The 66,018-nt window shown below is 36.8% G+C and overlaps 3 protein-coding genes and 3 gene segments (V, D, J or C); all 6 read left to right on the plus strand.

Annotated features, from left to right (window-relative positions):
• Positions 1–808: 808 nt before the first annotated feature.
• Positions 809–16,410, plus strand: LOC110157519 (uncharacterized). The gene is made up of 12 exons (XM_055155296.1): positions 809–875; positions 1,170–1,460; positions 2,602–2,886; positions 8,526–8,816; positions 9,798–10,002; positions 10,590–10,614; positions 11,459–11,610; positions 12,262–12,464; positions 14,279–14,602; positions 14,691–14,711; positions 15,714–15,820; positions 15,912–16,410. Exons 1-12 carry the CDS (start codon positions 824–826, stop codon positions 15,930–15,932), a joined length of 1,977 nt encoding a protein of 658 aa, XP_055011271.1. The 5' UTR covers positions 809–823; the 3' UTR covers positions 15,933–16,410.
• LOC129409225 (T cell receptor beta variable 29-1-like) lies at positions 8,363–9,261 on the plus strand. The segment is given in 2 exon segments: positions 8,363–8,443; positions 8,526–9,261. Coding segments are annotated over 2 exon segments (363 nt in total).
• A 5,154-nt stretch (positions 16,411–21,564) lies between the features above and the next one.
• LOC129409388 (T cell receptor beta variable 10-3-like) lies at positions 21,565–22,045 on the plus strand. The segment is given in 2 exon segments: positions 21,565–21,624; positions 21,705–22,045. Coding segments are annotated over 2 exon segments (396 nt in total).
• Positions 22,046–31,508: 9,463 nt separating this feature from the next.
• Positions 31,509–32,153, plus strand: LOC129409223 (Ig heavy chain V region 6.96-like). The segment is given in 2 exon segments: positions 31,509–31,602; positions 31,688–32,153. Coding segments are annotated over 2 exon segments (369 nt in total).
• A 1,480-nt stretch (positions 32,154–33,633) lies between these two features.
• Positions 33,634–39,240, plus strand: LOC110157518 (T cell receptor beta chain MC.7.G5-like). Of its 4 annotated transcripts, none has more exons than XM_055154681.1 (5): positions 33,634–33,765; positions 37,544–37,891; positions 37,961–37,996; positions 38,658–38,765; positions 38,855–39,240. In XM_055154681.1, the coding sequence occupies exons 1-5, from the start codon at positions 33,702–33,704 to the stop codon at positions 38,929–38,931; spliced, it is 633 nt and encodes a 210-aa protein (XP_055010656.1). In that variant the 5' UTR covers positions 33,634–33,701; the 3' UTR covers positions 38,932–39,240. The 4 variants fall into 4 exon arrangements, with proteins under 4 accessions (XP_055010656.1, XP_055010650.1, XP_055010646.1 ...); XM_055154675.1 differs by lacking the exon at positions 33,634–33,765 and adding an exon at positions 34,134–34,345; XM_055154671.1 differs by lacking the exon at positions 33,634–33,765 and adding an exon at positions 34,371–34,487.
• Positions 39,241–58,781: 19,541 nt separating this feature from the next.
• noto (notochord homeobox) lies at positions 58,782–59,672 on the plus strand. The gene is made up of 2 exons (XM_055154662.1): positions 58,782–59,182; positions 59,287–59,672. Exons 1-2 carry the CDS (start codon positions 58,846–58,848, stop codon positions 59,670–59,672), a joined length of 723 nt encoding a protein of 240 aa, XP_055010637.1. The 5' UTR covers positions 58,782–58,845.
• The last annotated feature ends 6,346 nt before the right edge of the window (positions 59,673–66,018 follow it).

Consider the following 66,018-nt stretch of genomic DNA (forward strand, 5'->3'; position numbering starts at 1 on the left):
TCCATGGAGACATTATTGCTCTGCCTGAAATGCTCCACAATATGACTTTAAACTTATTTCTCATCTTGGAGGCAAGGTGATGCCAGCAGGCCAGGTTACAGATCAGATCTGTGAAGAGGTGGCTCTGCTCTGTAGATCTATTTTTTAAGGTATTTCTAGTAATATACATAAGAAAATTAAGGCCATACTGTGGAGCATTCCAGGCAAAGCACATCTCCATGGAGACAAGTAGATGGCAGACCCCCCAGGTTAAAAGTGTGCACCTTTAACAATGCACTTTCAATTTCAGTCCATTCTTGTTTTGTGCCATTTGTCCTAAACCAAGTTACAGGCTCATTTGATCATATTTCTGGTGAATTATCACAGTACTGTCTGTATATAATCACTGGAAAAATACCAAACATATATGAATAGATTTATTTTCCGCCCCTTCTATTAACACTAAGGAAACATGCATCACACTCTTAAGGTGACAGGAATTACATTACGGATAGAACTGGAAATTAGCAAGCACCGTCTAATATTACAAAAGCACTTATAAAAGACGTTAAATCACTGAACAGGATTTTAGCTGCAAATTAGCGCAGTATTTCAGAGTCACTTATGCTGGAGAACAAGTAACTTTTTTAGGTATTATCAAGAAAATGAAAATGTATTTTTGAGACTGCATGTAAAAACCTGGTGTTGTGTAATTTTAACTTGTTTTGAGTTGATTAAACCATTTGGGGGCAGTGTAACACCAGCCACACGCTCTCAGCAGGAAATGATGATGAATAAAACCACTGTAACGAACTGAACCCTCCCAAATGATCCAACTCTCAACATGTCTCCACCTCTGTTCACGTCTGCTGCTGCATTCTGTCTGTATTTTTCATGTAAGACTCAGATTATCACATCTTTTTGACATTATTATTTATAGTTTAGTTAAGACATTTTAAATTCCCATTGTACCCTTTTTTGTTGCAAACTTAATCTTGATAGTTCTAATTAGTCTTTGCTTAGATTCAATATAGTCCTGCTTGACCTTATGAATTTTAGTTGCAGTTGACATTGGTCCACTTTTAGAACAGATTTATCTTGTTTTTTTGCATATACATGAATAACTACTCAGAGATTGAAGAATTTCACAGATTTTTACAACTGCATTTGAATATTTTTTACCTCCACAGATCTAGCAGCGGCTGTTAAATTTCAGCAGTCTCCCTCGATAATAGTGAACCAAGGTGTTAGCGTGTCTATAGAGTGCAACCATGACGACAGTTCCCTCACTGTTATGCTCTGGTACCAGCACCAGCTGGACACTCAGTCTATGATGTTAATAGGATACCATTATGGAACTGACAACTATGAGAAAGAACTTGAAAAGCAGTTTAAGATAGAGAGATCCTCTGTGAAGACCAGCTCTCTAACAGTGCTCAGTACAAGCCCCTCACACTCGGCTGTGTACTTCTGTGCAGCCAGTATCACAGTGATGAAGTATAGAGCCACTCCCACCTAAAAACCTACTGCACACAACATCTGTTATTGGTTGGTGGTTCATTCCCTCGAAATATTTAATCTGGAAGATTTTCTGAAACATTTGCTTTCAACCATGATGTGAAAAGTAGCATCTCAAATGTTCATAACTAATAAGGATGCAATGATATTCGATATTATGTCAAATCGTTCGATACTGGTGTCATGATGCAATGCACATGTTTGCTCGATAAGTACGTGTCCCTCTGTGCGTGCTGTGTTGTCATTTATTTTAGTCCAGGGAAGCGCTATATAGAATATAGATACAGAATACTTTACTGTGTGTGGTTGTGCTGTAATGTATTAAAATGTGATGTTTCATTTATATCATAGTGTTTTATATTATGCTCATTAGCAGGAAGAATAATACATATTTTTTATTTTGTCAACTTAAAACGTATCAAAATATGCATCAACATACTTATCAAATTGTGGGAAAACTGTATCATATATTATAAAATAATAGTCTTGCATAGTCTCCCTTGAAACAGGAAAAACAAACAGTTACACACATTCCAACAGTCCCTTATGTTTATTTCCTCAACGTATTGGAAGGTCTTCTGCTACATTTGCTGCCACATATGGTATGAAAAGTCTATAGCATCTCAAGTGTCCATAACTCGCTCTTTAATAAGCTTCTGGCACAGTCTGCAGCTCATTTCACATAATCCAAGTATACTTACTTGTGTCCTTTAAACTGCAAGTGTTTCTTCTTAGCTTGTTAAAATCTCATGATATGATGTTGGAGTACATCCATGTACAGTCCTAGTATAAGCAGTGCTTATTGGTTGCAGTGGGAGGAGTCAGAAATGCTTTGAAATTTCACCCTTGAGGGATAGGTTTCCTTGTGTCTCAGTAGTGAAAAGCTGAGCTGAAGTTAAAGGATGCTGCTACATTTAAGTGGACTGTTTCTCGTCTTCTGTTCATGTAGGCCTGATGTTTTTAATACACTTTAAAACGTGCAGATTGACTTATTTATCTTTTATTTCTGTAATATTTTTATGTATGTGTATTTACGGAATACAGAATATATTTCTAAATTGATTGCAAAATTTTCGAAATATATGTCTTTGTTTTGACTTACAGATGCAGAAGCTATAACATTTGAGCCATCTCACCCCAGGATAGTTAATAACTCCACAGAAGTAGAGATCGATTGTCACCATGACAGCAGTGAAATGTACGTAATGCTTTGGTACAAACAACTCCAGGACGGACAGATGAAGTTAATTGTTTACAGCTACTTTGGCAGTGACCCTGTATTTGAGAAAGACTTTTTGAAAAGGATGAAGAGAACAGACAGGCAGACAGGAGCTCTGATCATCTCCAATGTGGAGCCCAATGACTCTGCGATGTATTTCTGTGCTGCCAGTACACAGTGATGTGGTTAATATGAGTCTGATATTAAAACCTGCTCCTGGATCTCATTCAGCGCACAAAAACACATGTTCAAACTGAGAGGATTCAACGAGAGACACGACAATGTTGTTTCACTCATTACTATCTCACAACTATTGATACTTCGCAGCTGATTTCATCAACAATTCCTGTGGGTGTGACGTTAACTAGAGGCACTGCTCTGTCTGAAGCTCCATTACTCTAATTAGACTTTGATCTGAGCCTTGTTTTAACTCAGCAGAGCTGACTTAGCTGGAACTACAACATGTGTTGTTTAAATCCATTTTGTATTTATTCTTGAGTTTTCACACCATCTTAAAAAAAATTGACAGTGTTTGCTAATGTGCGGACTGTGTTACCACACTGAACATTCCTCCATAGACATACATGTAGAACACCCCCAGCATGATATATTAAAGGTATCAATATCACCCCATTTGGTTTCATTTCTAGACTAAAGAGACAGTGTTTATCAGAGTTAATATAGGCGATATGCATTTTTTTCATATATTGTGCTGGTCAAATATGGTAACATTTCCTGATACAGGGCTTGAATGCCAAAAACAATGTTACTTGCAGCTGTGCAGAAATACATAAACACAAGAGAAAAAAACAAACAAAAAAACAAAAACACAAATATATATTAAAAAAAATCTCAATTAGTTTTAAAATAGGCTAACTAATCTCCCAAGTTTAACATGATGTAGCGTAAATCACCAATTCATTTTTAATCTAGTTTAAACAAATTAATAATTTCAAGCAGGTTTTTAACCTACAAGATTCAAACAAACAAAACTGTTTTGTCATTTGAATCGAGCTTTGTCACCAGTAGGAGGCACTGTTGTTGTGTATAAAACCAGTATAATCAGCTCATAGAGGAGGAGTGTATACCACAACACAATTTACAGTAGTGCATTTGATATCTGTTGAGTGCTGGTAATAACATGTAACTATGGCTACTACAATATTAAGACTTCTGCAGCTTTTAATTCAAATTAGTAAGAAAAACTATTTCAAGATTTGCCATTGTAATGTACCAGTTGTATTTTAATATATGTATTTTGTTTTTCAGATTTCTGCCTTGCTGTGCATATCAAACAACTTCCATTTGTGCAGAGCTATACAAATTTTATTGCATCTTTTCATTGCTCTCATCATCACAAAGACCACCATTACATGTACTGGTATAAACAGAGTGCTTCAGAGGGCATGACATTGGTGGCATATTCTGCTGGAAAAGATACAGCCACTTTTGAGAGCACTCAGCACAAATCCAGGTTTATTTTAAATAGACCAAATGTGTTTGAATGCATTTTGCATTTTCATAATGTGACGTTTGAAGATTCAGAGTCTGTTTTTTACTGCGCTACAAGTCGAGCACAATGATACAGGGAAACACAAATGTTTAACAAGAACTTGGCATTCACTCAAAAACATGAAAATTGATTCTCTACACAAATTTGAGATAAACATGCAGGTGTCGCATAGAGTCTAATACTAAATGAAACCTCAAGGCTCCAGGTTCGAAAAACAAGGAAGATACTGAAACATAGAGCCACTCCCAGCTAAAAACCTACTGCACACAATATACAAGAAAGTACTGTGGAAGGTTTACATATCTAATAGTGTATATGGACACACTTCTTTCATTAAAAAAATAAGACTAGACTGTCTTGTCCAAGTAAACTTAAAAGTATTCAACTAAATAATTTGGATTTCAAAATGATAAGTATATTTTTTATATCTATAAAATAGGACCTAAAAATGTAAGTAAATTCTTAAAATTATACAGCATGTACCATTAATCATATTGCTTTTATGGAAATACAATACTGTTTATTAATATAGTTTCAATCTGTACTATTGTATTTCATTGGCTGTGGAAGTTTACTCAACAACACAAAACTCATTTGAACCACCAGTTCGCTCTGAACCAAAACACAAGAGACGGTTTCAAAAGTGGTTTGATTAAGCAGCAACTGAAAAACTGATGTATGATTATTTCTGTTCATACACACAGGCACACAGCAGTACTCAGTGTCTTCATAGAACTGCTTCATTAGTGTAGAAACAACTTGTGCAACATAAAGCATCTATTATAACAAGTATCTCTTTTGCTACTACAATTGCGTTACCATCATGAAATGTATCTTTATATTTGTTTTAATTTTTTTATAAAGCTTCCATATTCCACATATGCAGTACTTGTTTGCAGTGGGAGGAGTCAAAAATGCTTTGAGATTTCCCTTTTTAGAATAGGTTTAGTATAAGTGAAAAGGTGACCTGAAGTTAAACGATGCTGCTATATTTCAGAGGACGGTTTTTCATCTTCTTATCATGTAGGCCTGATTTTTTTAATGCTATTTAAAAATGTATTGATTGACATTGTTTACATTTTATTTCTGTAATATTTTTATGTATGTGTATTTACAGCTGCTGAAGCTATAATAATTGATCAATCCTCACCAAATATAGTGGACCTAGACAGTGGCAGCTGGTGGAATTTATTTTATTTTTTTTTTTTGGGGGGGGGGGGCATAGGCCAAAATTATAATAAATATACGTATTATTTATAGGCTATATAGTATTATAACGAATTCCAGAAACAGACAGTCATTTTGGCCACTATTGGCTGAACTATATCCATCAGAGCACAACGCACAACCTGATCCACCGCTCACACCCAACTCCAACAACGTCAGCAAAACTACAATAAGAGGCTACGGTCACAACACGAACACATAGCTTCAGTGCCGCTCCTACATCACACGGCAGAACAACCAGAGCAGCTCCGTCAGCTCCGAGCTCATTTACGCACTATTTAACTATTAACACTTTTTACCTGTGAGGCTCCACCCGCAGATTTTGTCGAAGTTTTCACCTTTTTTATTGGTTTATTTAACAATTACTGGCAACGTCACAAGGGGGCAGTACAACAATAATAACAACATTGTAAAATTACTGCATGACAACATTGACTTTATAACACTCCCACTTAATTTTACAATACCATTTGTATAAGATTTTCCCTTTTGAAAATAAAATGAAAAAAAAAAAACATATTTACGCCCGACTAACAACTAGGCATAATAAACACTTAATAAACTGAACACAGCCCAATCTCTTCTCTGAGATGCTCAAACTTTTGCTTAGGCAAGGGTTTTGTTAGAATATCTGCCCTCATATGATCTGTTGAGATATACTGCAACTGTATTTGTCCATTCTGCACACATTCACGAATGTAGTGGTAACGAATGTCTATGTGCTTGGTTCTTGCATGATCAACTGGATTCTTTGCTATTGCGATGGCTCCTTGATTATCCTCCAGGATCACAGTCGGTATGGTCTCCATTCCAAGTTCAGTTAGTAGTCGTCTCAGCCACATTCCTTCCTGTGCAGCTTGGCTTAGTGCGACGTACTCAGCTTCTGCAGTTGAAAGTGCTACTGTGGCTTGTTTCTTACTCAGCCACCTTATTGCTCCTCCAGCGAGTAGAAAGATGTTTCCTGTAGTTGAACGCCGATCATCCTGATCACCTGCCCAGTCTGCATCTGAGAATCCAACTAAGTTTCCTGTCTCTGTTCGCTTATACTTGAGTGCAAGGTTTTGCGTCCCTTTCAAGTATCTCAGTATTCTTTTGACTGCAGTGAGATGTGCAGTATTTGGATTTGCATTGAACTTTGATACGGCACTCACTGCTTGTGCGATGTCTGGTCGCGTGGCCATAGCAGCATACAGCAAACTTCCTACCATGGACTGATAGGCACTCTGGTTCACTGGCTTACTGACATCATCATTCTTTTTTAGCTTAACATTTGTATCAGCTGGCGTTGCCACTGGTTTGGCACTGTCCATTCCATATTTTTTTAAAATACCCTCAATGTATTTTTTCTGATGAAGAAAGATGCACTCTTTATCTTTGTCTTGAACAACAGAGATGCCCAAGATGTAGGACAGCTCACCCATGTCCTTCATTTTGTATCTTTTCTTCAGAGTTTCTTTTAGCTTGTCCATACTCTCAGCTGACTCTGTAATCAAAATCAGATCATCAACATACACAGCCAGTATTTCTAGTTCCTGACCTGTTCTAACAAACACACACTGATCTGAGATACTCTGAGCAAAGCCAATGTCCTTCATAAACTCTGTGAAAGCTTTGCTCCAGCAGCGAGGTGACTGTTTTAGTCCATAGATTGACTTTTTCAGTTTGCATACCATATGTTCTTGTCCTTGTTTTGTGTAACCTTCTGGTTGCTCCATGTAGATTTCCTCTTGTAAGTGTCCATTTAGAAATGCTGTTACAACATCCATTTGGTGCACATGAAGATTGTTTTGCACAGCAAACGATAACAATGTACGGACTGAACTGAACCGTACCACCGGTGAAAAAGTCTCATCATAGTCTGCACCATAAACCTGTGAGTAGCCCTTAGCAACAAGTCTACACTTGTATCTTTCAACTCGTCCGTCACTGTGTTGCTTGACTTTAAACACCCACTTTGATCCTATTGCTTTGCGTTCCTTTGGTAGCTCTACCAGGTCCCATGTGTCATTTTCCAACAGCGATTCATATTCCAGATCAGCCGCTTCCTGCCACTCCTTTGCATTTGGACTCAACATGGCTTCTTTCAGTGTGGTTGGCTCTGTAACACAACACATGTTAGCATAATGCTCAACAGTTACTACATCAGCAAACTCCTCGTATCCAAATCTCTTTGGAGGCCTTCTGATTCGGCTTGACTGTTTAACAACCTCACTATCTGTAGTGTTCTTAGAATTTGTTTGCTTTTCATCAGTGTTTAGTGTCACTTCATTATCTACGTTGGATACATTTTCTCCTTGTTTACATCCAAAGTCCGTCTCATTGAAAACAACATCCCTTCGAATGAGTACTCTCCTCTTTTGCTCATTCCACAAACGGTAACCTTGTGCATTGCTTGCATAGCCTATGAAGCGAAGCTTTACTGCTTTTTTGTTCAGCTTCCTTCTTTCTACATCTGGGACATGCGCATAAGAGACACAGCCAAATACTCTCATATGACTAATGTCTGGCCTTTTTTCATACCACCTTTGAAATGGCGTTTCCCTTTTGAGAACCGATGTGGGCAACCTGTTCTGTATATAGGCTACAGTTGCAACAGCCTCTATTTATTTATCAGAGCTAATATAGGCGATATGCATTTTTTTCATATATTGTGTCCTCTGTGTGTGTATATATATATATATATATATATATATATATATATATATATATATATATATATATATATATATATATATATATATATATATATACACACATATACATATAAGGACATGACTAGAGATTAGATTTCACAGAGGGGAAGACAGTGAGCTGAAGTTTTAAAGGGTGTCACTTTAAGCCACTCCCTCACCCCTCAACAAATCAAAAGCTAACTGCATAATTTCACATTCAGGACATGGAAAAGTCTTCTTGTTATTTGTGAAACATGTCGAATAAGATTAAGTTGCCTCTTGCTGTGGTCGGATTCATTCTCACTTTCTTATTAAGTAATGTTTATTTTTTATCACAACAATATATTTTGAAATTGTTTTTGAACTTTAAAATGTATATCTGTGTTTTTATTTACAGAGGCAGAAGCTATAACATTTGATCCATCTCATCCCAGGATAGTTAATAACTCCACAGAAGTACGGATCAACTGTCACCATGACGAAAGTGATAAGAATGTAATGCTTTGGTACAAACAACTCCAGGACGGACAGATGAAGTTAATTGTTTACAGCTACTTTGGCAGTGACCCTGTTTTTGAGAAAGACTTTTTGAAAAGGTTTGAGATGAAGAGAACAGACAGGCAGACAGGAGCTCTGATCATCTCCAATGTGGAGCCCAATGACTCTGCGATGTATTTCTGTGCTGCCAGTACACAGTGATGTGGTTAATGTGAGTCTGATATTAAAACCTGCTCCTGGATCTCATTCAGCGCACAAAAACACATGTTCAAACTGAGAGGATTCAACTAGACACACGACAATGTTGTTTCACTAATTACTATCTCACAACTATTGATACTTCACTGCTGATGTCATCAACAATCCCTGTGGGTGTGACGCTAACTGGAGGCACTGCTCTGTCTGAAGCTCTATTACTCAAATTAGCCTTTGATCTGAGCCTTGTTTTAACTCAGCAGAGCTGTTTTAGCTGGAACTACAACATGTGTTGTTTAAATCCATTTTGTATTTATTCTTGAGTTTTCACACCATCTTAAAAAAAATTGACAGTGTTTGCTAATGTGCGGACTGTGTTACCACACTGAACATTCCTCCATAGACATACATGTAGAACACCCCCAGCATGATATATTAAAGGTATCAATATCACCCCATTTGGTTTCATTTCTAGACTAAAGAGGACAGTGTTTATCAGAGTTAATATAGGCGATATGCATTTTTTTCATATATTGTGCTGGTCAAATATGGTAACATTTCCTGATACAGGGCTTGAATGCCAAAAAATAAATAAATAAATAAATATAAAAAGGAGTTTTAAAAAGTTAAATTTAATTTATTTAAAATTTAAACAAATTAATAACATGGAGCAGATTTCTAGAGCTGCAAGATTGAAATGACAGAACTGTTATAAATTGAGCTTTGTCACCAGTAGGAGGCACTGTTGTTGTGTATAAAACCAGTATAATCAGCTCATAGAGGAGGAGTGTATACCACAACACAATTTACAGTAGTGCATTTGATATCTGTTGAGTGCTGGTAATAACATGTAACTATGGCTACTACAATATTAAGACTTCTGCAGCTTTTAATTCAAATTAGTAAGAAAAACTATTTCAAGATTTACCATTGTAATGTACCAGTTGTATTTTAATATATGTATTTTGTTTTTCAGATTTCTGCCTTGCTGTGCATATCAAACAACTTCCATTTGTGCAGAGCTATACAAATTTTATTGCATCTTTTCATTGCTCTCATCATCACAAAGACCACCATTACATGTACTGGTATAAACAGAGTGCTTCAGAGGGCATGACATTGGTGGCATATTCTGCTGGAAAAGATACAGCCACTTTTGAGAGCACTCAGCACAAATCCAGGTTTATTTTAAATAGACCAAATGTGTGTTTGAATGCTTTTTGCACTTTCATAATGTGACGTTTGAAGATTCAGAGTCTGTTTTTTACTGCGCTACAAGTCGAGCACAATGATACAGGGAAACACAAATGTTTAACAAGAACTTGGCATTCACTCAAAAACATGAAATATGATTCTCGACACAAATTTGAGATAAACATGCAGGTGTCGCATAGAGTCTAATACTAAATGAAACCTCAAGGCTCCAGGTTCGAAAGACAAGAAAGATAGTGAAACATAGAGCCACTCCCAGCTAAAAACCTACTGCACACAATATACAAGAAAGTACTGTGGCCAAGTTTACATACCTAACAGTGTATATAGTGTATAATGTTTTTGATTAAAAAAAATAAGACTCAACTGTATTGTCCAAGTACTCAACTAAATAATTTGGATTCCAAAATGATAAGTATATTTTTTATATCTATAAAACAGCACCGAAAAATTTACGTAAACCCTTAAAACTATACAGCATGTACCATTAATAATATCACTTTTATGGAAATACAATACTGTTTATTAATATAGTTTCTGTAATATTGTATTTCAGTGGCTGTGGAAGTTTACTCAACAAGGCAAGACAAAAGGCAGAAATTTAAACAAATGAAGAATATGGTATGACATTGGTGGCATATTCTGCTGGAAAAGATAAAGCGATGAATAAAGTGCAGATTATATCGTGCAGAGTTAAACATAAATATGAATGATGAGTTGTTGTTTTTGTTATATGAAGCTTTGATGTAACAAAAATGAAATGTAGTCCTCACCACAAAAGTGAGATAAGCAGCAGGTGTCTTTCACACACTATAGACACAGTACACTGTCATTGTCTTGTTTCAATGATGATACAGCTCATGTCACGAAATCTATGTAATTATTCAAAGGGAGATTAGATCAGTGGATTGTCTTCAGATGTGAAACGATAACAGGTTTAAGTGAGAAGACACTGACCTCTGCTGGTGGGAAACAGGATTACATTTATAAAGTATAGAATTCAAGATGTGATGTTAACTCAGTCACTCGTAGGCTGTGTACGTTTGTGTTTGTATTCAGCTACATACCCCATACATTAGGCCTGTAGTTGTAGATACGATTCATCATTTATCTTACTAAAGAAGATGAAATTATAAGCAAAATGCAAATAGTTTAACTTTTTTTCCTCAAGCTCTGTGTATATACTATTATGGTATGTCTGTGTGTGGTCTCCATGTATAAAATTATATTAAGATCAACTTTTAGCATCACATTAAAGATTAAAAAACTATAAAAAGTAAACAGAGCAGGCTCAAGACCCACCTGTTCAGCCTTTGATTAAAATGTTATTCTTTTACTTGTTTTTATTTATTCATTTTAGGCATACTGTTAACTTGAACTCATATTCTTTTATCATTTTTAGGATTTCCAGTGTTTCCTCTGTAGGAGCCCTCTGCACAGGGAGCGGTGGTCGGCTGCGGCTGTCACGGTCTGTCATGTGGGCTCCTGGTGGATCTCTCTGCTGGGCCTGTGGTGATTCCTGGTGGCGGAGGACGGCTCTCTGCTCCTGGTGCAGATGGCTCCACTGATGGTGCGATGTGCAGTTTTATGTATTTTAGTATGTTTGTATGTGTGTGCGTGCGTGTGTGTGTGTGTGTATGTGTTTGTGTATATGTGTATGTGTATGTGTATGTGTGTCTGGGTTGTTTGGTTGTGTGGGGTCGGGCAGCTGTGGGGTGAAATAATAAAAAAAAAAAACTTTAAACATTACTGATTGACTTAGGCAGTAAGGCATGGATTTCAAATGAGCATTTCCTAGTGATTTTGACTTCTTAAGGGAGTTTATAGAGTGTTCAAATACAGATGCCATTTACTAACAGAGTTTGCCTATAAAGAGAAGAATTCTACCCAAAGCTGCTCTAACGTTGTGATGTAGATCTTTGTTTTTTGTATCTGATTGGATCTGAGGTGTGGCCAGGAAACGTGTCACTTCCTGTTCTTAAAATTGCCTTCTGTATATGTATTATGTATATATATTTTATTGCCTTGTGCTCCTACTTTGAGTTTGATAGTCACAGCTGCTCCTCTCTCTCTGTCTCTCTCTCTCTCTCTCTCTCTCTCTCTCTCTGTCTCTCTCTCTCTCTCTCTCTCTCTCTGTCTGTCTGTCTGTCTCTCTCTGTCTGTCTGTCTGTCTCTCTCTGTCTCTCTCTCTCCTCTGTGTCTGAGGGAGCGGAGCTTTTTGTATGAAGTGTTTTCATGGTGGGGACAGGGGGCACCGTGATACAATCCTATAGAGACGCCATACAAAAACCTGAATGGATTCAGTTTGACAAAGAAGAAGCAGAAGAGGAGGGAGAGAGATTTTCAGTGTCAGTTTTGATCTTCACCAACAACACTGTGGCCAGCACTCAGCCTGCGTACTTTGGACCAGGCACCAGGCTCATGGTACTAGGTAAGTACTAACAGTTATTGTGTATTTTAATGTATTTTGGTTTGAATGCATCACTTTGGAAATAGTTTTACAATCACACAAAATAGAGAGGTTTGAGGCTCCATATAACTTCACTGTGAAACATGAATGAAGCCTACTTTGGGCAAGGAACCAAGCAGACGGTTTTAAGTAAGTGATAATACTTCAAAAATATGGCTAGATTATTACAAGATATGAGTTAAAAATATAACGCGATTAAGAAGTTGGTGTAACAATGTTTTGAGATGAAGCTTGAGCTCTGTGTCAACTATGAAGCTTATTTCGGCCAAGGGACCAAGCTGACTGTTCTGGGTGAGTAAACCAATAGTGTAGCTTTGTGAAAATGATTCCAGATTGTCTCTATATTCATTTCATTTGTGCGTAGAGTACTTTATAAAATATTTTACGAACATACTTTGGTGGAGGAACCAAGTTAACTGTTTTAAGTAAGAAAAGACTCAACTAATCCTAACTTATAGATCTATCAAATCTGTTGGCATCTACCTTTAAAAAAAATGTAATATTTTGTAAAAGTGTTATTATAATCACAGTGAAATGGAGAGATAAAAAGCAGGTGTTTTTTCAATAGTTGAGTTGCTCTGTGTACATACAGTGAAGCTTACTTTGGAACTGGCACCAGACTCACCGTTTTAGGTAAGAAAAATAAGAAAAGTTTTGAGTGTCATTATATTATTATGTCATTATAAATCTCCTAATTGAAGCTTTTGAGGTTGGAGAACAGAGTTGGTAGTAGAAAAATACAGTTGTTAGTGAAACCAGTGCTATAATGAATACTTTGGCTCCTTGCCCAGTCTACGTGGTCTAGTACTGAAAGAAGTTCTTAGTATTCAGATGTATTACTGTGAACTACCAAGCAGAGGCTTACTTTGGACCAGGGACTAAACTTACTGTTTTAGGTAAGAACAACCAAAATTATTACAAAAATAACATTATGTCTAATGTTGTAACTTAAAGAGGCACTGTGTAACTTTTCTGGTGGATTATCCGTCAAATGCTTTTCTCCATGGAGAAGTTATTACTTTGTCTTGAAAGTCTCACAATGTGGTATTAAACCTCTGAGCTATAAAACCACCTGTGATTGAAAAAATGTAAAGTAGAGCTGTTTAATGTTGTACTGTGGAACATTCCAGCCAGAGCAATGACATATCCATAGAAACATGCAGGTGACAGACCCCCAACCAAAAAGTTTCATAGTGCACCTTTAATAAAAAAAAAATAAAAAAAAATGCCAGTATGGATTATAAAATGTAAAGTTTGTCTATGATTAGTTTAGTAAAGTGATTGTGTTTTGGCTAGTTGTAAAAGTGTAACCTTCATTTGAGGAACTTAAGAGCCTGTTTTAGGTACAGAAAAAAAAAAAAACTCTAAACATTGACTGATAACAGCTACATTTACTATATACTGCTCAATATTGGACCCATGTGTAACTATATTTTGAAGCACGATATACTGCTACAGAGATATACTGAGATAAACAAACATATTTAAACTTCTTTATGCCACTGAAACAAAGTAAAATAGTCCCAAAGTCTGTTTTAAAGACATCAAAATCTCTCCACTATTGCACAGAAAAAGTACCCACGAGAAATACTGGGGCCCAAAATATATTGTTCAATCTTTCATATATTGAATGATAAATGAATATATTCATTATCGTTACAGATCTTTGTGTAACAGAGCCACAATGAAGAGAACCTAGTGATACACCCAGTACTATACTTGCTTTGTGAATTACTCGATTGTGCTCATAATTTTTTCATAATTCATCTTTACAGAACCCAACACTGAAATCAAAGAACCACAAGTGAAAATCTTCAAACCATCAGATAAAGAAGGTCCGAAAACCAAGACCCTGGTTTGTGTGGCCAGTGGATTCTACCCGGACCACGTCACTGTTACTTGGTTCATTAATGGAGATGAAGCTGAAAATGGGGTATCTACAGACAGCGCCCCCCAGAGGGAAGACAACAAGAATTACACCATCACCAGCCGACTCCTGATCCCTAAGGCAGTGTGGTACATCCCGCACAACACTTTCAGATGTGAAGTGCAGTTTGTCAACAGGTTTAATGTCACAAAGCATGCTGATGAAATACAAGGTAAAGGAGGATACAAATGTGTTTGAATGAGATGAATAAAAATTAAATTAAAAAGTTTTTTGGTTCTAAATCACTTTTGTCTCTACAGGAGAAAAGGACATCTTACGTGGTATGTATACTTTGTACATTTCTAATGCTGCATTCATGTGGTCCTCGAAAAGTTGGGACTTCTGCTTCTGCATCTGAAGTGAACTGCTCTGTGCAGATGAATTAAACTCTGATGATTCATCAGTTTAACACTTTTGAGCTCTTTGCCTAAATTTGATCACATTTAAGGGTTAATTGTCACTTCCTCACATCATTAGAGCAACAGATCTGCACACTGACACTACAACTGTTAAATCACAGGTGTAACGTTGACTAGCTAAAGTAAAAAATAACATTCAGTTTTGAGAAAGCTACAACAACATCTGTGTTACTGAGCGGACTCATTGTATCGATGGTGACATCAAAATCCAGACTTTATGAGAGAAACACAAACAAAGTCTAAACCCTGAAGTCTCATCCCAGAACCCAGAGTTTCCAAGGACACATGAATGCAGCATGAGTCTGTCTGAGTCCAGGTTTAAGTCTGAGTTTAGTCCAGGTTGAGTTCTGGTTTAGAACTAGTTTAAGATCACAATACAGAAATAACTTCCTCAAGACACGTAGGCTTATGATGCTGGTTTAGTTTGGTTAAGACTTGCTGAGTAGAGTCCAGTGTTTGTTCAAATGCTGTTGTATTACTGCCAGTTTAATTGAGTTCAGATTAAAGCTTACACATGTTTTTCTCATCTTGGCAATTGTGATTATTCAGGTTACAGTATAATCCTAAAAATAATAGCTGTGATAACTTTAGGGGTAAACATAAGTAATTTAAATTCAGAATATACCAAAAAAAGTATACCTAAACGTGAAGAGTTTTTATTTAAACTACAATTAATTCACATTAACTTAAAGGGCAATACATAAGACAGTACATGTAGATTTTCTCTGTTGTTTGGTGATGATGTCAGTGAATTGTGAGAAACTGCTGAATCATAACTAAACACTAACACTAAGATCTGATATCTCTAGTTGGTTACTTGTTTAGTTTTCCCATAATATTCTTATTTTTTGTTTAATATCTCAGAAAAATACATGAAGACCACTCAAGCTGGCAAACTGTCGTACACTGTTCTGATCATCAAAGGGCTCATCTATGGAGTGTTTGTGGGGGCTCTAGTCTGGAAACTTCAGGTCAGTCTCAAAACATATAAAGTATAGTAAAAGAAACAGTAATGATTCAATGCGTTTGAAATCTAACATAAATGTCTCTGTTTTGGTTTAGGGAACAACTGGGAAACAGTGAAAGAAGTGGAGCTCGTGGATTAAATGTTATATTTTAGATTATTATAGATTATATATTATGTTTCTGTTTGTGAAATAGATAGTCTAATGCATGTTTATGTCTGAATACTGAATAGAAAGAGTTAAACAGCTTTTTGAATGATAATGTTTCCTTTTTCTTTACCAAAGATGGTGCACATCTGCCAAATTAGACAATATAGACTTGAGAAGAAATGAGATGTATCATAAAATCTAGGTGTAAAGTCCTGATGATGGGCTGTGAACTCTGTCAAATTATCAAAGTAAGTCATTTGTGTTTGGTTGAAAAAAGTAAAAATGCCTTATGTCTTGTATAATCTATGGATCTTTAAGTGTATCTGTTTCGTTGCTCAATCAAAATACTTTGAGCTCAATCCCTGATATACTGATAATGTTAAAATGTAAATAATGTATCCTTGTGATTTATGCTGTATTGATACAAATAAATGTTTTGCATGTAAGACGCCTCTCATTTGAAATTAAGCCTACATTTATGGAAATATAAAATCACTGTTCTATATTTTGTTTTGATCATAAAACATAAATAGATTACAGCAATAAAAAGATGAAGTTTTGAAGTCAGCATGATGGAAAATTACACGAATTACAGGAAGTGGTCTGTGGTATCGGAAAAACCCGGTTGAAGCGCTTGCTGACGTGAGAGGCGTTTTGTGAAAGTGCAAGAGACAGGACGTGGTCACAGCAGCTGCAAAAGGCCACATTCAACTAGAAGAATAAGCCCCGCCCCCTGCACCACAAGCCCCGCCCCCTGCACCTTTGCTCACTAACCTGACCTCCATCTATACAGCATTAGCAACACGAGCTACAAATACAGCTGGTTATATGTGCCAACCAAATGTACTTTTTCTGATCATGAAGGGTTTTATTAGAAATGAAAATACTAAATACAGTAAGAATAATTCATCTGAACAGCAGCACAATCACACACAACAATGGCTGGATTACACTACAATCTAATGGTAATTAAAATGTGTCTTTGTGCCAACCCAAAACACCAAAAGTAAAATCCTCCAGCTAAGATAGTCCTGACCAAGCCTAGCTCAAGATCTGAGATGAGTCCCCAGGTGCAGCGTTGAGCCAACTGCTCTTGACAGTTTGCCCCAGCATGACATGAAGGATGGGTCAAATGCAGAGAATAAACTCCCCTAAAGTGACAATAAAGGTTAATCTTAAAGGTGCACTGTGTAACTTTTTGGTTGGGGGTTGGTTTGTTTCTATGGATATGTCATTGCTCTGTCTGGAATGTTCCACAGTATGACATTAAACAGCTCCTTACATTTATTCAAGTGCAAGTAGTGTTACTGCTCAAAAATACCTCGAAAAAACTAAGTATTTTTGAGCGACTGTGTGTGGGGTTGCCTCTCCACAGATCTGACCTGTGACTTGGTCTGTTTTTTTCTCCATAAAGATAGAAAGGTTTAATAGCACATTGTGACGTCTCCACAGAGAACAGCATCTGATGGACCCTCCTCTGGAAAAGTTACACAATGCACCTTTAAGATTTACTTGATATAGTATCTCTTATTTTTCTGTGACATGCCCAAACTGGTAGTAAGTAAATATCTGGTCTGAACTAGGACAAAACCTAAAACATGACTCAAGTATTGTCAATAAGGACTATACGAGGAGAACAAAATACTGTTGAAGACTAAACATTGTGGACCACCAACCTCCAACTCTCAGCCAATCACAATCTTATATCTTTGACTCTAACCAATCCTGTTGCTCCATATGTGTTTTTTATGTAATCACAGCCCTGTATCTCTCATCCAGTCACAATATTTCAGTACCATCACTCACTTACAGCCTGGTTTACTGTGACGAAAACCCCACTAAACTATGGACAGTGTCAAACTTTACAATTACTTTATTTTTCTCCTTTGGATTAGTGGTAATTTTCAACAAATCACTGCATATTTCATGTAGATTAGATGAAAGAATAAAAAATAATAACTATTCTCTTTCACTTTTAGCAGGTCAAATTGATGGGACAGTGGTCAAGCAAAGTCCATATTTGGTCACAGCTGTGGGAGACAATGTGACAGTGAACTGTGACCAGTCTCTAGGTTTAAACACAGACTGGATTTATTTCTTCAGACAGCGTCCAGGGCAAAGAACCTTGGTGCTGGCGGCTCAAACTACACTAACTTACATCACTTATGCAGAGAAGCGATGGAGGCAGTATATTCATAGGGAATGGCAACCTAAAGTAATTGGTTTAAAAACGCTGAATGTGAGCAGAGAGGATGAAGCTGTGTACTTTTGTGCTGTGAGCCTCTTATCTACCACAGTGAGACAGGAAGAGAAGGCAGATGAACAAAATCTATACACCTGCAAACACACACACCACAAACATAACACACTTCAGTAGTAGGATTGTGAAAAAAGTACTTTAAAAATCACATAAATACAAATTGGACATTTCCTAAATATTTTTAGAATTGCTTAAGTTGAGATAATTGAAAATAAGTTTTAAATGTTTGTTTTATGTCCAAACTCAGATGTCCACTAGGAATACTAGAGGCCACAAGGAGGCAAGAGTGAGCCTTGTGCAAGACACTTCATCCACCTTGTCTAGTTTTAATGTGGTGTCTCCCAGAGTGATTGGTGATGATCCATTAAGACAAAAATTGTACTCAAATAAGAGTAACATTACTTAAACATCATATTACTTAAATATAAATAATTAAAGAATACTGGTCCAAGAAATTACTCAAGTAAGAGTAACTTAAAGGTTAACTGTCTGGACATAACATCTGATTTATCGTTTGAACTGAATTACTGAGCTCTTAATGGGCTATGGGGTGAGTGTTTAAATAAAGAGAATCCTGAGAAATTATACTGAGATCCCAATAAAGATCATTTCTCTTGATTCTTTTTATTTAAACCCTCACCCCATAGACTTTTTGGAGCTCCGTGGTTAATGAAATTAAAAGGACAATACATTAATTAATTTAATTTAATTAAACAATGTACAAATCTGCTTATTTTAGACAGACACAAAAATTTGACCAAAAAAAAATTATTTCTCATTTTTTTAAAAACACGGCACAAGTGGCTGAGTTTCCTTCAGGCACTCCAGTTTCCCTCATCAACCCAATACACCAAAGGTAAAGTTCTTCACTTAAGGTAGTCCTGACCAGGCCTAACTCAAGATCTGGAGATGAGTCCTCGGGTGCAGTGTAGAGACAACTGCTCCTGACAGTTTGCCCCAGAGCAATGGGTCAAATGCAGAGAATAAATTTTCTTATGGGGACAATAAAGGTTAATCTTAAAAGTGCACTGTATAACTTTTTGCTTTGGGGGTCCGTCACCTGTTTGTTTCTATGGATATGTCATTGCTCTGTCTGGAATGTTCCTCAGTATGACATTAAACAGTTCTACCTTACATTTATTCAGGTGGTTTTATTGATCAAAAATACCTACAAAAACAGACTTTCTGACTGTGAGTGGGGTCTCTCCACAGATCTGACCTGTGATTTAGCCTGGTTTGGCCTCCCAAACCCAAAACTCAAGTATTGTCAATAAGGACTGTACAAGGAGAAGAAAATGGTGAAAATACTGTTGAATATTAAACATTGTGAACCGCCAACCTCCAACTCTCAGCCAATCACCAATTTGTAAGTCTATATTTGGTCACAGCTGTGGGAGACAATGTGACAGTGAACTGTGATCACTCTCTGGGTTTAAACACAGACTGGATTTATTTCTTCAGACAGTGTCCAGGGCAGAGAAGCTTGGTGCTGGTGGCTCAGTCTACACTGACTTCCACTATTTGCAGAAAATAGATCACAGCGTCTATCTAAAACACAGCAATTTGTAGAAAAATATTTTCAAAATATCATAACTTATGTACTTATAAAGTTAAATCTAAGGGAGATCTCTATACTGGAGCTATTTATCTGAAAATCGTATTGATGTTTTTGAAAGATTTTCACGTAAAAGTAAATTTAATTTTTAAGTAAATATTAAGTTTTGAAGAAAAAAAAGTAGTGTCCCATCTTTTTTTCAACTCCGTTAGACATTTAGAAAAAAAACTCATTAAATCAGGCTGTAGTATAATTATCTAAATCTCTGTGGGCCCTGTTTGTTACCTTTACTCCACTGAATGCAGCACTACCAACACATAGCCTGGTCACTTTTACACATCTTTATATTTAACATGGACAATGATGAAATTTCTGAAGTCACAGCTGTAAAGTGTCAGCTCCGTCAGTCCATTCTGATCCATTTCTTAAAACAGAACTGGAGTGAGTCTAAGCCTTCAGTGAGGTCATAAAGGTAGCTTACATACTGAGCAAAAAGAAACTAGATGCAATGTACCATATATGTTTAACAAGAAAAAAACTGGCATTTTTGTCAACCCCATCAGTCATCAACTCCACTAGATTTCATGCCTGATAGAGCTGATCGATGGAGTTGACAAATCCCCCAGTAGCCTCCAACTGTGCTAATAAAATATTATTTGTGATCTTACAAATGTGTTAATTTAACATTTCACAGTTTAAGTTAGACATTATATACTTCCTGGTGATAAAAGCATGCAACAGTGTCTCCATGTTGGAGCTAACTGGTTTTAAGCTTTTCCAAAATCCTGTAGGAAGAAGGGCAATAACGTCTTTCCCCTTGATAAAATTCACCAAACATTCTCTTTGTTCCGGCTTTAAATCCTCAGTCTCAGGAATCGTTGCCAACACAGAATGTATGACTCTTCGCTGATTGGCTGGTGCCCGAACTCGGACTTCTGGGGTTCTTGCAAACCATCTCGTGTATTCCAATTCCTGACAGAGCCGCTGGAGAGAACTGAAATTGAGTGGAGGCACTAGGTGGTGCTGTCCTGGCTAAAGTTTTCCCTGGTGGGACAATAAAGTTTATTTTGTCTGACCTGGATTTTGTGATATTCTTTGAAAATACCAGATACTCTATAACAAATTTGTGCTAAAGTTTATGTTAAATTTAAAGGCCTTCAATTACATTAACTTAATCAGATGTTGCTTCAGTAGTAATTTACTCTTACTTGAGTCATGGACAACTACTTCTACTTGAGTAATATTATTTGAAGCAATGGTACCAGTTTATGGCTGCTCTATTCACTTCTGGCTGTAACATTCTGGTTTACAAAAAGCAGTACTATTAAAACTCAGATGCTCTTAGCTTTCATAAATGTTTTCAGTGCACACTGTTTTTTAATCACGTGATCTGGCAACTCAAAAGAGTTCATTCCTCTTTCTGGTTGAAACTTTTTAATGTTTTAAATAATCTAAAATAATTTTGTTACTGAATAAATCAACATTACACATTTTAACTAGTTTACTTCATATCAAAGGATACAGAAAGTTTATGTTTATGTATTGTAAGTAATGTATTTAAACCTCTTTGGTCTTCTTCTAGGTTTCTTCTCTGTCTGCTCTATTCTCAGCATCATATATTCTCTCTATAGCTCCTTTGTGCATCACTATGTCACAATCATGTTGATGCAGTGTCACTTTCTGCACATAGGGGGCGATCTACCCTCAGTCTGGGAAGGTCATATAAGGTGACACAATATAACTACATATCTGTACTTCCTCCAATTCATTTCAGTCACTCAGGCCCCAATATGTTCAGACACACAATCACCTTTCTGGTGGTTTTGTTTAGATTACAGGTCAAAGGTAAGATCCATGAAACTTTACATTATGTATTTACGTATTATCGTAGATTTTTTAAATTACCATTTATATTTCAATTATAGGTCAAGTTGAGGGTTCAGATGTGACCCAGGATGGATTGATTTGGGCACAAGAAGGAAAAGAAGCCACAATGAGCTGCACTCACACAAAAGGAGCTAGCTATAATCAAATGTACTGGTATAGACAGCTGCCCGGAGAAACTATGAGACTTGTAGTTTTTACATCATACCTCAAAGATGACCACGACTTTGGAGATTTCAGCAAAGAGAAATACTCTGCTCAACGGGCCAAAGCTGAAAGTGGAACATTTACAGTGAAAGATGTAACAGCTGCAGATAAAGCCATGTATTTCTGTGCTGTAAGTCAACACAGTGAATCAAACTCATGCAAAACCTCAACATAAACATATCAAGAGTCTGGGTGTACAGTGTATCAGACCACAACTGTCTGAATGAAGACACACCCACCTACAATGCAACTACTCTAACATATGGTTTTCTTCATTAACACAAGAGTCTGTCTCCAGCTCAGACAAAATGGGCTGTTTTAATGATGAGTTTCTCATCTTACTTTTACTCATCTTTTTTAACGGTATGATTTTTAAAACATTATCAGCATTATTTTGTGAAACTCAAATTATTATCTCATTGCATCATAGATGTATGTACTGTTATGTTTTTAACTACTAATTTAAACGCAATTTACATAACAATACTTAATACTACGAGAATGCTTTTAACTGTATGTGCCTTTAAAAAAATGGAAAAACTATTTTCCTCTTCATTTAAGCAATTTATAGATTTACAATTCCTGGTATGGGGACCATTTTGAGGACATTTCACCTTTCAAAAGACAGAATATTTAGTTTTGAGTTGTTAATTGCTATGGTAACAGTCCAGCATTCATAGCTAGATTTCATAATAAAAAAATCTATTCACAACATAAACATAACTTGTATTTCTCTGTTTAGGTGTGTGTTTTTCCAGTGTGATCCAGAAGGACATTTTGTGGGAATCGGAAGGAGGGAATGCCACACTCCACTGCAGCCACACTAAAGGATCTTCTTATTTCCAAATGTACTGGTACAGACAGAGACCTGGAGAAAACATGAGACAAATCGTATTTACAAGAACCACATCTGAGCCTGATTTTGAGCCAGATTTTAGAAATGATAGATTTAAAGTTACCAGGCCAAATGCTGAAAGTGGGACACTGACAGTGGAAAAGCTGCAGCCCGGAGACAGTGGAGTGTACTTTTGTGCTGTCAGTGAACACAGTGAAACAAACTCATTTCAAACATGAACAAAAACTCAACACAAACTAATACAGAAGACACCTGCTGGATTTGGCAAATACTTATTTACTCCACAGTGGCTGGTGGTGGGAAATAAAACCACATGAGTGAAGAAAGAGTACTGCGATGCAATCAAACCCCTTGTTGAATCTTAACTGAATATTGACATTAAAAATAAAGTAATAATGTGCATGTACTGTATATAGTACTATAAATATTACTATATCAATTCATATTTAATGATTTGTCTTAATCCAAAAATTCCATCCAACAGGAATTTTAATATGGAATGGTCCAATATAATGTGCCATTCAGCACCATGGACAGGGATAGAGGTGCACTAACATTTCTCAGCTTCCTGCTTGTCTCCATAGTTGTGTTATTGCTTTGCCTAAATGTTTCACAGTATGGGATTAAACTTATCTTTCGAAAATGGAGAAAAGCAGATGATATCACCAAGTCAAGTTACTGGTCAAATCTGTGTAGAAAAGACTGATCACTTCCAGAATGCATGTTTTTTTTCAAATTCTTTTGTTTGTTTTTATAACTGTAATTGAATAAATGAAAAAACATTGGTTAAATGCATGCTATGGAATACAGAATATTTCAGACAAAGCAATAATGTTACCTAGAAGATCAGATTTTTTTTTAAGCCACACCAGAAGATTCTTTAGATCTAATATAATGAACTATGCCAAAAAAAAGATGCCTATGAATAAAATAAAGAAATAAATATCATAAAATCTTCAAAAACAGACTCCAAGTCCAGAGACAGAGCAGTGCATACAGTTAGCATCATGCACCAGTGAAATGTTGTAAGTATCAATTCTGCTCATTGTAAGGAGTCATTCAGGAATAACTATGACTTCAAGACTTACTTTTGCATCATGACATATGCAATTTTAGAACACCTTTTTGGCTTTAGTGGTACTAACAAAGAAAAAAAGATGGTAGACTATTTGCTGTAAAAACTTTATCACACAAGAAATATTGAAGTAACAGCCACACAAGTGAAAGCATTTCTTCTTTCTTATCACATTGTAGTGTTTTGACTGGATTTGTATACATTGTACAAGTCTGCACATCCACTGATTGAAACTCCTCCTGTATCACTGTCTCATCCCTGAGTTAGCATCATGTTCAGTTATGTCAGTTATAATCTCTTTAGTTACACTCCCTCTGTGCTTTTCAGGTAAGATTAAAACACTTTTATTGTACTTAATCAAAGGTTTTTTCATAAATTGTTGGATTTTTAACACAAAACATACAAATAAAAAAAACAAACAAAAGAAACCCCCTATGTAACTTTTATGGTGGGGGGTCTGCTACCTAATTGTGTCCATATGTTGGCATTAAACTTATCCATTTCTATTGCTCAAAAAATGTGAAAAACATGCATTCTCAATGTGAGCAGACTTGCCTCTCCACAGATCTAAACTGTAACTCTCAGATAGCTTGTTCTGTTGCTGTCACTTGCTATTATTAATGGAGATTGATAGGGTTAATGCTATATTGTAGAAGTCCAGGCAAAGTTGAACAATCTCATAGAAACAACCAGGTGGCACATGCTCCACAAGAAAAAAAAAATTACACATTGGATCTTTAAATTAAATTAACTGGGGTCAAATACATAATATGATTTTTTTTTTTTTACCTTTTTCCACAGATCAACCTAAATATGCTGTCACCCATAGCCCCAAAAACATCATCACAGCCCAAGTGAAGGTCATAGTGATAGACTGCAGCCATTCAAACTCAGACTTTGACATGATCCTGTGGTACAGACCTGACCTCATCGCTTATGCCAGATTTTCCAGTTTAATTGTAGAAAACAGATCTGAATCCTTGTATAATGACAGTGGGAGTGGGTCCAGTAGAGCGTCTCTGCATATTTTGAATGTGAAAACAGCTTCAGACAGCGTTGTGTATTTCTGCGCTGCCAGTAGCCACAGTGAGAAGTGAGAAGAGAAATACTGACTAATAACTGTGATCATGCACCTGCTATAGGCTATTTGCTATGTTGATGTAATATCATACGCATTAGGACCATTGGGGGGCGCTGTTTTGCCACAATCAAAAACAGCACAGGCAGAATCTCTCTCTACAATGTGATTTTCAGCTGGAGAGTAATAACTTGATACCTGTATATGTAATTTTTACTCCAGTTACATAAACAAAACAAAAACAAAAGAATATAATGAACTTAGACAACCAAATATTTTAAAGGTGCACTGTGTAACATTTCTGGTGAGGTGCCATTTGAATTTTCTGGAATGGCATTAAACTTATCTTCCATTTATTCACTTACAAGTGGTTTTCTTTCAAAAAATTCATTGAAAAACATGTTTTTTAGCTGTGAGTGGGCTTGCATCTCTACAGAGAAAAGAAAGTGGCAAACCCTCCACCAGAAATGTAGTGTACCTTTAAATAAAACATTTAGCTCCTCACTGAACAAGAATCAATAGGAATAGCAGTGTCACAGGTACCTCCCACTTTTTCATTCTAGACTGAACAGTGTGTATATGGATAGATTTCAGTGTGACGTAAAGTACAACATAGATAACAAATCATGGGACTTCATATCCTTTTAATAGCCTTTGAAATTATACTGGCCTCAGGTATTATATTGATATTTATTTTACTTTGTATTTATTTCTGTGTGTATTCTGTATCGGCATTTTTGCTACTGTGTGTTGTGTTTGTGAAAATATTAATTATTATGATTTTTTTTTTTTTTCCCTTAGGCTCCACTACCAATGTCCAGCAATCTCCATCAGATATAATCGCTGACATGGGAGAACCAAGTGCAATAGCGTGTTCTCACAGTGTTCAAGACTACACTGTTATATTATGGTACAAGAAGACCAAAGACTCCACTCAACTACAGTTTCTCGGACACATGAATGTGATTGGCGGATTTCCAGTGACAGGAGTAGATGTGGAGATGAAAGGGGGAGCATTAAAGGGCCAAAAGTGTACTTTAACTATTCCACAAAACAATGAGAGTGCCACGTATTATTGTGCAGCGAGTAGCACAGTGAGAAAAAGAGGTGTGCCCCACTACAAAAATATTCACGTGATTAAACTGGGCTCACATTTGTACTTGAAGCATGAAGAACAAAGTCAAAGTACAGGAAATAATGAACAAAACACACAAACTGAACCATAGAGGGATCAGACATGTAAAAACAGTCTACATGAATTGTTCATTTACCTTTGACTTATAATGTATTAAGGGTGAACTGCACATTTTTTCTGGTAGAGGGTCCAGACATAGTGCATCTTTAAATAAAATGAAATATTTATATCCTCAGTGCTCACTGAACGAGAACCAATAGGAATTGTGTTTCAGGTACCTCCCACTATTTCAAAAACCACATTAGATTGAACAGTGTTTATATGACGCATACAACATAGATAACTAATCATGGGACTTCACATAATATTAATAGCCTTTAAAATTATATTTGCTTCAGGTAATATTTTTATATCTATGTATTTTGTATGTATATGTTTGTTACTGTGTATAGTTAAATAAATATATGTTTCTTTTTTTTAGGCTTCACCACCAACGTCCTCCAATCCCCACCAGATATAGTAACTGAAATGGGAGAATCAAGTGAAATAAAATGCACTCACAGCAGTCAAGATTTTAACCGTATATTATGGTACAAGAAGACCAAAGACTCCACTCAACTACAGCTTCTTGGGCTCATGAATGTGAATGATGGACATCCAGAGAAAGGAATAAATGTGGAGATTAAAGGGGGAGCATTAAAGGACCAACACTGTTTTTTAACTATTCCACAAAACAATGAGAGTGCCACGTATTATTGTGCAGCAAGTAGCACAGTGAGAAAAAGCAGTTTGCCCCATTACAAAAATATTCACATGATTAAACTGGGCTCACAGGCATTTGCACCTGAGGGACGAATAACATAGCCAGATCTGATATAAAAGTACAGGAAATAATGAACAAAACACACAAACTGAACCACAGAGGGATCAGACATGTAAAAATAATGTGGAGAATTATGACACCTGCAAATGTGGATTTCAATGCATCAAAATATCAGAAATGTCAAGGTTTTAATACTCCGGTAGAATAAACTTGGGGGAAGTCAATATAGAATACATGAATTGTGCTGTAGCTTTAATGGAATAAGGTAGATTACACAGTGTTATTTTTATCATTTATTTTATCAGATTATATCAACACAAAATATAGTAACTGTTTACCTTTGAATTATAATACATTAAACATAAAAGTTTTTGTAAATATCCATAAACAATAAATAGTCTAATTTATTTTTTGTCTACCTTCAAGGCACTCAAAGCTCTGTACATCAAGAAGCCACTCACCAGTTCACACACAAAACACTGGGGGTGAGGTGGGTTAAGTGTCTTGCCCAAGGACACAATAATAGCATTCATGACCTGACCTCTCAACCAATGATGTTTATGCCGAGAGCGGGTTTTGAGCCGCAAACCATCAGATCAGTGAACAAACATTCTACCATCTGCGCCATATAAAATATATATTGATTTGTGTCTTGTAGACGGTGCTGCAACTCATGCACTCAATGTGACATTACTATCTGGAGCATTTTTAGTAATTATAACTTAGCTAAATTATTGATTAACAAAATAAAAATTAATAGAGGGATCTAATCTGTGTGGGAAACATTTTAACAGATATTTTTTTCTGTAGTAGTCTACCACATAGCAGCATACATGTAGTTTCAGAAATATTGAAAAATCACATACTAATTGATAATAAAACTATCAAAACTAGATTCTAATTTGAACTAATTTAAAGTATCAACACTAAAAGAATCACATCAACAGGACTAAAATTAACCTTTCCTGAATATCTAGAATGACCATGAGCTGTATCAGAACAAATATGAGATCACACAGACTTGTAAACGCTGATGGATCACTGAGGGATTACACTGATGTAAGACCACATTGTAATATAAATAAAGAGTGTATTTATAATTGTCATGGTATCGGTATAGGTATTGAGTATTGCGTCTTAGTATCAAAATCAGGTTTGAAATGTTCGTACTGTCACAACACTAGAGCAGTACGACAGTTAAAACAGATGACGAATTGATGCAGGATAATTACTAACTAAACATCCAAGTCTCATAAAGTCATCATTTTATATAATAAGGATAACATCTCCATAGTGACAAGTAGGTGATGTATACCCTCCAGCAGAAAAGTTACATAGGGCACCTTTAACTCTTCCCATACTGTAATGACATTCAGACCCAATCACACAAACACACGTCTTAAACTTTGAACCAGCACCATACACATAACCAGAATGAGGCTCTTTTGGATTGTGTGTTGTATTGCAGGTATTTCTTTCAACTTTAACAAGATCTAATTTTTATGTGTGTGGAATTTTCATTTTCAAATCTATTTTGAGGTTGCTGTGTGTGTTTTGACATCTACCAACCCAAAGACCTATTTGCACTCCCTGAACGAAGAGTAGAGATGTCTTGTTCTTATAATAAAAGTGACCACAGGGTGACGCTCTGGTACCAAACTCCAAGAATAGCTGAATTACTTTTTGTTGGATATCTACACTATACTTCTCTCTCTGTAGATGCACAATTTGAGAAAAGACAGTAAACAGCAACTACACAATCTATAGGCCCGAAAGTATACTGTTATGTTTTGTGTGATGGAAACTATTTTAAAAAACTACATTAATTAGCTGTATTTTTTATATTGTTTCTTGTTTTTTCAGGTTGCTGTCTTGGTCTTAAAGTCCACCAATCCCATTCAAATGTAATCCAGAAACCCAATGAAAAAGTGCATATATATTGCACTCATGAGAAAACGGACTACAGGCTGATGCTCTGGTACCAACAGCCATTTGGAGACACAGCCATGAAATTAATCGGATATTTATATTTTAAAGATGTCACTATGGAAACGCAATACCATTAGTGGTGATTTGGGGGGAACTACAGCCAAGAATGGGTCACTGTCAGTCCAGTTAGAAGGACCGGAGCAGAGTGGAGTCTACTTCTGTGCAGCCAGCCAAGCACATCAATACAAAGACAGTCACAAAGTGAACAAAAACTATAGGTTTGATATTTTCATCAGTGGTTTTCAATGAGAGAGAGAAAGAGAGAGAGAAAGAGAGACAAGAGGGAGAGAGACAGAGAGAAAGAGAGAGAGGAGAGAGAGGGGAAAGAGAGTGAGAGAATAGAGAGAGGAGAGAGAAGAAAGAGAGAGAGAAAGAGAGGAGAGAGAGAGAAAAGAAGAGAGAGAGCAGAGAGAAGAGAGAGAGAGAGGAGAGAGAGAAGAGAGAGAGGAGAGAGAGTGAGAGAATAGAGAGAGGAGAGAGAGAGTGGGGGGGGGGATGCACCTGCTGTTGTGGGTTTATTTTGGTTTGGGATTATCAAAAGTACAAAAGTATTCTCACATATTTACTGTCTGTATTAAATTTCAAATGAATCGTGTTCTTAACAGAAAGGGTTTCCTGTATAGTTCTAAGGTCAGGACTTGGACACATGAACACTCTACTCATTTTTGAAGTCTTCTAATTTAAAACAGTATTATTCCATAAACAGTTTAAACAGTCCAGGTTGGCATCATGTTGATAACGGAGAAGGCCTTGAAAGACAAGATGGTCACAGTATCAAAGTCCTAACAGAAACAAGACGTCAACACTGGCAGAAAAGAAGGTGTCCTTGGTACAACTTTGCTGGAGACGTAAAATTCCACAACAGTTATGTATGCATTTGTGGAGGGAGAATATATTGGACTTGAACTTCTAAAATTAAATTGTATTGTAATGTGTCTCAATAAAAACGTGTCTGTAGCTGTGTGGGGTTTGTGAAGTAAGAGCCCTCCTCTTCCTGTCTATCCTGAAGTAAACCTCAGATGTCTGTGATGAGACGAGACATTTTCAACATGAAGTCCACTGAACTTATTATTCCTTTAATCACCACATTCATGATTACAGGTATGAAAACATTTCAAAATGACATCAATTTTATTTAATCTGTTAAACAATGAAACATATTTTTATGACTCTCTTTTGCAGCTGCGAGTCTAAACCAACACAAGGTCCTCCAGACTCCTCCTGATGCACTTTTTGAACCTGGGTCTGAACTAAAACTGACCTTGTCTCACCAAATCAACAACTATGATACAATTTTATGGTACCAGAAATTAACTGGAGACACCTCACTCAAACTTATAGGATACATGTTCTACAAAAACCCTACTGTTGAAAATACATTTAAGGACTTATTCTCTGTCAGTGGAGATGGGGAGAAGGCGGCTCATCTTCATTTCTTAAACGTGACTCCCTCAGATAGTGGAGTGTATTTTGGTGCTGCAAGCAGAGGCACACAGTTATTGTAACCAAGGAAATACTTTCACAAAAACCTCTGAAATTATATGTCTGATTTAAGGGCCCACATTCCGCTATTTTTTTTATTTATGTCATCATAAACCTTGCATATTTAGAGTTCTCTCAAACAGAAAACACTCTGTTCTACCCTGTGATGTCATGTGGTAATATGCTCCAGTGTGTTTTTAAACTCCATACATCTTCACTAGAATCATGTGAATGATTTCAGACCTAGAATTGCTGCTGACCTAAGGGTAAAAGGTAGCTGTTAACTTGAAAACGACTACAACATAGCATCACAAGGTGGAACAGAGCTTTGGATATTGAGCTTTGGAGTTATAGACAAACTAATAATAAAGGGTTACTCAAATATGCGTGCATGAAACAAAACACAACTCCAGGATTGTTTTTGAAGAGGTAATAAAGTACTAACCTGGTTTAAGCTCACAATATGTGTAATGTAGGACCTTTAAAGCTTCGGAACAGAAAAACAAAAGGAGTCAGTTGACTTACCAATATAATTTATTCACTGGTCACTGGAGGATTTGCCCAGATAATGGGATTGGTTCAATATTGAACATTTTGCAGATATTTAGCACAGATTTATTTATTTTTTTGGTACTGTCCCAGTCTCTGTGTGCCCATGTCTCATTCCCAGTTTGTTTCAGTGCATCAGATCTGAAAGTATGTAGTAAGCTCATTTGTATACTTCACTATAACTTAATGTGAATTAGGTCTGTATCATAGATTTTAAATGCTTAATACTGGTAACTGCAAATATCGGTCACAACAGCAGTATAACAATTAGATATCGCATCAGCTCAGAAAATCCATATTGGACCATCCTATAGTTAACACTGTAGAATTGCTAAGTTAATTCAGATAAAGGCAACTACAACATTTGTTACAGGCATGTTCTATATTTTTATGTTTTCTGAGATATTATTTTGGTCAATGAGAAAAGAGAACCAAAATAAAACATAAAAAAAAAACAATTAATTAATTAATTTAAAAATAGGATCTTTACTTTTCCTGGGTTAAATCAAAAAATGTCAAGACAAAGAGAAAATCTAGTATTTACCCAAAGACTCAAGGATGTATTGTTAAAATGCAATGCAAAGTGAACAGCAGATGATAACTTAAGTTCATCTAATGTGTTTGTCCAACCCACTGATCATGTGACCACACCTTTACTATGAGCTGTGTTCACCACTATAGCTCTGAGACAACAACATGCTGTTCCTTGGTCTGTCTCTGTCTCTGTCTCTACTGTTCCAACTAGGTCAGTCTTTCTGATGTGTTTTCTTCTTTATTTTTATTGAACTTGAATTTAATCAAGTCTAATCTAATAATGTTCTGTACCCCAGGTCTTTCCATCACAGTTCTTCAGCCAGTGAGACACATATTTACTGACCCTGGCTCTTCCATAAAGATTGACTGCAGTCTGGAGGGATATTCAATGGGTAGTGCTGTAATGTACTGGTTCAGACAGAGGGGCTATGCAGAGATAGAGCATGTTTGTTATGAATACGATAAAAAAAATGATAATTTTGAGTGTTTACTTGATGGAGCCAAGAATAACTTTTCTGTAGTGATCAGTGATTTGGCCACAGACGACACAGGGATGTACTACTGCGCTGCCTCTCACAGCAACACATTCAACCACATGACTGCACCAAAACACTGAGGCTGCTTCTGAGGAGAGGACAGAGTCTCATCAACTTCAACTGTTTGTTAGTCAAACCAAATGTATAATAAAAATGAAATTAACAACAATGTTTCTTTTTTTCCACATTTGCAACTAACCTCATGTCAATATGTGTAATATGTAGGCTATGTAGAACTTAACCCTCATTTGATATTCATAATCGCTTGGTGCTTGCATGTATAATGATAAATAAAGACTTAACAAAGTACCTTGTCTTTTCAGACAATGGACAGTCCCTCCAAATTCACATGCTGTTTTATATTTAATTAAACACATTATAATCATGTGGCCCCACACTGACCTCTACAGGCAACATGTGTCACTGCACAGCAAGAAATCAACAGTTTGGACCCCCCAAAGCACATTTATTGATAGTGAATTCATGCCTCAGTCTTCATTTATTTAAGTTAAAAACATCTGACCCAAAAATAATATTGTCACCAAAGTCTTAATGCACTACATCACATAAAATAGCCACACACTACACACTGGTCTTTTTCAGTCAACGTAACAGTTAGAGCACTGTTTTATTATGATATTATAAATAGTAATATATAATAAAAATGCAAGAACTTTGGCGAGGAGAAAATTCTGTTTGTTGACTGGCCAAAAGTTAGTTTGGTTGAAGACGTTTCACATTCAGAACTGCAGAAGCAGCTTGGATGAGCTGTGAAACGTCTTCAACCAAACAAACTTTTGGCCAGTCGATAAACTGAATTTTCTTCTCGCCATGGATTCTACCTGAATGACTGAAGGATTTTTCACACTAAGAACTTTGCTCAAAAAAATACAAAAGACTGAGTCAGAAAGACTCCACACAGTGGAGTAACCGCAGCTTTGTCCTTTCACACGCGTCATGTGACGTACGTCATGTATGTGCTGTACACAAACATGTCATGTCCTATATCTTCTTCCTGTTCTTTAAAAAGCTCTTCTCTTTGTGTAAACTCAGTGAGATCTATAGATATGAGCCCAGCAGCTGCTCAGAGGAGGCGCTGAAAGTGGAGCTTTTTGTATGAAGTGTTTTCATGGTGGGGACAGGGGGCACCGTGATACAATCCTATAGAGACGCCGTACAAAAACCTCTGAGCTCAAACACAGGGCTGTACTGACTGGACTGGGACAGGAGCAGACAGGGACAGGACAGAGGCAAGGCCACATGGACACTTCCCTCTCTGAAGTGGACACTACTCTCACTGGAGTCAGAGGCAATCATACAAAATGTAGATTTTTCATGCAACTGTCTCCAGATGTTTGTGGGTCTCATGAGAAAGACACAGATCTGTGACTGGAGCAGACGCCTGTTCAGGAGACAAGACAAAAGCAGTCAGAGCTGTTTAGCATCAGAGCCACAGTCTGGTCTGAAGAACACTTTGTTTTATGAATGAGATCAGAGGAACAGAGAAATTTGAAGTTTGAGTTTTGATCTGCACAAACAGCACTGTGACCTACTCTGATCCTGCGTACTTCGGATCAGGCACCAAGCTCACTGTTCTAGGTAAGTATTATAATGTTTATGTTTGAGTTTGGTCTTATATTAAGATATTATAATGTTTAAGATTGAGTTTGGTCTTATATTAAGTCAAATCACACATATGCTGAGTGGATACAGATACATTTGCATGTAAGTCAAATGACAGTGAAAGACGCTATATAGAGTTTGTTGCTCTGTAATGGTGCACTGTGATAATGTGAACGAAGCTTACTTTGGGACAGGAACCAAGCTGACAGTTTTAGGTGAGTAAATACAATAAAAAGTTTCAAATTCAACTGCTGTGGTGTGAAAAACTGCCATTTGAGGCTGGGCTTCATATGATGAGTTTTTGATATCAAACTTGAGCTCTGTGCCAACTATGAAGCATATTTCGGCCAAGGCACCAAACTGACTGTTCTGGGTGAGTAGAACCAATGTAGCCTGGAAATTATAACATAAAATAGAAAGTGAATAATGTTGGTTGTACATATGAGTTGATATTTAGTAGTTGAGTTGATAAAAGTAGCTGGTTCAGTGTTATGGCAATGGCTGAGTACAGTGTGCTAATACTGGCACCGAGGCTTTCTTTGGTGGAGGAACCAAGTTAACAGTTCTGGGTAAGACATCATATAATATTCATTTAAATACCTTGAGTGTGCTCTATGTTGGGACTATTTGCGGTATAGTAAATTATGGATTAAATCACACATTTCCATATTACACTGGCTGTTAAGTTATAGGAAAGAAATCAAATGCTCCAGTGTGATTTTAGTATTGAACAAGTTCACTGTGACTCTAACACTGAAGCCTACTTTGGTGGAGGAACTAAACTCACTGTTTTAGGTAAGGTCTGTGTGTTTAATACATAATTAGTCTGACACAGTGAGTGGATGTATGGATGGACTGAGTTATTATGTCAAGCCTTATTGCTGTGCTAACAACCGAGAAGCTTACTTTGGCCAAGGAACTAAACTCACTGTTTTGGGTAAGTCAGAATGCTGTAGTTATTGGTAGCAGTAGTAGTAGTAGCAGTAGTAGTAGTGTTGGTAATAATACTAGTAGTGGTAGTAATATTAGTAGTATGTATGTATGGACGGTCCAGTTGGTGTCTATTGATAAGCACTCCAGTATTTGGACATAGTATTTCACACTGTGACTGGCTCATATGAAGCCTACTTTGGTGGAGGAACTAAACTCACTGTTTTAGGTAAGTCAAAATGTTGTAGTAATTAAAACTAGTAGCAATATCAGTAGTAGTAGTAGTAGGAGCTGTAGAAGTATGGTGTCTGTTGGTAAGTACTGCAAAATGTATTTGAGTATTGAACCTTCACGCTGTGAGCCAGTCCTATGAAGCCTACTTTGGTGGAGGAACCAAGCTAACTGTTCTAGGTAAGAAATCTCCTTGAATTGCAAATTAATTGGTATAAAAAGACATATTAATATGCACAATTGTACTGAACAGTGACTGAAGTCTTCATGTACATGTATTTGCAGTAACTGCAGTAGAAAAATCCTTTTGATTCAACATTTGGTCTTGAATTCAAAATGGAAAAACACTGGGGTACATTTTGTAAGCAAGAAAAACTAAAATAGGTCAATAACAAACTGTGACTGAGATTCACAATTTAAATATTTACTACTACTACTACACGATTTTAGTTTGTAAAGCAGCCCAGGCCCCATGCAGGTGTGACAGTGGTAAAGATGTGATAATATTGAGGAGAAAAAGTAGGTGGTTTTTGAACAGTTAAGGCGCTCTGTGCTCGTACAATGAGGCGTACTTTGGAGCTGGAACTAAACTCACTGTTTTAGGTAAGAACAATGTACTTCAAATAGTTCAAACTATAGCTGCAAATACAGACATTGTCATAACCTTAAATACATATAAGATTATGTCATATTTAGACAACTCTTTTGTATGGTAATTGATCTAATGTCCCACTTAATGCTAGGAGAAGTGGAGCTAAGTAAATTCTAGTAAGTAAATGTTTGGCGCTATGCCCAGAGTTAATAGGTTCTTATCATATCCATATATTACTGTGAGCAACCAGTACGAGGCTTACTTTGGAGACGGGACCAAACTGACTGTATTAGGTAAGAAAATGCAAAAAATACTTCTAAATTCAGTTCTAAAAAGCTGTGTTGTAAGTTTCAAGTAAAATACACATTGAAAAGTAATCACAAACCCTGCGTGATCTAGCATTAAATAATGATCTACAATGTTTCAATTCATGTCACTGTAGTTGTAATGGTATTTTGTTTTAGATAGGAAGTTAGGTTAGCTGAGAAAATAGTTGAGGAGGTTGAGGTTTTGACAGTTGCCTTGTATCAGTGTGAACAACTATGATCCAGCATACTTTGGAGAAGGGACCAAACTGACTGTTTTAGGTAAGAAATCTAAGTCTAAATTATTCTCTGCAGTACAATGCAAATTATGAATACTTGGTTAAAAGACAACGAGACAAAACTTATGTTAAAGATGCATTATATTAACAGACAGTAAACAAAAAGATAATGTAGAATTTAAGATATTTCTGTGTCTATTAAGTTGTCCGCTACAGAGTGATTCTCAATAGACATTTTAGTTTCTTTCCATACGTGTTGAGATGTTGGGGTTTTAACAGTAGGGCTGTATCAGTGTGAACTACAATGAACAAGCTTACTTTGGAGAGGGAACTAAACTCACTGTACTGGGTAAGTATTGGACAAAACAATAAATATGATCAAAGTTAAAGTTAATCTGTGCTTATGCAATATAATAGCTCTCATTTTTGTTGAGAATATAGTTATTGCAGTGTTATAGAGAGATTGAAGCCAACTCTGAAAGCAAAAACAAAATACTGACTGAAAACAAAAGGAATTTGTTCTTTGTCTTAAACAAAAGGAATTTGTTCTAAATACAGGAAGCTTAATATGCAAAGTATGATTTTGTGTAATATTACAGGATGTAAAAATGACAAGAAAAGAAGTTTAACATACAGCTTTATGAAGAAAATGTGTTTAGTATTTAGGCTACGGTAAAATCTTGTAAAACTGTAAAAACAAACCCTAACCCTAACAAAAACAAAATTCTAACAATGTGTTTAGTATATTATTATTATTTATTTAAATGTGGGAACAAAAACATTTTTACTATTATAGTAAAATGTTCTCTCTAAACGCTCTACTGTCTACATATAGTGTGAAATAGTTTGAATGTTGGTTTGAAGTCTAGCAGATATAGAAAATATTTTTTTAAAGCAATGGAAAAGTCTGCAATTTTGACAATACAAATGACAGCCAAGTTTAAATTACAATTATTATTATTATTATAAACGTATACAGGAAGAACACTTAATTATTCTAAATATGTTAAAATGTTCTTTATATGTAGACAATACAACCTGAATATGCAGTAATTGTATTGTATTGTATTTATTAATTAAAGGGACAATGCATATTAAGACAAGATAAAGCAAAAGAAAAAAAAAATCATGTACTTGTAAATATGCAGGATTGTAACTAAAGCTAATTTCCACCCTTAGATCAGCTACATAACCCACACAATACACAAAACAGGGCAAAAGATACAATAACAGCTTCAACAGGCAGGTTCATACACTCCAAAACAAAGGCATACAAACTTAGAAGATTAGTATTAAAGATGCACTGTGGAACTTTTTAGTTGGAGCACTGTCATTTGTCATTTCTCTGATTAAACAGCTCTACTTTACATTTATTCAATTACAGGTGGTTTAATTTCTCAAAAATACCTAGAAAAACAGGTATTCTGGCTGTGAGCGGAGTAACCTCTCCACAGTTCTGACCTGTAACTTGGTCTGGTTTGGTCTCTATGAAGATAGAAAGGTTTAATACCATACTGTGAATTATTCCAAATAAAGCAATAACATCTCCATGAAGAAAAGCATACACACACACAAGCACATGCACACACACACACACACACGTACACACACACAGCATTCACATCTATTTACAGGTGTATATACAAATATGACCCTGGTTGTGTGCATTTTAACTTTTCTATTTTTTCTCCTGCAGAAAAAGGCCGCAAAAAACCACCAACAGAGGTTAAAGTTTTTCCCCCCTCTGAGAATGAGAAGCCCAGGAACAGTGGAGAGCATAAAGTTAAAACATTGGTCTGTGAGGCTAGTGACTTCTACCCCGATCACGTGACAGTGTCCTGGGAGGTTAACGGAGAGTCCAGAAAAAAAGGGGTCTCTACTGACGACGCTCCCCAGATAAAGGACTACAATTACGCCATTACTAGCCGCCTCCGGGTCGATGCAATAGAGTGGAGCAGCTCAAAAAACTGTTTCAAATGTGTTGTCAAGTACTACGACGGGAATGGTTACAGCAATCACACTGATCATGTTTGTGGCATTGACAGTAAGTCCAAGGAATTTAAAATGGTCGTCTTCAGGTAGAAAATATCTAATCATAGTTTTGTTTTTTCAGGAAATGTACAGGATGGTGAAGATGGCCTGACAAGAGGTACATAACATATACTATACCAGGAGGACAAAGGGGTCTGGAGCCTCTTGAATTGTCTTCTTAATAATTTATATTAGAGGGGGGCTCATGAGAGGCTTCTTAGCCCGGGCCCCCAAATTTCTGTTGACGGGCCTGTACTATATTATTTATGCTGTTTGACTCTTTGGAACTGCACTCTCAAAAAGTGGATCGGGTCCCAAAAGTCGAATATTTTTCAGACAGTAGCCTAAAGATTTTGATAAAATCTACAGTTTTGTGAGTATTTTTAGACTTGGATTTGATTATGAAAAATGATTTAAAGATTTACAGACAGAACGAGACAAAAACATACTGAGAATGTAGCCAATGTATGTAGCCATGTAGTTTCGATATCTTAATCAGGGCTAGCTGGCTGTCTGGTAGATTGCGAAACAATAAATCCATTTGTTTTTGGTTAACTGTCTCAAAATTTGCATCAATTAGTGAGCAAAACAGTGTATTAGCAATTACATGCATTAAATAAAAAGTTTCAACATGTAGAGAAAGCATTTTGAATGAAATGGTAGAAGGATTTCTGTAAGAACTTAAATGGAAAAAGTAATAATGCATTTACTGAAAGTCATTTAATGTAACACATGCTTGGATAATATTCATGTGTCTTATGTTTGTGTTGTGTCCACAGAGACATACCTGAAGGATTACTCAGAATGCCAAGCTCTCATATGTGGTCTTCATTGTCAAAGGTGTGGTCTATGGGCTCTTTGTCGCTTTTCTGGTCTGGAAGATTCCGGTTGGTTTTAAAATATTAATTATTTCACAAAATTAATCAATCCTCAAAGTCTTGACGAGTAACTGTGTCTCATCTTGTTTTTGTTCCAGCGTTCAAATGGAAAACAAACCTAAGTCCAGTGGAGATTGAAGTTAACGTCTATAGAAGAACCGTCTCGTTAGTGTAACCAGAACTGATACTTAGTGCTTAGTTTAGCAGATCATATTTTGTATAATCCCTATATATTTTTATCTGGCATTTCTAAATCTGTAGTAGCAGTGAGTGCATTTTAATCCTTCCCTAACCCACAGTCCAAAGCACTGATGTGTTAAAATGTGTATCTAAAAATATACTGAGTTTTAATAGTTGTGTATTTGTAAACAGCTGACTATTCACATATCTGCTTAAAGCTTTATTTGGGAATATTAAACTCAAGTGTGATGTATGTACATAATGGTATCATTGCATAACTTTTTAATAAACATATTTGTCCTTATTTGTCTTGTTGATGAGTTTGGAGTTAGATTACTCAGAGTCATATCTGTTAGTTCAGTTAATTTAAGAGATTAAGTGAGGTCAAAGGTCATGACCCTATAAAGTGCTACTGTACATGAAGTAGCAGCATTAAAAACAGCCGCACTTAAATGAATGCAATGAATAAATTGGCTATCAGATTGGTTCAGACAAAGACAGGCAAACATCGGTTCAGACAACGTCCTAGACCAGGAGTGGGCAATTATTTTTTTCCATGGGGCTACATGAGAAACAGAAAACATTGCTGAGGTCCAGGCCAAAATGCTTAACTCAGTTCTGCATAATATGAATTGTATTTCTTTATCAAAAGCAGTAAATAGCATTGTTTTGATGAACTCGTAAGACTGGTAAGAATTTATGTTATGACTAAGCAATGAAAAAGTGAGGTTGCCTTACAAAAATCTCTATGCAATGCAGCTTTAGTCCATGCATGAGGTAAAATCATAAAATATGTTTATTTTGTAATTCCAAATGAGCTTAAATGGGCCAATCAGAGTCAACCAAAAGGCTGTATGTGGCCCGGGAGCTGTACTAGGTCTGTCCTAGACATATAAAAGGATGTATAATACCAAAATTTACTGATGGTTGTAGGCCAAGAAAGTCTCATAATGTCTAAATATTTAAACAAAGCTGTTCTGTAGTTACTTAAGAGATAAATAACAGCTATATAACACATTTGGGTCAGTTTTGTCTTATGTTACTTTTGTTTAAAGGAAATAAATGCTATTTCCAGTCTATGCACTGGTATCAGTTAATATCAGGTATCAGCATACAACATACAACTGGAGCTGGTACTTAATGTATCAATTTTGGTATCTTAACTGAAAAAGTTGGATCGGTGCATCTCTAAATATGATCTATAGCTTTTTATGGTCCTGTTCTATAAATCTGCTCTGTAAGTCTGTCCCACTTCTGTAATTACAACACTACATAGTTTTAATAAACACAATCTCATCATCTGCCTCAGCATCTGTTTTTCTCCTGTTATTTAAAGCAGCTGTTTTCTCACAATTCTCCGGCTGTATTTATGAGAAATATTTAACCTATAAAACTTTAGTTATTGTACAGAGCACAGAATTATGTATTTATTAAATATCATAAAACAAGACAGTTTGTAAAGTTGAAGGGACTGTTTCAGCTAAAGAACATTTTAGAATCATTATGCAAAATAAGTGTAGATACAAATTTTAGCAGCAAAGTGGATATTTCAAAGGAGACTTGTTATGAAAAAATTACTTTTTAGAGTATATGGTTCTTCTCCCTACGCATTTTCTCACTCAAAGCTGTATTTAGTGTTTCATGCATGTTTGAGTAATCTTTATTCTCCTGCATTCAAGACAAGTCATTGCTCCAGTCAACCCTTGCCACCATCAATATTTGTATTCACCATAATGATCCATATTATATTATATTATATAGCAGACAAAAGCACTATCTGTCTTCTTTAATAAACAAAGAATAATACAAACAAAGCACCACCTCTGTCACAAACACAGAATAAAATAGAGACATAGATTAAAAACACAGAGTAAAATAGAGACATAGATTAAAAACACAGAGTAAAATAGAGACATAGATTAAAAACACAGAGTAAAATAGAGACATAGATTAAAAACACAGAGTAAAATAGAGACATAGATTAAAAACACAGAGTAAAATAGAGACATAGATTAAAAACACAGAGTAAAATAGAGACAGATTAAAAACACAGAGTAAAATAGAGACATAGATTAAAAACACAGAGTAAAATAGAGACATAGATTAAAAACACAGAGTAAAATAGAGACATAGATTAAAAACACAGAGTAAAATAGAGACATAGATTAAAAACACAGAGTAAAATAGAGACAGATTAAAAACAGAGTAAAATAGAGACATAGATTAGTGCAAATGCAGCAGTAGTGACAGGAAATGAGTCTGTGGTGAGTCAAACAGGTTCAAACAGGCTGTTGATGTGAGAGGAGACAGGACGTGGTTACCGCTTCTGCAAAAAGGCAACATTCAACTTTAACCACAAGCCCCGCCCCCCTGCACCTGCCGCACATGTCGCACCCACGCATGACCCTGTCTATACCTCAAGCCAAAGCCAATTTCAGAACAAACATCTGGAAAATATGATGTTTATGTGTCAACTGAACAGTGAGTTTGACAGGTATCTAGTGCAGCAGTGTGTAGGCTTCAAACTGATGGGGGAAGAGACAGTATGAGGGGAGAAGAACAATTAACTTTTCTGAATAACAGGCCCCACTGAGTGTATACTGTCTACTGTAATGTATCTATGTTGTTGTATGCATGTCAAATGAGCTCTGTATTTGTGAGAAAAAAAAACATATGTAAGTGTGTAAAAGTAGAGGTGAAGAGCATATCAAGTTGTTGAAGAATGGAACAAACATATGCTAAGGGTATAAAGTGATTCATCAGTATAGTGGGTAATTTTTCTGATGTCTTATTAAACCTTAACTAACATCTAAAGACACATTTCTGTTGCATACAGATATTCCCAAAAGACAGAGATACTTGTGTTTCATCAGTATGGTCTACCCTATGTAAAAGTCTACAAGATACATGTGTTGTGTACATGTTTGCTAAAACATAATGTAAATAAACATTGAGAAAATTAATAAAGTGATGGCACTTCTGTCAAGTTAGTTGGTCTGAGGGTAAAACATACTCTCATAGAATCTCATAGCTGGGCTGATTTGTGTATTTGCAACAAAGATAAATATATTGGTATAGTATTATATTGTGTGCATTGTGTAAGCTGTTGTGTGCAGCTTTTAAGAACAACTGCACTTAACTTAACTGCACTAATGCAATTAATTTCATTTTAAATGGAGATTAAAATTCAGTCCTTTGGAATAGTCAGGACCTCAACAGTAGGTTTCCTGTCTCAGTAAAAGCATGTACAGAGCTCATATTTTAGAGGAAGACATTTGTATTTGTTTTTAATAAGAGAAAATACAATCTACTCACCAATAGCAATCTAACAAGATGATCTATTCATTTTCACCTACAAGTCTGCACTAGTCTGTCCCAGTTATAACACAGCCAGAGTTTTAATAAACCTGATCCGTCATCTGTCTCAGCATTTGGTTTTATGTTTATAATGACATTATGAAAAGTGGAAATAGAAAAAGATGAATGTTCCTGTTCTGAAAATACCCAGAAGTGATAAATGAAGTGACTGTAAAACACAGCATATTTTGGAAGAAATAAACTGTACAACAGAATTTAAGAGCAAAGAATGAAATACACAATAAGTCAAAAACTCTATTCACTTGTATTGTACATAAAATTCCCCTGAGGGAAAAATATACTGGTAAAATTACTTTCTGAAGCACCTTGTGTGTTTTATGTGCTTACAAAAATGAAATCTTGTTCTGACTGGTGCCATCCAGTGGGCGTTTATGAAACAGCAACCACACTCTCCTTCACTATGGGCAATTTAAATTTAGATCTGCTGTAGATATTGTGAAGTTTTTGGAAGACAATAAATAGCACCACCTGGTGAACATTTATGTAACTATAAATATATGAAATCAAGATATAATGTAATGATTTGATTGACTGTTGATTAACTGTTGTAAGGTTACAATAATATTTCGATGACATTTAATCCCACAACCCTTTTAATGATAAAAATACTTCAATAAAACCTACTAATTTCTTTAAAGCAGGAGTGTCAAACATATGGCCCAGGGGCCGTATCCGGCCATCCAAGACCTTTAATCTTGCCCTCGGCTGATTTTCTACTAAAATATTTTAATTATATTCTCTATTTAAATATTGGTAATTTTCTGCGCCACTTAGCAAAGCAGCGTCTCCAGCGCCTCTGTGCGTGGACGCCTCCCACCAGAGCAGCACAAATGAAGACTTGCATCTTTCCAAACACTCTTAAAGGACGATCGTTTTGACTGTTGACCGTGACACCCTCATCAGCAAAATGATTAAAATGAGAGAAGTGGACGCCGAGTGCAGGATTTCCCAAGAAAAATTGACTTATTCCTATTTGCATAGAAGTTAATGTTAAAACATTGTGTTGAAATTGCATTTTTCTTAAAGATTCAGGTTGTTATATATTATATATTATAATATTTTGTAAAAGAAAGAGTTCATCAGTTAAAAAAGATTTCTGTAATAGATTTGTGTTTTTCTGCACAAATATATGAACTTATTATTATTTTTGGGGTATATATGCCATAGGTTTTCTGATCCAGCGCCTTTGGGATCAAAATAGGTTGGATACGACCCCTGGACCAAAATGAGTTTGAAACCCCTGCTTTAGAGCCTGTTATAATGTTTGACGCCAGAAACACTGTATTGTAACTGAGCTGCACTTCCCTCTGTGTCCACCAGGCGTCAGCAGAGGCCCTGTCCTTGCTCCTTCTGTGTGTGGTCTGGCCCAGCCTCACTCCTCTTGTAAAAACACTGAATTATCCATTGTGAGTCTTTGTCTTTGGTTTGACTTAAAGAACAGGAAAGTGAGCCATAATGTGCCGTAATGTGCTTTAATGTGTCCATCAGTGGCCTGTGTCTTTGTTTGTCTTATCACCAGGGAGACGGCGCTTTGATCACGGCTGGAGTGGCTCTACACACAATAAACTCCAGTGAAGGAGCAGGGCCAGTAAACGTCACACGTACACTTCAAGTACTGTCTCTGAGTTTAGGGCCACTGCACAAATGAGGCAAGAGGTTTGGACCTAAACAGAAGAAATAAATTCTACACTAATGGGTATTATATTTCAAATGACTTTCCAAAATAAGATGGGACATATTCAAACTTCAACTTTTCCTATTTCATATATTCATAGAGGGTAGGGATATATCGAAAATCAGATATCACAATCTATCCTGTGGTGATATACAAAATACATACAAAATATATATATAATTTTTTTTAACAGGACTGCAATAGTTGATAATTGTAAAAAAATAAAAAATAAAAAAAAGGAACTTGCTGTGTGAAATGAAGTGTTTTTCCTTGTTTTTTCAGTTACTAACAAAAGTCAGTTTTATAAATGGACATAGCTAGCTCGCTTCCGGCTCCATTGGCTCTGGCTCCAATTGACTTTACATTCAACAACTGTCACCCCTTTCTGTAACTGCTGCAATGAGCCTCGTCATTTTGGTCTTAAAATGTTTGTCTTAACCCGCTTTACATAACCCCACAGTTTTTATTTTGCTATTTTGTCCGTAATTATTAAATTCCTATTCCTGTTATTATGGAACAGGCTTCTGATTCATTCCTGTAACTGCTAGCATCATGGACTTCATTTGACTGGAGCTGAACACTATAGGTGACTTCACACTCCCTTCGTCCACTTTTTTATACAGTCTATGGGTTAAACATTAAATACTGACCTTATAGATACGTTGATAAGTCTTTAATGGCAAAGTTCTTTACTTCTGCAAATCCTAGAAAGTCAATTGTGTTTACAGACATCTTTAAAGCCCATAATAATAATAAGAGGAGCTGTACCTGGAGGGCTCAGACAGAGTGAGTGACAGCAGACAGCAGAGGCATGTTCAGACCTGAGTTTGGTCCACAGGTGAATGAGCCGAGGGCTGGGCAGGTTAATTGGTGGTGTCCTCTGTCACAAGATGTTCTGTTTTGGTCTCCTCTGCAGCTGGAAAATAAAAAGACGTGGTTTTATTTACTACAACAGGGGTCTGCAACCTTTTCTCCTCTGGGCTGAATTTAAAATGACTACTTTTATTAGTAATATTAGTTTTTGTTCACTTAATGGAGCTGCATTGTGATAGAGATTAGATACTTTTTGTTATATCATGAACATTTTCTTTTTAAACATTTTGCTATTGAATGTTTTGCTTCTGATTGTGCTCCACCTGTCATCAGTAGAATTTAAGACTATATCAGTGACCCTTTTACACTTAAAGATGCACTATGTAACTTTCAAGTTAAGGGTCCGTCATCTGCTTGTTTCTATTGATATGCTTCGCCTTGAATGTTCCACAATATGACAGCAACCTTCCATTCATTAAGTTACAGGTGGTTTTACTGCTCAAAAATACCTAGGATAACAGAAATTCTGACAGTGTGCGGGGTCGCCCCTCCACAGATCTGACTTGTAACTTGGTCTGCTTTGGTCTCCATGAAGCTAGAAAGTTTTAATGCCATACTGTGAAACATTAAAGACAAAACAATAACATCGCTATGAAGAAAAGCATTTGACACACTCTCCACCAGAAAAGTTACACAATGCACTTTTTGAAGCAACATCTCTGTGATTCCATGGAAACTGTTTTATGCCATACTGTAGAATAGTATCATTTAAAAGGACCAAAATTTCCATGGAAACAAGCAGAAGCCCTCCTCCAGAGTATATACAGTTTTGTAACCACAATTAGGGCTGAGATAGTAATGAATATATAATCATTTAAGTGAATATAGTATGAGTAGTTGACTACGAAAGTCATTGTTTTTGAAGTTGTCAGCGCCAACTATATTGTCCAGGTCTCAACAGGTGTCTTTCTGTCTCTCACTCTCTCAGGTGAAACTGCATCCTCTGAAACCCTGCATTAATCTCCATTTCCACACAGACGCCAAAACCATGGAAGACGCTTAGAGGAGAGAGGGAGAGGGAGAAAGAGGGAGAGCCGGGGGGTGGAGGAAGTGTGGCAGTAATATAAGCAAACAGAAGAGAGGAAATGGTCTGGTCCTAATGAGCAGTGGTGCATTCAGGAGCAGCTCGGAGCTCCCAGAAAATGCTTTATGGACAGGCCTTGACACCCACAGGAAGTGTAAACATGGGTCAAGTGTTAAAGTCCAACCCGCCAATTCTCACCTCCATTAAACTGGTGTGAGGAGTGGAAGGGGGGTTTAAGCACCTGGGACCCCCCTATGCGGCAATGCTTCGTAAAACAGCTTCACAAGTCGCTACGCTTGTCAAACACGTCTCTATGCAGTTATGGAGTCGACTGTGACCTTCATATTTAGACCAGTTAGACCTCGGGGGGTTCACACGAAAACTGACACACAACAAGATTTAGACATGACAATCACCCAACATCTGCTCTGTCAAACTTTGGATCTAAGTTTTACACATTTGAATTTGGTCACTACAAGTTTTTACCAATTTTACTCCCTACATCTGTACAACAACTCACCCTTATGTAACATAAGGGTCAGTCCATATGAAATCAGCCATTTTCAAGGAATCTGCCCTATGAGCCATCTCAGGTTTGGCTGAAAAAAAATCAAAAAAAATTCTAAAATCACCAAATGAAAGAATCTAAAATTTTTGCTCAATCCCTTGAGTTGTTCCTGAGTTATGGCTCATTGAAATTTTGGGGCCATGCTCTCCTTTTCTGAAGTCTTAATTTATAAGCATGTTTGAGAGACCATAACTTCATAAAAAATAGAGCTAGGAAGCTGAAATTTGTATTTTTGTAGATTCTTGGTCATAGATTCTGAATCTGTTGTCAAATATTGTGTATCTTTATTAAGGGGGGCACTGTGGGCCCCCAAAATCTCACATTTGATTGATCAAAGGCAAATTACAATTGTAATACTCATTCCCCGTTAAATCACAAAGTAGTCTCTGATTTTATAACCATGGCTTTCAGTACCACCATATGTGTATCATTTTTGCACAAAAATATTACAAGAAGGCAGTAACATTAACAAGGGAAAATTTGATACTGACACAAAAGTTACCAAAATACAGTAATCTGGTCTGTTATTTGTTCAACTGCTAGAAATTACATTTTTAAAATTCAGTGTGAAAAACAACCTCAGTGGAAAATATCAACATACTGAACAAATATTTGCCACTTACATGTAGATCATGTGTATTGGTATCTTGCACACTAAGTGTTCCTAACTACTAATGAACTTCAGAAGTAATGTTTGGATCCTCTACAGTGTCAAGGCAATAATTTTGTGCTCTTCTTCCCTGAATTTCTGGTACCATAATACAACAGATTATGTGCTAAAATGGAATCCAGCATGGTTCTGCCGATGTTCAAGAGGTCAGATGAGGGTTCTGTTGTCTCCATTCATGAATCTCATGTTCATCTGAACACTCTGAAATGTTCCCAATGAACCACCTGATGTCATAAATACATGCCATGTATTGACCTGGCTAGTACAGAGAGATGTCTGGCACAATCTCATTTTGTATTTCAGATACTGACACTTCAGTACATAAATTATCTTGATATATTCTCCTCATTTGTAATTTACCATTTGACAGAGGAATGAAACTGTGGTGTGAGCTTGTACCATTCACAGTCTTTGCCTTGCTATAGCACTCTTTAAGTTCGGAACTAAGTCCATGGTTTGTAATGTCTTTAGAGCTTGGAAAGAAAAACTTCACATTCTTTATGTTTTGTGAAGCCCACTCAAACATCTGGAGTGCAGTCAAAATTTGATTGCTGTGAATTGTCTGAAGACTGGTGCTTGCACCCAAACCTTTTACTGTGCCACCAAAACCATCACAAACAATGTAGCCACAAATAATCTCCAATTGTCTTCCCTTATAACAAGCAACTAGTCTTTAAGACTATTAAAAGTAATTGAACCTTTCTAGCTGGTGGAAAAGTACCTAAGCTCCACCAAAAATGATCTGTGAGAGCTCATTTTCAAAAATTCCATTGGAAATGAAGGAAGTTAATAGTAGATGTTTTTATTACTCATTATTCAGCCAAATCTGTGATGGCTCATAGGGAAGGGCTGATTTCATATGGACTGACCCATAACGCTATGTCCTCTCAATCATCATATCATTGTTGCACTGTCCTATGACCTCTTGTTTATAGCTGAGATTTTTTTTTTAACTCTTTGTTATTATATTATATACATATTATATACTGTGTCCAAATAAATTCCTTTGTCGCTCATTAAAGTTTATCTAAGTCTAAGTCGAATTATTTGGACACAGTATCTCACACGTCACAATATATTATAATAATAAAGAAAAGGAAAAATTGCAATAATACATTAAAAATAAGTAGCAAAAATTGCCAGACTAGAGGACGGTGTCAAATGAGGCATGATTTTATAAATGTACAAGTATATGTACAAGTAAAAATAAAATATAGAAAATAAAATATGGGTAAGCAGGAGTGTCCATGATGGAGAGAGGTCAGCTAGGCAAACAGATATAACATTTTTGAATCTTTTATGAATTCTTCTTATATGTGCACTGTGTAACATTCTGGTAGGGATTCCAAGACCTGCTTGTCTTCATGGAAATGTTATTGCTTTGTCTAGGATGTCCCATAGTACACCATTAAACTCATTTATGTCCATGGAGACAAGCCATCAATGCATCCAGGCCAAGTGAAAGGTCAGATCTGTTGAGAGGGTAGCTCGCTCACTGTGGGAATAAATTTTTTTGTAGTATTTGATTAAATGCAACATAAATGAGGTTAATACCATACTGTGAATACTTTCAGGCAAGCAATAATATCTCCATGGAAACAAGCTTGTGATGGACCCCTGTCAGAAAAGTTACACAGTGCACATATTAAAATAATATATTCTACTGGGGAGTGTCATTTTAACCACTCCAAACCAGGTTAAAACAGCAGTAGCTCAGTCAGTAAAAGCATTTGTCCATTGATCTGAAGGTTTGCGGTTCGAATCCTGTTCCTGACATCAACATCACTGGTTGAGTGGTGAGATCCACTGATCCACAGCTTGGTGGTGTGATTCCAGCTCTCACAGATGAATGCTGCCATTGCATCCTTGGGCAAAACACTTAATCTACCTCGCCCCTAGTGTCTGTGTACACTGGTGTGTAAGTGCCTTGAAGGTGATAAATAACTAGGCTTAGCTATTTTGTATAATCACTTCTATAGTTCATTATTATACCGAGGTCATTTGAGGATAAGGGCTCTGATCACAGCTGAGACTCATACATATACATCAAGACAAATGCGTGATATTTCAATCTATCTAACAGCAAACTAACTCAATAGGACAAGAACTACTGATAGGGATGATGTCATGACTTGTTAGCCAGATAACACCCCAGATAGAGTCGGATTGGACAGTGCAATATGCCAAGAGACCTGGTTAGCCTGTGCACCAATGAAGAGGCGCTAAGTCTAAACCACGGTAGCTTCCCACTATAGTTTGGGTATAAAAGTCATTGTATAGGCATAAAACATGTAGTCTCTGCATGGGAATGTCAGCACAGACTCCCTATACAAGTATGGATTTTTAATATTGGAAAAAGTAAATTATCTGGACTTTATTTCTGTTTCAAGCCTAGTTTTTTTCTAAGAACATGAGAGGAAAAGGTTGTTTTCCTCAACAAAAGCACTATATAAAAATGTGACCATTTACCATTAGAATTAAACAATATATTATGTAAATGATGTGCTGTATTATTTGTCCCAATAAACTCACCATAACATAGCTCAAGTCTTCCACAAATCTGGAAAGATGGCTCAGAAACTCTCCAAAACTCAATACAAAGCATCCCCCTAGTCTGTGAAAGTCCTACTTAAAAAAAAAAAAAAAAAAGAATATTGCACAAGTTAGTTTAACAATTTTCCCTCTAACCCTAATTGTTAATTGTTAAATAAACAGTATATTATTAAGCTAATTGGATTTTTATATGGCAATATGACTTTTGTATTTTCTGTTCTAACTACACTCTTCAGTAGGCTAGTTTTAGGTGGGCCTTGTGTCTTGGTGGTTGTCATGGTAACAGTGACAGTGCCTTTGAACTGAGTCTGTCTCACCTGAGCGCCCAACGACAACACCAGGACAAGGCTGAGAGAGCAGGAGCTAAACAAGATAATGGGCACTTTATCAACAGATAAAAAGCTCTTCGTGTATTTGGTTTAGTCATCAGAGAATGAGTGAGCAGGTAGATTTAAAGGGCCCATATTATTTACTCTCTTTATGTTATAATGTTTCAAATCAAAAACATATCTAGAGTTGTGTTTTGTTTCATTAATGCATAAAAAAATAATAATAATAATTCCCATATTTAGGCTGAGTTTTTCTCTCAAACAGAAAACACTACATCTCCAAAGCTCAAAATACTACCATTTACCTTTTGTTGAGTTGAGATTGACAATTTCAGTGCCAAAATCATCCAAATGTTTCTAGTGAAAGTGTATGGAGTTTAAAAACACACTGGAGCACTTCCTGTATTACCACATGACATGACAAGGTGGAACAGATTGTTTTCAGTTTGAGAGAAGAACTCAGCCAAATGTGCAGGGTTTGTGTGTTAAACGTGTGTGAATGAAACAAAACCTGCCCTTTAACAGTGCACTAAGTGACTATATACGGTTGGGGCTCTGTCACCTGCTTGTTTCTATGGATATGTCATTGTTCTACCTGGAATGTTCCACAGTATGACATTAAAAACATTTACCTTACATTGATTCAATTACAGGTGGTTCTATAGCTCAAAAATATCTAGAATAACAGGCATTCTGAGTATGAGCGGGGTCGCCTCACCACAGATCTAACCTGTAACTTGGTCTGGTTTGGTCTCCGTAAAAATAGAAAGGTTTAATACCATACAGTCCCTGACAAAAGTCTTGTCGCTTATCCATTTTGTAGAAACAAAAGCTTATAACCTGACTTTAAATTAATCGATTGGTTTTAGAAATGTCTCATATGAAAGCTAAAACCCTCCCAAATTATGCTCAATATACTAAAATAAATTTGCTTCACTGAGGAAAGATTGATAATTTAATGAACACAGAAATGTCAGATTTTGGCAAGACAAAAGTTTTGTCGCTTACAGAAAATTTAACAAATAATTTATTTCAAATACAAAAATATGTTGCATAACGTCAGTGAATTAAGTAGTGGTGCTGTGAGATCCATATTTAATATCCTGTATGACTTCCATGAGCTTGAAGGACGCATCCATGCGGTTCCACAATGATTCATACAATTTGTTGATGAAGTCATCAGGAATAGCAAAGAAAGCAGTCTTACATGCCTCCCAGAGTTCATCAAGATTCTTTGGTTTTGTCTTCCATGCTTCCTCTTTCATTCTACCCCAGACATGCTCAATGATGTTCATGTCTGGTGACTGGGCTGGCCAGTCCTGGAGCACCTTGATCTTCTTCGCCTTGAGAAACTTTGATGTAGAGATAGAAGTATGCGATGGAGCACCATCCTGCTGCAAAATTTGACCCCTTTTATGGTTGGGAATGTAAGAGGTAGCTAATACTTCTTGATATTTTGGGCTATTGATATTGCCTTCCACCCTGCAAATGTCTTGCACACTCCCAGACTGGATGTAACCCCAGACCTTGATTTTTCCACCGCCAGACTTAACTGTTTTCTGGTGAATCTTGGATCCATGTGGGCTCCAGTAGGTCTCCTGCAATATTTGTGGCGACTGTGATGTAATTCAACCGAGGATTCATCTGAGAAATCCACCTTCTGCCACTTTTCCAGTGTCCATCCTTTTAGCAGGCTGTGGGCCTTGGCAAATGCCACACAGTTTTTTAATTGCCTTTTGTTTAGTGCTGGTTTCTGTGCATGGAGGCAATTTTGAGACAGAATTCTACAAACTGTTGTGGTTGACACAGGGACTTGAGGTGACCAGGCCTGGTGGAGCTCTGCTGCAGTGGAAAAGGGGCTGGCCTTGGATTTTCAAAACCGGACCTGGGCTTGTCAAAAACATCTCCAGTCATTTCAGATCTTTTTCTTATTCTTTGTACTTGAAGCTGAGACACATTGAAGGTGTCAGCCACCTCAGCAGTGGATCCGGTCTTCAGCCTCTTGATAATTAACGCTTTGGTCTCAGGGTGGATCTTAGGCATGTTGTCAGAGGTCAAGTTGCAGTTGATGTGAAGGTCTGGTGTGCTGGGGTTCTTTTTATACACACCCACTAATTGATTGATCAGTAACTGATCACAGGTGAGGCTGTAATCTAGGATTGGGTGCATCATATGACAAGGCGACAAGACTTTTGTCTTGCCAAAATCTGACCTTTCTGTGTTCATTAAATGATCAATCTTTCCTCAGTGAAGCAAATTTATTTTAGTATATTGAGCATAATTTGGGAGGGTTTTAGCTTTCATATGAGACATTTCTAAAACCAATCGATTAATTTAAAGTCAGGTTATAAGCTTTTGTTTCTACAAAATGGATAAGCGACAAGACTTTAGTCAGGGACTGTATTGTGGAGCATTTTTGACAGATTCTTCACCAGAAAGTTAGACAATACACCTAAATAAATTAATGAATTCTAATGAGTCATTCTCTATGTTAATAAGTGTTTACCTGCCTCATTATGGCCTCATTCACTCAGATTCATTTCAGAGTGCAAGTGCTAGACAGTCCAATACACACAGACCATTCCCAGGGCAGGTTCAGCGCCAGAAACCTGCTCCTCAGAGGCTAATCCCTAATTAGTTTGGTAATAACATGAACTTTCATTATAATGAATAGACTGAGGGCTGCTGTATTTGAATGGCGCAGGGAGTAGCTCGTATGGGACAAAAAACTGGTGTCGATGTAAATGAAGTTGTGTACTCTTGACAGGGTCCTCCTCCTCCTCCCGCTCTCACATGGAAATACTAAACACACACAACACAGCCAGGAATTAGGAGCCACAATTCACCGTAACATGGAGGAATCAATGTTATCTGGGTTTAAACTGGTCAAGTGAAACTGGAGAGGGATGTAGTAGTTTTAATTTAAGATAAGGTTGGGGAAGGTGTAAAGTCAAAACAGTGAAATAGGTTTGTTCTGTTTATGGGATGGTTTTATAGAAAGTACTGAAAGATATCTTTGGTAATCGTAAAATATATACAGATTTTGGATTTCCAGTTGATGTTGAGTTAAACTAAGACCTGAAAGTAAAAAAACACTGGAACAATATTTACTTACATTTTTCATTAAAATTAAGTCTACTTGAATTAAAATAGTGGGGTTTTAATTGTAAATGCATCTAAAAGTATTACTTAATTGCTAGTTTGGTAATTCTTGCTATGAAACTATATTGTTCAGAGCACTTAATTGGTTTGCATGCTGTAATAATTTTGAAAAGAAAGAAAAAAAGATTATGGTTTATGTCAAAACTGGGCTCCAGGCCATAAACCAGGCCCCAGAGAAAAAAGGAAAAAAAAAAGAAAGAAGAAATTTTACTTCTTGTTTACAGTCTACTACCATATCTATGTGTTTTATACTCATAATATACCATAACTTAACCTGGAAAACAGCCATGATTAAGAGTTTGATGCTTTTTGCACTTGTAGGTTTTCAGCAGTCCCTAAAATAATTTTGTTTATTATGAGAAAAAAATGTTGTGGACTGCTGGTTTACATGACTCAAAACTGCTCAAAAAGTTGTACATGCAATTGACATTTTCTTTTTAAAGTTCTCTCTTGTTTACATCTTTCCCCTGTATCCTGTCCTTAAGCCTGGGCCCACCCTGTCAGAGCAGTAGTGTAGTGGATGTGTATTAGAGCCAGACAGAATGAACCTGCCCATTCACAGGAGCCCATTCATAGTCAAGGTGACGTCCACTGCCCCTCCGACCCCATAGCCCATATATACAATCTTATATACAAACCAATGGGGCACTAGTTCATAAAGTCATTACAGATGCGAAGGAGCAGTGTAGGGTACAGTGGTTGTTAAAAGTATCGAGAAGGTGACAAGAGACTCCCCTTTTCAGTGTAGTAATAATAATGATGACAGTGTTTCTACATGCTTTTGTTTGGTTCAATCATGTGTGAACTGAGAGCAGAGCTGCAGTTTTTCCATCTCACTTCTATGACAGCTACAAAATACTGCTCTTGTAGAAAGGTTTACGGTCTCCACTGTTTGTAGATGGCCACTTTGATCCCTCAGCAAAAACACTTAAGGCTGTGTCAAGTTATATGAGCCATTAATAATGCTATAATGTGCTTTCACTTGTTGTTTGAATTACACACCACTGTAGTTGTCAATATGTGCATTACATGAATTTATGAATTAAGCTTTTGAGGACAATAAAGGTTATTACTAAGAAGCACATAACAAAATATAGGTTCTACAGTATGTACTCAGTTTCTTTTAAAGAGTTTAAAAATGTGGTAATTTTTCTATGAATGAATGACTGGATTCACAACAGAAGAGTATGACTTGTGTGTATCCTTCCTAAAAAATTGGAAAGACATTACATTTGAACTGGAAATCTGTAAAATGTAATCATATTTGTTCATTCCAAACATAAATTAAAGGGAAAAAAGAAGTATCAAATAACAATAATGTGTATGCATTTTGAAAAGAATTTATATGGTATGCATCCAAATTGAGCCAACATTGCAATACTTGGACAACTAGTATTTACTACTAAAACTGTAGTGTGACTATTCAATATACCCAATTCAAATACAATGTAAATCAACAAAATAGTTGTAGTAGAAGTGGTGATTGATATTACAGCCATTTATAAACATACTGGAGGTCTTTCTGTTGGCATTATTGCTTTGAAATCGCAAAGGGCCATAGTAGTCAGTCTTGCTTTTGCTGTGGTGTGTCCTCAAGTTAAAAATATGAGAGTTTGAATCTGGAAAATGGATTATGCTTGTCTGTAATATGGTCAGTGTTTTGTTTTTTTTTTTTTTGTTTTTTCAGTTTTATGGTAAAGGGAATGTTAAATAAAATGACATGTCTTTGACCATCTTATGAATATATTTAAAAGTCAAACAACAAAAGCTTTTTCTAACAGATATCAAAATTAAGTTAAAGTTTTAAACCTTATTACCAAATTACCTTTGAGCATTAATGACCACAGTGGACGATTGCTTCTTCATGAATAGGAGCCCATTTAGGAGGATGGCCCTTGCAGCTATTAGGGCAGTGGTGGGCCTCTCTCTGCCCCAGCGCAATGACTATGAATGGGCCTCCTCTCTCCCGCCGTGTATTCCTTGTCTGGCTTCAATACACAAGTGGTCCACACAGCATCGACCTGGGGCAGACAGCAGAGCGAGGGAGAGTCAGAGAGAGGGCCAGTCCCTATCACATGGAAAAGAGGTTATATGTATATGTTCATGGAATGGATTTTTGGACAAAATGCCAAAACTGTCAGACTGTTCATGTCGCATTGTATACTGTTTTAAGACCTTAATGACGAGGTTCTGACAATAAAAGAGTTGATAGAGAATAAACATAAGTGGTATTGTGACAGTCAGAAGAGCCGGAAGAGCCTCCTGGAGAACTTTCCTTAGGAACGGTGGCTACAGTGTTAGTTATGCAATATTCTGTATGAATGTGTTCAATTTGAGGAAGGGAAACAAGAGCACAAGATGTGAGAAGAAACCCAGATGTCACAAGAAAAGACTTCTTCAAGTAAAGTGACAGTTCATGGTCACCAAGCCTCTTGACACCCAACTTACAAATTTTATCACTATAGGAAATATAATTAGTGAATTTAAGCAGTTTTTGTAATCAAAAACAATTTTAAGATAAAAGGTCTGTGCAGAAAAATGTTTCCATGGGCATGAACACATACTAAGTTAGTTATGAGGGGAAAAACAATATTGGATGATATCTAGTGTTTTTAAGTATTTTCAGGCTGAGTTAAATCACGGGTCAAATTTGACCCGGTAACACTAAAGACGCGTGTAGCTTTCTAACACAATACAAGGGTTAAATCTTTCTATATTCGTGGAGACCATACCAGGCTACAGGTTACAGGTCAGATCTGTGGAGAGGCGACCACGCTCACACTCAGAATGCCTGTTTTTGTAGGTATTTTTGAGTAGCAAAACCACCTGTAATTAAATAAATGTAGAGTCGAGATTTTTCATGTCATATTGTGGAACGTTCCAGGCAGAGAAGAGACATATCAATAGAAACAAGCAGGTTATGGACTCCCAGTCAAAAAGTTACATCATGCACCTTTAACTACAGGATTAAAAGTTAAACAAACAGGTCTAGATCAAAGCAGTAATATTCTTCAAGCAGTAATTTTATGGACACTTTACACCCTTCCATTAATGTGAAGCTTTGGTCCATATTTGTTACCTCTAATGATGCTTAATAATTGGGTTTGAAGGTGGATTTGCTTGTGCCTGTGTTTGCATAAAGATGACTAATGACTTCTACACTACGAGGATAAATTATGTGAGGAAATTATCATGTGAAATTAAATATATAAAAATTAATTGTTAAACAGAAACAAAAACAAAATATACTGTATAAGTACGATATTCATGAGTATAGTATTAAGAAAACACATTTTGATATTTTGTACTAAAGACCAAAACATATACTTACATTTGTTTGAACTATTGCTAAAACTTATGAAACTGGCTTGTATAATTATGCCATATTTGACACACTATTTTTGATACTTATTTTTAAAAAATTACCATTTATATTTTTTGCGCTTTATTAAAATAGCCTGTTTATTGTAATATGTGAGCCACTTTGTCCAAATAATTTCCCTTGTAGAGCAATAAAGTTTGTCTAGATCTAAATCTGAAATATTCTGGAAAAAAAAAATGAATGAAACCAACATTTTCCTTTAATTCATATCTTAATTTGAGTCTAATGTAACTGCAAACATTAGACTGTTGGACGTGGGCACGTTATTATGACCCTTATAGAAAAGTAAACAGCGTCTGGAGTGGGTGGTCTTGGAAACCCCATCAGAAGAACCAGGGTCTTTGTAGCGAGCGACTCAACATCGTCTGTGTTTGCCCTCTTCATTAGACATTCTCCCGCGAATAAATAGGGCCCCGCGCGGTCAAAAGAGCTGGCGACTCGCTACGTGCTTTAAATGTGTTTTAACAGTTACTTAAAGGGCCGCGGACGCATCTCAGCCGCTTAACAAACGATGGAAATGAGCCCGCGGAGTTTGCAGAGCTGGTCATAATCCCAGTTGAAAGAAAGTGGCGCTTTGTCCCGATGCTGTAAGAAGCAAATGACTTCCTTCAACTTCAAAACACGGCCCACAAACCAGCGGCCTTTTAGCGCTTACAGTTGAGATTTAGGATTTACGCACGTATCCAGATGCTATATACGCACTTAAACGGGGGAAAGGCAGTTAAAGAAATAATTATTATAGGGAACGTGACTGAGATATTGTTCGGGACATGACCAGTTTAGGGCAAGTGTCCACTCAAGTTCATTTGGATCAAAGCCGCACTGGAATTACAATGCACAATACAATGGCCCATTCACAGGAGCGCAATTTACACGTCACATGAACGTTTAATTTAAATCTTTAACTTTCTCTCATCTCTCATTAAGATTGTTAATGGTATTTAAGTATTCTTCCATCTTTGAGGCAGCCTAGAGCTGTACATAATAAAGACATTTTAAAGTAAAATGTTGGACTTGGTTCATTTTAGACCTTTATGAGTTTCCTTTGTATTTCTCAAAGTGCTAAAATTTGCATCACTTAAGTCCAGTCACCAAAACCAGACATGTCCAGTTTTGGTGCGAGATTTGTTGGAGCTTGTACACAGCATTTCTATTTGACGAGGACTGATCAAATGTATCCAACATTTAAGTTTGATTTAATAATGAAACGAAATGCATTTAAAAATAAACCTTTTCCAAAAATTAATTGTATAAAAACCTGAAACAATAATTCTAAACAAAAATATCGGACTTGTTATTTTAAAAGACCACAGCCACCGCGATCAGCTTTTCTGTTTAGGAGAATAAGTTGTGTGCGTAAAGCTGGATAGATAAGGGCACGTTTGCTTGTGTAGGCCATTATCGTTGGTACATAGTTAGCGGGATTTATCACTGTGATTTCTGTTAAATTTTACGATAAGAGTTGATTAATCTCTAGTTTCGGATGTAAAACTAAGTCACACCAGCATCCCCAGAGTGAGAATCGCGTGTGGATTAACGCTGACATTGAGTAAACGTGAAAAGGGCCGCGATGGTAGAAGTGCACGCAGCCGCCGGGTTTCACGCCTCCATTACGGCCCAGTTCGAGAAGCCACACTGCCGCTGTTAAAACCCACACTCTGCTAAAAGCCACGCTGATTTGATACAGGAAAAAGATTATGGACTGTTTGCGTAAAGGAGTGATTCTTTATTTGCAACTAGCTGAGAGAAATGCATGGATGGCCACACTAAAACTATCCAGTACAATTCTTAATTCTTAACAATAGCCTACATAAAACTACAGTAACGTCTTTATTGTGAGAAGTCGATGGTCACGCTCCTAAGAGCATCTGCGACTTAAAAGAGACCAGGAACTAAGATGATTTGGCAACATCAAGGGTTTCTCAGCGGTAATGATTACATTTGGACTTAAGATCCATGCAAAGAATTTGTAGCCCAATAAATCCCCCTGTAGCCCCCACTGCTCAGGGTCTCTTCAAAAGCACCAGGCTACATTCAAAGGCGGAGGATGTTTGACTATCCCAGCTTGTACTACTTCTCCACCAATTAATTGGATACGTCGGGATGTGCGCCTCTCACAAGTGCTACTTAGAAAGACAATAGGCTGGTTGGGGGCTGTTGACACCTCCGCGTCCGGGCGCTCTATAAAAGAGGAGGGTCCCGGTCCAAAGTCATTCAGCGTTCAGCTTTTCTAGGAGCAACACCTCCACTACAACCACTGAGAACTTAATTTGGCTTTTTGGACTCTGCCTCAGGATGCAGGCTAACGGATACGTGCCCCTCTACTACCAGAGCAGCCCGTGCTCTGCACCAACAAAACCGTCCTCTGGAAAATCTTTTACAATCGACGCGCTTTTAGCTAAACCGGACCCCCTCCCAAGCAGTGACCGGGCTAGTCCCGTGTCCTGCGGGGTCAAATACCCAGCAGCTCCCGCCGCTACAATGCCTCTCGCTGGAACTATGTCCGGAGCGCCCTACGTCTATTCTCACAACGTGCTGCACCCCGCAGTGCACACGCAGCCCGGATACTCCGTCTACTGCTGCCCTCCGTACACGTACGGAGCATCGTGCCGCAACACCTTTTACGCACAAGGTCTGTTGAGTTTCACAGTATTTGTCTTTTCTCCTTTCGACTTATTCATTATGTATATATCTGTTGTATTTGGCAGAGATGTTAATCTTCTCTTGTATTTTCAGGTCCAATGTCCAAAATGAGCCCCAGTCTGCACTCCTTCAAAACCAAAGGGGGAAAGTCCAAGCGCCTGCGCACCAGCTTCACCAGTGAGCAGCTGTCGCGGCTGGAGAAGGAGTTCGCCCGGCAGCAGTACATGGTGGGCTCAGAGCGGTTCCTGTTGGCCTCCGCGCTGCAGCTCACCGAGGCCCAGGTCAAAGTCTGGTTCCAGAACCGACGCATTAAGTGGCGCAAACAGAGTCTGGAGCAGCAGCAGGCCAAACTAGCCAAACTGGGCCTGGCTCCGCCCAAAAGCCCCGGCTCCCAGGGCAACGGAGATGAGGGCGACGACTTCTCAGACTCCTCAGACGTTGATATCGATGTTTCAGACGACTGCATCGACCACTGCTGATCCTGTGATCTGCTCTAAAGACTTTGTACATAGCGGCACATGAACTATTTAATAGATGTATAGTTTATTTAATTTGTACTTTTACTGCTCTTTGAAGGGTCCACTTGATGCATTTTTGTAAATGGCAATGGAATATTCAGAAATATATTTTATGATAACATATCTTCTGTCTTTTGATTCATTTAAGATAAGAGGCCTATATATAATGGGTATTTTCAGTGTAACAATTCAGTTAAATTACACTTTTACTAGAATACTTTTTACTTTTACTAGAAACTTTACATTATACAAGTTAAACACATGCCCTGTTGAGCACAATGCAGTTTAGTCTAAGTTTGACCATGCTAAAAATCTGATACAATGCAAAAAGAACCAAAAGCACTATTACGGAGTCCATTGTTCTACAATTGTCACACATGATCATAAATGTGATGTAATATTTTCTGGGGCAGGGTCCTATAACGCTATGGGAGCTAACTGTTTTGAAAGAAACACTCCACAAACTTGTCAAATCTGACTTAACTAGGAGACTCCAGATTTGTTGACCTGGATACGCTTACTGTGCACATGTGTGTTCACATGAAGCAAATACTGGCACAAAACACAACAACTGATTGTTGCCATAAAAGATTCATATTCTGGTCTGTTCTCAGGTCAGTTTTAAACTAGAGGTATTGTAGAGTGTTATGATGTTATAAAAACATAGACTATTCACTTCATCTGTTGAAGATATTACACTGGTCACTAGGCCTGTTACGATACCTTACAATAATTAACTACTATACTGACCTATCTTCAATAAATACAAAATATGCAATATTTTTGGGCTCAACATGTATTGTCTGTACATTTTATTTGGACTTGTGGGGTACCCTTTTGAAATTTGAGTTGCATGAAGGTAGAATAATATATGTTCATGAGTCTTTACTGATACCAGTTATCTAATATGTTTCATTGTGGTATTATTGCAGACAATTTCTTTACAATATGGTTTAAATCTTTTATTGCTGCTAAAACCGTGTTGTTTATTGCAATATTTTAAGTAATTGAAAATTTTTATTGTGCGAGGTCTACTGGTCATATCCAATATATTTCCATTTTGTGTATGCAAATTTAATATGAAAACGTAATATTAACACTTTTAATATGACGTAAACATATACAAAAGCAATGACTTCTTTGAATATATTTGATTACCTATTCTTAAAAACAAACAAACACCTTCTTCATAAAACAGTGGTATGTCAATAATGGAAGTTAGATTTTCTCCAGTGCAATCCTCAGCATGACCTTTGACCTGTTAGTATTACTCTATGGCTTCATTTCCTCTGTGGTTTGATCAGGGCCTAAACGTGACGCCTGCCGCCACCTGTGACGAAGCGATCCAAACTGAGCAGCGTTTGTGAGATTAGAAAAGCCTGTAACCTCGGGAGGCTGTGGTCAGTCTGTCTGCTCATTGTATAATCTATTTAAACAGCCACTACGCCTGTTATCAATGCTCGAACATATAAAAAGGTCACAAATGCCCACTCAGAACAGGCAGGTGTCCTATCCTCTCCCATTGATTCTCCACAGGTTTCCCCGTCTGGCAGGCTGTGTGGATGAAGCAGTCAGAAGGCAGCGTGGTGAAAGGATTGCGATGTTCCAAATGAGTCCATCAGAGCAGCTAATTGGGCTGGTGAACCTCAAAGCTCCTTCCTGTGGCTAACGCTAAACAAAAAAGATCCCTGCCTAATCCGTAAATCCTAATGCTACTATATGTGATACATTTTAGTGTTTCAATGAGCCTTGTCAGCTTCATCAGTTGAGAAGTAGCTGCATTTGCTAAAGTAATGACTTCCATTACAATGCACTGACATTAGAGGTGGACAGATTATTGAAATATAACAATAATATGACTGTTTTTTATTTTATATTGAGTATATTGTATAAGAAATGCTGCAAAAAGAGCTGATTAACCAAAATGTAAAAGTCTAATACTTAAACATCAACAAATACTTTTACATGTACATCCCTAACTGATATAAGTTTAATACTGATCTAAGTATAAATTTGATCCACACTATAACAGATTAAATAAAGGTTTGGTTTGAAACAACATACTAGATATTACTTTAGATGTTGGGAAAAGGTGCAGCAGGTGATCAGACTATGGCAAAGTATGGCCAACACAAACCTCATTAGAGCTAACCACTCTGACTCTCTACACATTTTCCTCCAATCAAATCAGTGTACAATGACATTAGATAATTCCTCCAGAAAACAAGCAGCAGTAGTGAAAGGCCTAGTGAGACAACTGCCTGAGGAATGTTCTTGCTGAGTTTGTTTTTTTAATAAATCCAGGCTTTACTTTAAACAAACCTTTGTTAAAGCTCAGAGCATAATCCACCAAACCAAAACACTTCAACATGAAGAGCAGCTCACAGTGAAGCAATGTACGCAGCCCAAAGCCTCTCGTGAAACAGGCAATCTGATTATGCCATATCAAAGCTCTGCCAGATACAGTGTGTTCAAACAAATGGGCTTACAGAACACTGAATCAAATGAAAATGCTGAAAAAGACAATGGATCCTGTATTGGAAAAGACAAAGCAGTGTGAAATGGGGGTGAAGAGCGGGGAGGGGGTATTCAGCAAAGAACCTGGTATACGTGCTGTGTCTTAGATCTCTCAATTACACCACCAGATTTTCCTAAACAGTTTTATTAGTGGGTTTTAAAATGATGAAACATTAACTGTTGCCACAGTGTTTAACAACTAAATATTATCTCTCTTGAATAGCTAAAAGTCCTCAAAATGGCACCCATAGACAGAAAACTGAAAGCCATGAGCAGAAGTGTAAAGGCAAGATCAGTTGAATGAATAAGGCCCTTGTGACCAACCTTGTAGAGCACATGCCATGTCCCAGAAACGCCTTGTGCTCCATGTTTCCGTGTTGCCGTTCAGCTGTTATCAGAGAAACACAATATATTTAAAATGTGATTAATGCTCTCACAGTATATAGTTGCATGTATTTATACTGGCAGTTCATCACTTTCTGCTTTGTTGTGTTAATTAAAAAGTACTCACAATAAATACTGTCCCCCCCCAAAAGTATTCTTCCATCTATCATTTACTGAACGATAAGTCCATATATTTATCGGTACAGGCCAGCAAGCATTGGACAATTTGTAATAATGGTTATATTATTATATTAAGAGATGATGCAGTTCAATAAATTCATTCATTTCGAATAGTGAAAAATTAGCACTTAAAAAATGTGTATATCTTTTAAAGGTCCAATATTAAACAAAATTGAATCTTGTGAGCTTAAATCAGGTTACATATAGTATTGTTTCCTCCTCAAAAACATACTTGGAGTTGTGCTTTATTTTATTCATAGATTAGAGTTACACTATATCCAAATCATTCTAGTGAAAGTATTGAGTTTAAAAACACAATGGAGCACTTCCCATATTACCACATGACATCACACAGTGGAACAGAGCAAGAACTCAGCCTAAATATGCAGGGTTTGTGTGTTAAACATGTGTAAATGAAACAAAACACAACTCCAGGCATGTTTGTGATGAGAAAACAGCATTATAACACAGATCAGAAAACAGTGTAATATGGGCTCTTTAAACAGGAAGCAGAAATCCATGAACAACAGGTACTAGTATAGTGTATTTTGTCACTTGTCAGTCCTAAATGAGTAATGCAGTGTCACCACCCCCCAACTGCATTCTGTGTTCTGATATGATGGGAGCCCCCCCCCCCTCTCTCCCGGCAGCTCCACGTAATCCCATTGAGGAACAGAGAGACACAGTGAGAGCTCTGGGAAAACTTGATGGTCCTGGGAGGAGGGGGTCACTGGCTTCTCGTCCCAATTAGCACCAGGACATCTGAGAGGCTGGAGATAGGTTTGTGAAGGCTTTCTCTAGGACTGAGAGAAGCTGATTAAGTCTGGTGACGTCTTCATTTACGAGAAAATCAAGAGAGACGGTTAAACTTTAAAGTGCCCATATTACACTATTTTCTGATCTGTTAAAATGTTGTTTCCTCATCACAAACATACCCGGAGTTGTGTTTTGTTTTATTCACACAAAACTGCATAATTCAGGGTGAGTTCTTCTCTCAAACAGAAAACACTCTGTTCCACCTTGTGATGTCATGTGGTAATACAGGAAGTGCGTCACTGAGTTTTAAACTCCATACACCTTCACTAGAATCATTTGGATGATTTCAGTCTTTGGAGAGATAACACGGCTTAAAGAGTAAATTTTGTGTAGACAGGACAATTAAAAATGTACTTAGAATCACAAATAAGAAAAAGAGAATAAATGGTAAAACCAAAACCAAAAAATGGCTATAAAATAAAAAAATGAATACAAAACTGCAAAATAAAACAAATGTCTAGGCCAGTACTTCTCTCAAACTGTGATACAAGCTCATTCCTTCCTCTGCAGTTCAAATGGATTGTTCCCACAGCTCTGTTCACATGTGTTTGGTTGTAGGGCAGTGGCAGGTTCTGGTTTGGTTTTGAAATCCAGTTTAAGGTTAGGGCCAGGGTGACAGTTATGGTTTTACTTCAGAAATATCTTTTAAATGTAAAACAGAGCCATGAGAACATACATTGATGTTAAAATACTGGCAGAATTTAGAATCACGTCAATGTATGCTGTCGTTCTCCTTTGGGGATAGTCCTTAATTAGTTTAGTATAGCTATTGTGAAATCCTGATTTAGCCCTAGTTTGGCTTAGTTTATATAGTCATATTATCATAGATAAAACAAATAAACTAATAAATACATAATTTTGGTGTTATCTAGACTATGTAAGATGTAGGGAAATGAAATAGAGTGCAAAGATGACATTTTTTTTGACATTATCTGTTACATAGGAGTGAGTTATGGTACATCTCTATTGTGTATCATATGAATATAGGCCTGTATTATTTCTTAAATAGTAGTCTATCAATAGAAAGTTATTTTAATTCTTTTGTATATATCAAACAGGTGTGAGACTTGAAAAACATAAGATTTAGGCTCTGAGACAAAACTAATGCATCGAGTAAGTATTCTTTATATTGTGTTGATTTAAAGGTGTGCTGTGTAACATTTCTGGTGTAGGGTCAACCATCAGCTTGTCTTCTTTGAGATGTTCCACAATTGTCTCCATAAATACAAGTACGTGACACCACGGGCCAAGCTATAGTTAAGATCTGTGGAGAGGCAAGCCAACTCAAAGTTCAAAAGCATGCTTTTCAAAGTATTTTTGAGCAATAAAACACTGGTAAATCAATGCAAGACAGATGACTTAGGTAAAGAAAAAACATCTCCATGAGACAAGCAGGTGACAAACCCTCCTCCACAAAAGTTACACAATGCACCTTTAAATCTATCCATGTTTTACGAGTCTTACATCTCATCACATTACCTCTTGTGTTCAGCTCCGGACTGTACCCATATGTTGGAGATACAGATTTGTTTGTCAGTTTAATCCTGAAACGACACAGAAGTTGCTCTAAACAAAAACAGTTTCCTCTTTTGTCTGAAGAGAGCGTGACATTTAAACCAGATTTTCATCACTACAGGGTTAATCCACTCTGCTGGGTTCTGTCTTTTAAATAGTGAACTGAGCACAAACTTTTCTGGCTAAGGAACCACCACCTGCTTGTGTCCACATACAGCATATGTTATTATTTGACTTAAGTTCCACAGTATGACATTAAACTAAACAAACTATCTTGCATTTATTCAAGATGTTTTCATTACCAAAGATATCAAGCATCAAGCATAAAGCATTCTTACTGTGAACGAGGTCACCTCTCCACAGATCTGACCTGTAACTTTGTTACTGAACATTGCTAACAAAGCAATAGTCTACACAAAGACAAGCAGGTATCAGAAAACCCACTAAAGTAAATGCACCTAAAATCAAGTCAGGTTTAACTGTTTAAAATAAAGCATAGTGGGCTATTTTAATCTGCAAGTTAACAGAACCTTTATTTGTTCCTCTAAGGGCAAATTCCATTGTTGCAACGCAAAGTTCAAGAACAGCAGTAAAAGATAAAAAATGCTATCAAAAATGAAGATAAATAGCTAATTAAAATATACTAATACAGCCTACAGAGTAAAGGATCAGGTGCCCGTGTAGACTACACCATAGCCTCGTTAGATTGTATTGTAGCACTGGAGGTGTGAAAGTTCTCATGGAGACCAGTAAGCCGCAGTGGTCCAATGGGAGAGTGCACTTCACTCAAACAGACCCTTTTATTGCGTGTTATTTGTAGATGCGAGGGCCCTACTCCATCTAATAGTCATTAGCTTTCATTACCGCGTTTGAAGTGGGACCTGCGCTTTGTCTG

Source organism: Boleophthalmus pectinirostris, unplaced genomic scaffold (genome assembly GCF_026225935.1).
Source record: "Boleophthalmus pectinirostris isolate CB_2022bp ecotype Guang Dong unplaced genomic scaffold, ASM2622593v1 HiC_scaffold_10, whole genome shotgun sequence".
In the NCBI taxonomy this organism is placed as follows: Eukaryota; Metazoa; Chordata; class Actinopteri; order Gobiiformes; family Gobiidae; genus Boleophthalmus; species Boleophthalmus pectinirostris.

Bases quoted from the DNA above. Each gene is read 5' to 3' on its own strand.
- LOC110157518 (XM_055154669.1), top strand. From the start codon at position 35,488: ATGTTTGGCGCTATGCCCAGAGTTAATAGGTTCTTATCATATCCATAT. The intron at 35,597-37,543 runs GTAAGAAAATGC...TTTCTCCTGCAG, and splicing joins GACCAAACTGACTGTATTAG to AAAAAGGCCGCAAAAAACCA. The intron at 37,997-38,657 runs GTACATAACATA...TTGTGTCCACAG, and splicing joins TGAAGATGGCCTGACAAGAG to AGACATACCTGAAGGATTAC.
- noto (XM_055154662.1), top strand. From the start codon at position 58,846: ATGCAGGCTAACGGATACGTGCCCCTCTACTACCAGAGCAGCCCGTGC. The intron at 59,183-59,286 runs GTCTGTTGAGTT...TTGTATTTTCAG, and splicing joins CAACACCTTTTACGCACAAG to GTCCAATGTCCAAAATGAGC.
- LOC110157519 (XM_055155296.1), top strand. From the start codon at position 824: ATGTCTCCACCTCTGTTCACGTCTGCTGCTGCATTCTGTCTGTATTTT. The intron at 10,003-10,589 runs GTTTATTTTAAA...ATTGTATTTCAG, and splicing joins AGCACTCAGCACAAATCCAG to TGGCTGTGGAAGTTTACTCA. The intron at 14,712-15,713 runs GTATGTATACTT...TTAATATCTCAG, and splicing joins AGAAAAGGACATCTTACGTG to AAAAATACATGAAGACCACT.